At 41.5% G+C, this 72,089-nt stretch overlaps 1 long non-coding RNA gene across 1 annotated transcript; it reads right to left on the bottom strand.

Moving 5' to 3' along the window:
- Positions 1-37,833: 37,833 nt before the first annotated feature.
- Positions 37,834-46,573, bottom strand: LOC122464317. The gene is made up of 2 exons (XR_006288257.1): positions 46,464-46,573; positions 37,834-39,878 (listed from the first exon to the last, which is right to left on the bottom strand). It is a non-coding gene; the product is annotated as an uncharacterized LOC122464317 (long non-coding RNA).
- Between the last annotated feature and the right edge of the window lie 25,516 nt (positions 46,574-72,089).

The raw sequence follows: 72,089 nt of genomic DNA, 5'->3' as shown, positions 1-72,089 counted from the left end.
CACAAATTAAACCAAAATCTACTTTGGGAACATCCTTACACCCCTAGGTTAGTAGCCTCTTCAGGTCAGTTATTTTCTGATAAAATATTTGTATTTTATGCCACATTTGAAAATAAAGATTTAGTCTTGTGAGCTCCCTTCTGATGCCAGGATTGAGGGACAACAAATGTGCATCAATCTCACTGAAATGGCTGCTGTAAGGATGCCCCACGCACACATAAAACAAAGCCACCAAGAGACCTTCCATGGGAATGCATTGCATTGAACAAACAGGCACCATTTTGGGAAATGTGGATAAACAGAAAGGCGTGGAGCTGAGGAGCAGCCAGTTTTCACAGTATGCTCCTGTAAAATGGCCTCATTTCTTACATGGTAAATTGCTATATCACTGAATGATTTTTTGGTAAGATAGCTCCTCATCCTATTGCAGGGGGAAATAGAACCCGGTGACAGTGAGTGGAAGCCACTGGCAGCATCTGCTCTGAGGCTGGAGGGAGCTGGGGGAAGATTGCTAAGGAAAAGATGGGTTGACGTGCACTCACATTCTACAGGGTTGGCAGGATTTCCTTAGGGATCCTGTTTCTATGTGTTATAAAGTCATGGTCTTGTCTCTTCCAGGAGGTCTACAAAATGTAAGAAGGATATAGTACTATTTCTGTACCGTCAGTGACACAGATTTATGTTAGTAACAACTTTCCCTGCTGTGGGGCATTCCCACTAAAGGGGAATACGTGGTCCCTCACTGAATTCTGCAGAGGCAGTTATATTAATAGGTAGCTAGAACAGAAAAGTGCTTGGAGGCAGAGACTGTTGGTGAGTTTTGTATTTTGGTACTTGTGATACTCAAGTGTGGTGCTGGAAGTATTGGCTCAGGAATGGGGACTAGCAAGCAGGAAAAGTCTTTGAAGTGTCAGTGATGCTGCATATTCTTCCACTGGAATATAACACTTATGGAAATTACATCACAGCATCAGACCATCAGCTGTATACAATTGACTCTTTGAGTCTGTAAAGTCATTCCATGGAATCACATTTTTAGAGCCTATATATTAAGAGATGATTAAATTCAGGATAGTAGCTCACAGACAATAGAAAGCTGGTATATTTGTTTAGTAGCCTTCATGCCTCAGAGTGTGCACTGAAAGAGTGTGTGTTTTCTACCAAGTCTGAATTTGTAACATGAGGCCTTGTAACAGCAGAGACATAGGGCCAGATTCTGCCACTCATGGTGTGTAGTGCTAAATTCCCTAAGTAGTTCTGCTGAATTAAATTTCAGCTCCAGAGGTGGATTTCAATAGGGAATTCTGGAGGAGTAAGCTCCTAGCCCAGTCGGGTCAACCATTAGGCCAACAAACTATCTGTATTATTATATTAAGAATGTGGAAACCAAAATGAGGTCCAGCCCTGTTACTTGTTGCCATTTTCTTTAGGATACTTTTCATTTGTGCGTCCTCTATTTTGTTTTTACTGTGGAAAGGTTAGAACTGTGCTTCTTTACAATGAATAGGGAAAATGAAGCTTATTTAAGATACTATGGTGACGACAGCCATATAAATATTCTATCAGGATAACCAACTAGAAGATTTAGTTACCAAACTAGCTTTTTTATTCAATTCTTATTCTTTTCTCTATTTTAATAGTTAAAGATAGTAGCATAACAAGGTTCTGCTCTGTGCTATTTCTAATGAGAAAACCGTAGAGCTGACTACAAAGAATATTACTAAATGTATTTTAGCAAGGTGTCCCTTTACATCAAGGACCAACTAAAACAATTTACTCATGTTCGAAGGTCCTTATCATGCTATCTATTCTATTGTACTTTTACATTTAGAAACAAAAAATTGATTCTGGATTTCATCCAGTCTAATTTTCCAGTAAGTGGCAAACTGTATATGCCTTTGAGCTCCAGTGAAAAGTATCTAAATAGGAAGCAATGCAAGACATCACTAAGACAAGCATTGCCAGTGCTCTTCATATATCCCAGGAAATAAGATGCTGCTGTTCTGCTTTATATTTTCTAGGCCAGTGGTTCCCAAACTTGTTCCACCGCTTGTCCTGGGAAAGCCCCTGGCACACCGGACCGGTTTGTTTACCTGCCGCGTCCGCATGTTCGGCCGATCGTAGCTCCCACTGGCCGCGGTTCACTGCTCCAGGCCAATGGGAGCTGCTGGAAGTGGCGGCCAGTATGTCCCTCGTCCCGCACCGCTTCCAGCAGCTCCCATTGCCCTGGAGCAGCGAATCGCGGCCAGTGGGAGCCGCGATCGGCCGAACCTGTGGACATGGCAAGTAAACAAACTGGCCTGGCCTGGCCCGCCAGGGGCTTTCCCCGCACAAGCAGTGGAACAAGTTTGGGAACCACTGGTGTAGACTATTGTTAGATTTTGAGTAAAAGGATACTATTCTGTTAATCTCCCCCCGCACCACCCCCGCTTTCCCCCATGAAAGACCTTACAGGGAGCTAAAATCTCTTCAAATGTTACTGTGATTATAACAACTAAGCCTCAAGTTCAGCAAGGCATACAAACAAGCTTTGCATATCAGGTTTCTATCAGTGTTGATGCTTTAGTGCAATACCCAGTTTTTTCTTTTTTTCTATTTTAAATGTCTATTGATACCCCCCACAAATTATACAAATAACTTTACAGTGTAAGCTTAAAACACTAGCTGCTCTTCCAAATATTCAAGATGTGTACTGCATAGAAATACAATAGGGGAAAACCACACCAATTGTATGAATTTCAAATACTGATTCTAATTTAAAAACAAAACAATATTTTGGTATGTTATGTAAGTCAGAAGACAATTGAGCGGCTCGTCTTCTATGTTAGGAAGAATATATACAGTATTAACTATAATTGTGAGTCAGAAGGCAGTAAGTATTTTTTTCCCCTAGACAGGGAAATTTGACTACACAAGGATGCCTTAATATAAAAATCAAGAAGGGATAAATAATGTAGATTGTAATAACTATCTGATGTATCCCACATTTAACAACTAAGAGGCATTATAATGTGTCCAACATTTTCTAAACTGAGTGTCTAAAGGTAGCCTCTTAAGTCCATATTTACGCACCCCAGGCACAGTCCTGCAAACATTATTCAGACACTTGACATTAAGCAAATGAATAGTTTCATTAGATTCCTTGGAACTGCACCCATGCTTAAAGTTAAGGACATATGAAAGTGTTTGAATGACTGGGACTTAAATAATACAGTTGAACCTCAGAGTTCCAAACACCTCGGGAATGGAGCTTGTTCAGAACTCTGAAATGTTTGTAACTCTGAACAAAACATTATGGTTGTTCTTTCAAAAGTTTACAAATGAACGATGTTTTAATAGATCTTGGAAACTTTACTTTGCAGAAGAACTGCATTTTAACCTTCTTAATTTAAATGAAACAAGTACAGAACGTTTCCTTATCTTGTCCATTTTTTTTTTACTTTCTCTTTATTTTATTAGACGTTTACTTTTAACACAGTATTGTACTGTATTTGCTTTTGGGGGTGAGGGGAAGTGTCTCTGCTGCTGCCTGATTGTGTAGTTCTGTCTCCAGATGAGGTGTGTGGTTTAGCGGTCAGTTCATAACTCTGCTTTTGGTAATTATGAGGTTCTACTGTACCCTGATTTTCAAAAGTGTTGAGGCATCCCGAAGCTCCCACTGAAATGAGATGGATAGATAGACACACAGAGATTTAAACAGACATACCTATCACACATTTGTGAATTATCACTTTTATACTTTTGCTAATCCTGGGAAAGTAATGGAGCCTAGAGGATTTTTTGTATTTATTTAAAAATGCTCTCCTGTATTTAGCGAGAGTAAACCCACAATCAGTCAGGCAGGAGGGATAATGGACTGGGGAGACCATGCTCTGAAAAGATGGTTGTGTGCCCATTCCCTAAAAAGCATTCAATAATGGGGAAAAACAAAACAAAAAACCTTGTATAGTTTGGTGTAATTCTGCATTATCATAGAATCATTAGGACTGGAAAGGACATTGAGAGTCGTCCAGTCCAGGCCTCTGCACTCATGGCAGGAGTCAGTATTATCTAGACAACACCTGGCAGGAGTTTGTCTAACCTGCTCTTAAAAAATCTCCAACGATAGAGATCCCACAACTTCCCTAGGCAGTTTATTCCAGTACTTATCTACCTTGGAAGATAAGTAGAAGTTAGCTAGGAAGTTCTTTCTAATATCCAAACTAAACTGCCCTTGCTGCAATTTAAGCCCCTTGCTTCTTGTCCTATCCTCAGAGGTTAATGAAAACAATTTACCTCCCTCCTCCTTGTAACAAACTTTTATGTACTTGAAAACTGTTATCATGCCCCCCCTCAGTTTTCTCTTCTCCTGACAAAACAAACCCAGTTTTTTTCAGTCTTCCTTCATAGGTCATGTTTCTAGACCTTGAATCATTTTTGTTGCTCTTCTCTGGACTTTCTCCAATTTGTCCACATCTTTCCTGAAATGTGGCGCCCAGAACTGGGGTCACTACTCCAGCTGAGACCTAAGTGGTGTGGAGTAGAGCAGAAGAATTACTTCTCGTGTCTTTCTTACAACACTCCTGCTAATATATCCCAGAATGATGTTACGGTGTTTGTTTGCTTTTTTGCCACAGTGTTACACTATTGACTGATATTTAGCTTGTGATCCACTATGACCACTAGATCCCTTTCTGCAGTACTCCTTCCTAGGCAGTCATTTCCCATTTTGTATGTGTGCAACTGATTGTTCCTTCCTAAATGGAGTACTTTGCATTTGTCCTTATTGAATTTCATCCTATTTACTTCAGACCATTTCTCCAGTTTGTCCAGATCATTCTGAATTATAATCCTATCCTTCAAAGCACTTGCAACCCTTCCTAGCTTGGTATCATCTGTAAACTTTATAAGTGTACTCTCTATGCCATTATCTAAATCACTGATGAAGATATTGAACAGAACCAGACCCAGAACTGATCCCTGAGGGACCGCACTTGCTGTGCCGTCCAGCTTGATTGTGAACCACTGATAATTACTCTCTGGGAATGGTTTTTCAACCATGTATGCACCCAGTTTATAGTAACTCCATCTAGGCTGTATTTCCCTAGTTTCTTTATGTGAAGGTCACATCAGACAGTATCAAAAGCCTTACTAAAGTCAAGATTATACCACATCTATTGCTTCCCCCCCATCCACAAGTCTTGTTATCTGTTAAAGAAAGCTACTAGGTTGGTCTTACATAATTTGTTTTTTGACAAATCCATGCTGACTGTCCTTTATCACTTTATTACCTTCTAGGTGTTTGCAAATTGATTGCTTAATTATTTGCTCCATTATATTTCTGGGCACTGAAATTAAGCTGACTGGTCTGTAATTTCCTGTGTTGTCCTTATTTCCCTTTTTATGGATAGGCACTATATTTGCCCTTTTCCAGTCCTCTGGGAATCACTCCCATCTTCCATGACTTTTCAAAGATAATTGCTAATGGCTCATATCGCCTCATCTCTTGAGTATTTTAGGGTGTATTTCATCAGGCTCTGGTGACTTGAAGACATCTGAGGTATCTAAGTATTTGTTAACTTGTTCTTTCCCTATTTTAACCTCGAATCCTACCTCCTTTTCACTGGCATTCACTCTGTTATACATCCAATTGCTACTAACCTTTTTGGTGAAAATTGAAACAAAAAAGTCATTTAGTACTTCTGCCATTTTCACATTTTCTGTTATTGTTTTTCACCCCTCATTGAGTAACAGGCCTACACTGTCCTTGGTTTTCCTCTTGCTTCTAGGGCATAGGCACCAGCTCCGTGGGTCCTCCAGGGCTGGAGTACCCATTGGGAAAAATTAGCTCGTGCTCTGCACCCACCGGAAGCCAAGCTTCCCCCTCCTCACACCCTTCTCCACGCCGCATTCCCGCTCCTCCCCCTCCCTCCCAGTGTTTCCTGCTACACACATACACCCCGCCACCCAACAGCTGTTTGGCGGCACTTAGGACTTTCTGGGAGGAACGGGACGTGGCATGCTCAGGGGAGGAGGCGGAGAAGAGGCAGGGCAGGGGCAGGGACTTGGGGGAAGAGGGCGGGAAGGGGGCAAGCCTGGGGTGGAAAAGGTGGGGTGGGGACTTTGGGAAAGGAATGGAATGGGGATGGGGATGGGGTAAGGGTGGTGCAGGGGCAGGAAGAGGCTGGGCAGGGGCGGGCCCAGGGGTTGGGGGGCGGGGTTGAGCACCCACCTGGCAGAGAGGAAGATGGTGCCTATGTTCTAATGTATTTGTAGAAGTTTTCTTGTTTCTCTGTTACTTTAGCTAGTTTAATCTTGTTTTGTGCCTTGGCCTTTCTGATCCACAGATCCTATCAGGTGCCAAAGTCTTCTCAAATCAGTCAGTCCTCTAATGTGCCTTTAGCATCTAAATCTTTAGTTTTCCACTGGGGTGTAAAAGGCAAGGTGTCAAACACTTAGATCAGATTATGAGGTATTTTCAGTGTTACACACACACACACACACACACACATACACACACTTACATTGTTCCTCTCCATGGAATCATGAGGGTGAAACAAGCTGGATGCTGATAGTTGAATGTTCCCTTCAAGATTTACATATGTTTTAAATTCCTATTTAAATTCTAATGTCTTTAGAAAACCACCTTTGGAATGTTTTGATCTCTTGTTACTTTGTTATGGATTGGCAGATAGAGCAAGACATTTTGAACCAGCCATAGAATGGGTTGTGACAAGGCATGAAGGAGGCAGACTGTTTTGGAGCTTACATTCTAAACTTTCTATTGTGAATATATTAATCTGAACATTGTTCACCAGTAAATAAAGGTCACATTCAAATGTAACTCATTGTCTCTGATTTAAGAGATTTGCAGATTCCAAGGCAAATAGAATATTATAAAGCAACTGCAGATGTGTAGATTACTCCAAAAGAGTGACAATAACATAAAAACATTATCTAAAACCAGTATGGTTCAATTGGCACCACTCTCCAATCTGAGAGGGCTTACTTACATGATGGCATAACATGCTCTATGGCAGTGGTTCTCAAAGCTGGTCCGCCGCTTGTTCAGAGAAAGCCCTTGGTGGGCTGGGCCAGTTTGTTCACTTGCTACGTCCGCAGGTTCGGCTGATTGCGGCTCCCACTGGTCGCAGTTCGCCGCTCCAGACCAATGGGAGCTGCGGGAAGGGCGGCCAGCGCATCCCTTGGCCCGCGCCGCTTCCTGCAGTCCCCATTGGCTTGGAGCAGCGAACTGAGGCCAGTGGGAGCCGCGATTGGCCAAACCTGCGGATGCGGCAGGTAAACAAACCGGTCCGACCCGCCATGGGCTTTCCCTGAACAGGCTATGATAGAAAGATTGGTGAAATAAGCAAAAGGCGGGTTCTGTCCATTTGCAGGTACTCTAGCAGTTCAATCCATCATAAAAGTACCTCACACTTGATTTCTTCGGAGTGTCATTCCAAAAACTTAAAGCTAAATAAACCTGAAGTTAGTCCAGGGAACGGGAACACAGGCCAATTCCTGCTGACAGTTACACTTGTGCAGCTTTATTGACTTCAGGGAGAAGAGATTTTTGCACAAGAATAGATTTTGGTCCCTTCTGCTTTTTCACACCTGGTATGAGCAGAATCTCATTCACTTGCCTCCCCTAAACTCTGAGCACTTTAAGGGGAAAAAAATAAGCAAGGTCTGCTTGATTTACACATGCAAATAAAACAGGAACACCAGCCTTAAACAAACACCAGACCTGATGTAACAAGGGTGTCACTACAGCAGCCTTGGTTGGACGGTTCTTTTGAAAGATCATTAATGGTTCTTTTAAGATGTTGATTTTTCAGTGAAGTCATTTTGTTCAGGGGGTCAGAGAATACAACAGGGAATAGCTCTGTTTTGTCAACTCCTAGTCATTCAAAAGCTGAAAGGCTTTAGATTAAGCTTGTTTAATGCTTGTACAGTGATTTTGAAAAGCTAACATAGTACAGAAGTGCTAAATATTATGACTGGGCAACCATCTAAAGATCTGCGTCACTTCTAGCTGTTACCTTTTTCTTACGGAAAGCTTAAAACAAATAAAATTAAACCATAGGGAGCTGGTGCACACAGAACGCATGCTTAAAAAACCTCATGTCAGACCTGCTGATCACACATTCTAGACTAGATAATACTTAGTCCTGCTATGAGTGCAGGGGACTGGACTAGATGACCTCTCGAGATCCCTTCCAGTCCTATGATTCTATTCTATGATTCTAATTGTGGAAGAGGTTGGTGACAGAATGGCCTGATGTGGTGAATCCCTGGAGATTAACTACACAAACCAGGTATCATCCCACAAATAATATTTGGGTTCAATGTCAAAACAGTAATTAAATTGTCCTCAGCCAGTGCAACACTGGGAGGCAGCTTTCAGAGCAAGACAGCCTAAACTACAATGCCACCCAATGTAGTTTCTCCACTACTGCTTCCTCTACTTCAGTAAATTTTACACCTGAGTGGTTTTCTTTTACACAATAAAAGCTGGCTGCCTCCCAGACTGCAGTCAGAGTGAGACAGGGCATGTGATGTAGAGTCCCATAGCTTGGAGGAAACACCTGCAGGGCTTGGTTTTGCACTGTGCCATGTGGAGAGCTGAGGGTAGAAGCACAAGGTGGAAAGAGGTGAGCAGAATGGGAAATGTTGCAGTGTTCATCCTCATGAAGATGAGCACTCCACTACCTAGGAGGAAGGAAGCCTAAGAGAAGGACAGCAAGCATCCCTCATGCTACCTCTGACTCAGAAGTATCTGTTTGAAGAATTGAGTGTAGTGAGAGTAGAATAAACTTGTTAATTTTACATAAATAATATGTAAATATGTATGTAGATAAATGATGACTTCATAATTTCTTTTGCAATATGTAATTCACACTTAGGCCCTTCGCTACCATTAGCCTTAGGTCCCTCATAGCTTTAATCCGGCCCTGATATAAGAGAATCTTTAGTGTGCACCAGCAGGGTCTACATGGACCAATTAATATGCAACATGTTAGTGTGCTTTAGAAATCACATCCCTGTAGAGCACATTACTCTACCATGTAACTCAGGACTTATCTACAAGGCCCAGAACTTGAGCTTATACACATTGTTAAGACTACTGGGCAGTGCTATGTTCTTCTGTGTGTCATTGTTCATACATGTTGGTAAATGTCAGGGCCAGCCCACAACATTTTGGCACCTGAGGCGGGGAGCTCAAATGACGCCCCCATACTCCCTCGCTTGTGCCAAAACTTTGAAAGGTCTCAATTCTGCCTTTTTTCTGTTCTCCTCCTCTCATGGTACTGCTCTGTACCTACCCCAATAAAGGAGAACAAACAATTTAAAATGCCTTGTTCAAAAAAATTAAAGAACACTTAACTTTCAGACGCCTGAACAGCAAATGTAACTTTTCTTGTCTGCATAGTAAATATTGGCATTTTTATCTGTTTGAATAATCAAAGCGGTGCTTTCCGTGCCTTCTTGGTTGCAAAGATTGGAACTGCTTCCTGCTGAAGGTCCACAGTCTGGGCCAGCTCATGCTCTATTGAAATGGTTGCAAGGCCGACCAGCCTCTCCTGTGTCATTGCAGAGCGTAGATGTATTTTTATTAACTTCAGCTTGGAGAAGCTGTGTTCTCCATTGGCAACTGTTACAGTAAGTGTTAGAAGCATGCGCAGAGCAACAAAAGCATTTGGAAAGAGGGTGGCCATCTTATTTGTGCACATATATTCCAGAACAGCCTTTGGAGTTGATCCTGCTGAAATGTATCTTGAAAGGGCTTTCAGTTCATCACCTAAATCACTCGCATCAATATCGCACATGTTATCTTGTGTCAGCACTCTCTCTAGTGCTCTGCATTGCTAGTGTAGGTCTTCTTCAGGTATAGTGAGGAGTTTTGGAATATCATACAACATCCCAAATATACTGCTGTGTTCCTTGAGCTGCATGAAACCTTCTTCAACTGACTGTATTGCACAATCTAGCACCTGGTTCAAGAATTCAACTTTGAATTGTTGTTTGGGGTCTCTTATGGGATTATCCCGTGCCTCATAATCAAAATGTCGTCTTCTTCGGTGACTCTTGTATTATTGAATCAGTGGGAAAATAGCTTCAGTGTGAAGTTCCTCTGCCAATTTCTGTGCACTCTTCAGAATGTTTTGAAATCCCTCATCTGACTGGAAAGACTGTAGGTATGACTTTGCTTTGTCCAGTTGTTCCATTGCTCCAGATATATCAAGGTCAACCCTTGGAGTCTCTTGCTTACAACTTTTATTTCAAACAGTATGTCATGCCACAACACTAAGCCACACAGAAATGTGAAGTTATGTATGTTTCTGGTGATTCCATTTCCCTCTGCCACTGTTCTCCCACGAACAGTTCCTGTCATAGCATTATCCTCCATAATGGCAACTATGGCATCATCTATCTTCCCAATTTGGTGTTTGATAGACTTTATTGCTTCCACTCGACTTTCCCATTGTGTGGCACTCAGTGGTTTCAGCGTCAGAGAGGATGTTCCCAGATGTTGCTTCAAAATTTGCCATCAATGAGTTGATGCAAAGCATCTATGTATTTTTCTCTGCGTTAGATTACAAAATTCATCAGTCTCACTAGCAGCTGATGCTGCATCACTGACCACCAAGTTCAATGAATTAGAACTGCATGGGACAAAAAAAGCTCGAGGGTTTAACTCTTGGATCCGTGTCTGCACTCCTCTGTTCTTTCCTCTCATGTTGGCACAACTATCGTAGCCGTGACCTCTCATTTCAGCTTTCGCAATTCCTGTATCTTCCAGCTTTATTAAGAAGCACATTTGTCATACCACATCATCAATCTCAATAAATTCTAGAAAATGCTCTCTGACAGTCTTCACTGCAGGGACATTTTCACTAGGTTCTGTTGTTACAAAACACACCATTAAAGTCATTTGTTCCGTACGGCTGATGTCAGGTGTGCAGTCCAGAATAAGAGTAATATCTTGCTGACTTCGTATCTGCCACAATCTTCTGTTTGACTTTTGTTGCCAGTAACTGTATGATTTAATTTTGAATTGTTTTTCCAAGGTAGTGGTGTGTGTACATTTCTTCGGTGGTGACTCTTAGATGCTCCTGGAGTACAGCATCAAACTCAACCATCAGCTCCACAGTTTTAAGGAAGTTTCCATAGTTTGGCACATACAGGTGATCTGAAGTGCAACGCAGTGCTAGGCTTTGGGTAGCAAGCATTCTCAGAATGGCAATGAGTCTTTTCAGAACATTTTGCCAGTAAAGAGACTCTGATGCAATCTTCTCTTGATGCTGATCATCTGTGGTGGCCTTTAGCCTTAGTCTCATCTCAAGCTCTCTGGTGATTTGCTGCCTTCTCATGGCATGCCAGATTTCTAACCAGATTTTTCCCAGTCCTTTGTTCCTGTAGAACCCAATTTGGCTGGAACATTAGACTGGAAGAGTTTGCAACAAAAACAGTATGCAGCATTCTGGGTTTTTGAGTAAATAAAGCCATGGCCTCTCCACTTTGTCACCATTGGGGATTTCACACCAGTAATGTGTTGGACGGAAACTTCTATTTTCATTGTCTTTGGGGAACATGATGTTTTTCACTTGCTGTGGCCCATGCAGTACAAGGAAGTCCCTCAGGCTACTGCTCAAGTGGGACACAGTCCTGGATCATCTAGACTTAAGGAACTAAACTCAGCAGCAGCTGTTTCTTGCACCTCCACCACACTCTTCTCTGATCTACACTTTTCATCAGGAATGTGCATGGTTACATCCATTTGAGATGGAGATATGGATGCTGCAGTAGCTGCCAGGTCACCTGCACTCTGACTAACTGGAAGATCAGGCATCTCCTCACCACTCACATCCTCACTGGGGCTGAAGGGCTCACCGTGAACATGTATCTATGTATCTCAGGAGATATGTATGTATGTCTATGTATCTCAGGAGAGCTCCTTTCTGCTTAGATAGAAAAGCTTCCTTTGCTTTCTTTCTTTTTCTGAATGCTGGCCCAGAGGGGTGTTTTCTTCTTTCACTCATGACTGCTGTTCTGTGCCAGTTATAGTGGCTGTCAACACTCAGCTGAGGGGGACAAATAAGCAGGCTGGTAGCAGGGCCTGAGTGCGGGAAGATATCAGCATCCTAAGGGTCTAACTGGCTCCTACTACTTCAGTTGACTGCCCGTTTGCCTCAAGTGGGTTCAGGGAAGCAGCAGGAAACAGGACGCTCCCTGAGAAGCTGGTGTTAATCAGTCCAGGCTCCTGGGGGTGTTAGAGAGTTACATACAAGGCTCCTCCTCCTCTCTCTCCCTGCAGCTCCTACTGCTTTCTGTTATTCCCTCTCACCTTTTCTCCTGCCTGCCTGTTGTCTCTTGTGCCTTCCTTCCTCCAGCACAGCACTCCACCATCTCTGTGTATCTCGAGCAGAGAGAATACATATGCACCAGCAGCAGACACAATTTTCTACACTCTGGGTCCTAGTGGCGCCCCGCCCACAGGCTGGCACCTGAGGCGGCCACCTCAGTTTGCCTCATGGTAAGGCCAGCCCTCTAAAATGTGACCCTTTCTCATTGTCGCTGTGTGAGTTAAAGATTCTTCAGCACATTTTGAAATGAGTCAGGGATACTGCTAGTGTTTTAAGTGGTGTTCACTCCTTCTGAAGATAACCAATACTTTAGATTTTCTTTATGTGTAAAGCTGAACTATTACTAAGGGTATAAAAGCTGCCGTATTTGGCTATACTATCAGCTTCTAAGTCACGATACTGTAAAGGGTTCTGAATAGCCTTGGCACTGAAAGGCACTATATAAAATAAAAAAATATATAGTCTCTGATAATCTATTTAATGTTAAAAAGCTCCTATCCAAATATCGTAAATCTTAAAAATGTGAGTTACTCTTAAAACTTTAGCCCACAAGATAGTATTTCAAAAGCTAAATATGGTAAGTAATTTATGCAAAAATAAATTGGCCAAAATTATCAGAAATGGGTGGCTAAAATTAGGCTCCTAAATCCCACCTGAAGTACCCGGACAAGTGGCCTGATTTTCAAAGATGCTAAAAAATCCCTACTCTGATTGAGCTTAGTGGGATGTGCAGATGCTGAGCACTTCTGAAAATCAGGCCACTTACCCTTTGTTTCTCTGTTGCATACCCTGTGCTCATTCACTGGGTGGAACTCACAGTCCTGACGAGAGTGGTTTTGCATGCTAAAGTAGTGCAGAATACATAATAGAGACCCATGCTGAGGATCAGAGAAGAGAGTTTTGCCCATATTTTAATTATAAACCACATAAATTTACACATTCAGGTAATTTATGTAGATTTGCTGAATGTAGCTAATTATTGTGTCAATCATACCCTCAGCTATCATGCATGGAGGAGAGGAAGATGTGGAGTGGGAGGCATAGAGCAGTTCTGTGGAATCTGCAACTTTTTTACAGGATCCCATCAAAGCTTTTCTGCCTATCGAGTTTTCTGCCTATAGTATCTTGTCCTTGGGGGAGATCTGGGACTCCTTCCTCCTAGATTCCCTGGGTGCACATATCACTTCCCAAGGAGGAGGTGGAAAGAAACAGGAAGGAAGGAGGCCCTCCCCTGCTGTGCATCAACCTGCAGAGCTAGCCAATCACAGAGCAGCAAGCAAGCAGTGCTCTGCAAGCTCCAGGAAGAATTGTGAAGCTCTGTGGAATAGCACAGCTCCATGGCACTCCCAGTTCAGGCCTGTTCCAAAATGGCACAAGCTGGCCCAAAGAAGTGTTCATCAGACATTTCCAAATAATGGGCAAATCCACAAATATCAAATTGTCTGTTTGTGGACAATTCACCAAGAGAAACAATATGCCTAAATCTGTTGTATAAATTATTTGCTGTAAATAGCTCACCCAGCTATTATAAACACAGTGTAATAAAGTATCTTTTAATTGTTGAGTCTGTACAGTATACTAGTAGTGATTTCAGCACAAAATTTTCTCTCTCTCAAAACTCCCAAGGTTATGCAATTAAAGAAAAGAGGGCAGAGCCTGTTGAAATACTGCCTTAATGCATGTATTTTAATAGACCATAAATCTTTTTGTTGTGTGAATCAGAACCTTAAGCAAAAACTTTTAATTATTGTTTCTTCCAAAGGAGTAGAGAGAATGACAGCATTTATTACCTATTGACGAGGCTTCTGTTGAGTAATTCAATCCAGCATCGGTAGAAGGAAGAAGTGAATATTTTAGACTTTTGGAAATATGCCACACTACCTTTTAAAAGATGTTTTTAAAAAGCTAAACTTAAAAAAAAAAAGATTTTTTTTTTTTATCCCTAGTGCTGGAGTTTGACTATAGCCTTTTACTTATTCACAGAACAGGTACAACATTGGTGGCAGCAGTCCAGACTTCTCTATCCCATTTTGCCAATATGTTTTAGAAAGGCCATCTCTAAACCTTGCCCCCACTAGGGAAATATTGTACATTTTGCCCTTGGGTTCAGCTCAACTCGAGTAGTAAAGTTGGGAGACCTCATATCAGTGCTTAATTTGTGCCAGGGCTTGCCAGTACCAGAGCCCCGGTACTTCTAGGCTCAGCAGTTCATAGCCCTGGCACCTCTGGGCTTGCTGCATCAGTTATGAATGTAAAAAAATTCCTTGAGCTCTGGCACCTCTCTCATTACAAATTAAGCACTGCCTCATATAGATAGGCATTGGCTACCACTAGCATTTTTAAGCATCGTATTACCCAGCCTGCTCACTGCCCATCCAATTGACTTGGGTAGAATTTTCAAAAGTGCATCTTTAGGCCACTACATAACTTTAAAAATCTGGCTTTCAGGAGCCTAACATCCCTTTGACTTTCAATGAGATTTAGGCCCAATTTTTTAAAAAAGTATTTAGGCTTTGTTCCACTCAGAATTGCAAGACCTAAGGCCAAAATCCTCAATGGTATTTAGATGCTTAACTTCCTTTTAAATCAGTGAAAGCTAAGGACCTAAATACCTTTGAGGATATGGGCCTGAGTGATTCAGATGACTTGGTCCCCTGATCCTCAAAAGATCTTTGAGGTTTGAACTTTAGGAACGTAAGTCTCATTGAAAGTAGTTGAGACTTAGGTGTGTCACAGTTCAGGGAAATTGCAATGTATTGCCCCTCAGTGTCCAGCAAGGGCACCCAATCTTGGCTTCCAGCTCTCCAGCTGTTGCCTTTCAGGGTGGAGACATACGTCTCTCTCCCTTCCCACCAGGGTGTTTCCAGGCTGCACAGTTCCTGCTCCCATTATGTTACCCCTGCCTGCTTGCTTTCTCTTCAAATATGGTTAACAGGTGTAATTCCTACAGTTATAAGGTACACACCACACTTCCTATGCAAGCCTACTTTATTCTTAAGGTAAAAAGTACTACAGAGAAAACATATTCAAAACAATAAAAGAACCTGCACACATGCTAATTAGCATACCAGAGTTCGCCCCAACCCTAACTTGGATTCTGGCAAGAGCAGTCCTTCAACCTCCCTCCCCCACTGCCAACCAAGGGGGTATATCTTAATTCCTTAAGATTTGTTCAAGATATTACAGGATATTGCCAGTAATTCACAAAAGTCATTGAGACTTCGGTGCCTTCAGCACTTACTGAAAATGTTACTCCTGGTCCTTAAAATGCCAGTAATAGCTGAACCATTAGGGATCCCAACATTGCAACTGTTGGTACTGGTAGAGCTGAACTGGTGATAGCAATGGTAGACTGTAGAGAAGACTCTAGGTATGAGAAGGTAGTCTAGTCTCCTTTGACTCCTCTGACATTATTGATCAAAAGCCCAATCCTACGCAAACTAAAATGGATGTATTTTAGGCCTTGACTTCAGCAGGGCCATAATTGAGTCCAAAGGTGCTAATTAGTGCTTATTGGGGTGATTATTTTGATCACAAAAGCTGCTTTTCTGCGTTTCGCTTGTGGACACAAAAGCTGCTCTTCTGTGCTTCGAAATGTTAATGAAAGGCTGAGTGTATGTGTTCGGATTAAGCCTCAAATGACATCCCTCTGTTTGAGTAAGCTTGTTTCAGTTGTGAAGATGAAGTTGCAGCTCGTGGAGCGAAAGGAGCTTCAGGATGAAAGAGGATCATGGGCGGATAGACCACCAGAGGAGTGTGCAGCACCAGGCAGGAGCTAATCCATAGAGTAGCCAGGAGCAGGCAACCTCAGCAGTGAGTGGACCCTATGACATAACTACATTATGAACAGTGCTTAACTATGGTTAGCAGAGGCCCATACTGTTCATGTCCCTTCCACAGACAGCTGCAATATCTCCTCTCCAGAGGAGTGACAATGACAAAGAACATTCTGCAGCTTACATTTAACAGTTAATGAAGCAAGCTCACTAGGGCTTCCCTTACTGCAGCAGAAAACTCTAACATCTATAGTATCGGGGCAAACTACCTGCTTATTCAGATTTTAATCACAGGCAATAAAAAAGATGTAAGGTTGAAAAATTGTCTATTTGGAGTTTAGTGTGGTGAGGAAAGAAGTTAAAAATTACAAAATCAATGCATTGCTAGATTACTTTGTTTTGCATCTGATTCACAATCCCACTTGAGCTGCCTTGCAATGGCTACACTGAAAGCATAATCTCTTCCCCAATATCTCTAGCACCTTCTCTGTGCAAAGAGGAATTCAACCCAAAAAAAGTAAAGAAAAATAAAAAGAGGAAAAAAGCGCAAAGCATGTCCACCCATTCATGCTGCAGATCATTTAGCTTGCTGATGAATTATACCATGATAGACGGTAATACTTGGATATCTGATACAGCCTTGTGCAGGAACATGTTCCCCCACAGCCTCTGTAGGACACACCAACCAGCAGAGCTTCTGCTGTTCCATTGCAAAGGGCATGAGGAGCAGGAGAACTGCATATCCCAAGGTGCTGGAAGGACTGCAGAAGTGTCTGTATGGGGACAGGGGGAAGCAACCAAAAATGGGCCAAATTTGAGTGGTGTTGCGACCCTGTGCATGACATCACAATGCGAAACACTCAGATTTGGTCCAGCTATCCACCTGTCATGTCAGGAGAGAAGAGGCTCCACCCTTGTGCTAGCCAGCTCCAGTCAAGGGCCAGAGGGTGGGGTAGGGCTGGGCCTCACACACCCCCATTGTGCCCCAGACAAGTTCAGGTTCTAGAAAGGGGGAGCATGGTCCCCTCTGTTTAATATGTGTGTGTGTGTGTGAGAGAGAGAGAGAGAGAGAGAGAGAAAGAATCCCCCCCCCATTTCTAGCACCTCAAGCTGTCTTAATGGAGGTGTCTCCATACCACCACACAGGGTAAGAGGTGAGTAGGGTGGGGACAGACCAAGGGAGAAGTGGCATCTCGTTATTATTTATGAGAGTAGATGGAGCCACAGGCCAAAATCCTCAGCATGAGGGTGGGGGATCAACAACCAAGGACTACTACAACCTAAGGGGTGGCCAAAGAAATGCTTCCTAAGAGCTCTGTGGAATCGTGGGGAGGATTCCATCCCTGACTTCTGCACAGAACTTGCCTGCACCAAGCTGGCCGAGGAAAAGTCAGGCTTAGGGTAAGTGGTTGCAGCTCTGTTGAGGACAATAGAGTTCTATCTGCTTACACCAGTATTGAAATTGTCTCATTTAACCTGGCTTTGGTCTTGGCAGGAGGATCTGGTTCATATGAATTACAGACTTTCAAAGCCTACTATTTCTTATACTGTGGCCTCTTGCCTTTGCCATGATAAATTAGGCTGCATTCAGTGCTCTGTTACACCTGTGTAACCCCACTGACTCCAGCAGTGACTGAGGGCAGAACCTCGCCCATGATGGCATTATTAAGTCATACGTCACTGTGAACGCTTTTTTAAAAAATATGGTTTTACATATTAAAGTGGAACAAATTGTCCACAAAACTCCCTGGAATGCCATTATCTCTGAAGAATGAAAATAAACCATTATAAAAGATTAACCAAATAACAGCAGAAGGCTAATGTTGGACTGGCTGAAGAAGATAAAAGTCTCCATTTGGTGACTTTGGGGCCTGAATATTTTAAAAAATAAACTGTCTCAACTGTAGACATAGTTTCATTCTTATCTCAATGTCCCAAACCACCTCAGCTTCATTCTCATGGATCTTGTTTACAACAGGCACAAAATGTTCCCAATATTACTAACCCTAGTTCAGCTCTACTAATGTTACAAAGTTTCACCAGTATTACCAAGGGTAGGAGCGCTAACATTGAGACTGTGACAGTACTATAAACATCATATTGATTAGACTTGGTCTCAGAAGCTTTAGATGCGGTGGTTAGCTATTGACTGACTTTCTACACTAGGACTGGCATCATTTCTAGAATGTGTTATCAATGGTAGGACATTTAAAAGTATATTTCTTAGTATAGACAACAGCATGGTTGAATGCTTATAATTTACTATTTGTATGATGGTAGTTAAGAGCTGTGCAAAATGTTTTGTCTGAAACTTTTTGGGCATAAGATGCAGATTCAGCAATACTGAAATGTTCCACAAATTCACATTGTTTTTGCCAAATTGTTGATGCTGAAAAAAATAATCCCACATAATAATAAAAATGCAACATTCTTAAAACTTTTTATTTTTGGCTTGACCCAAAATAATGTATTTCCCCCCCCCACACACACACACCAGTTTTTCAGAATTGCAAGCAAACAAACATCTGTTTTCACACAACTCGACTGGTAGTGTCCCAGCTTCTAATCAAAATTGGGATGTCATGATGGTGGGCACTGTATAAACACATAGTAAAAGAAAATTTCTGCCCCAAGGTGCTTACAGAACCTTTTTTTGTCCTGTATCACTTCACTTTTTCAAATGCTGCAGTGACCTTTTTATGATAGCTAGAGTCTTCAGCTTCTCAGGCAGGGCATGTGTTTTAGGAAGTTGAGATATCTTACAAAACTAGTGTTGCATTCTTTTCTATCGGTCCCCAAACTTTTCGGTTAGAGTTGCTCAGAGTTCTGTTTTGTCTCTCTTGAGTTTTTCTCTTGAACCTCCAGGCATGGCAAAATGCAGCCTCAGGGATACCATCATTTACCTTGTAAAATTAAATGTGATTACGGACAGATAATAAACATGGAACCCCACAGTTCCATTTTTACAGTCACTTTTAATAGTGTAACTTGTATTTAACACTGAATGTTCAACCTTAACTATTGTGATTCCTTGATATTTGAATGCTTGATTTCTCAACTGTTCTGTTGCGCTAACACCATTTTTGATATCTGTACTCAGATCATTATATTAGATTAGATTTGGTTATTGGTGTATGACCATTGTATATTATTATTTTAGTGATCAGCCCATGCTACAAGAAATATTGGCTCAATTTCCCATGGAAGAAGAGGGGACTTATGTATGTAGCTCCTATTAGTATTAATTAAAATTATGTGCATAAATCTTCGTGCTCGCTCATCAGCTGGAAAATATATGCTATCTAATTAAAACCAGACTTTGCTAATAATATGCCAACATTTCAAATGCTAATTAAATTTTAAGACTCGGGTTCAATATGCAAGTCATGAAATAAAACAGCTAGTTTATTACAGCTCACTTAAGACTCAGTCTTGTAAGATTTCTATTGATTTCAATGCAATGGGAAGGCATTCAGCATCTTTCAGGAAGTGCTCAGTGTTCTTCAGCATTGGGCCCTAAATTCAATATTTCAAAGAGAATAAGCCCTCCAACAATCAGCCAGACTAGGCTGTAATTGTTTGACAAATGTTTGAACTAGATTAAAACATCCAAATGTTTTTAGGTAGGTACAAACCTCCACAAATCTCAAATACTGTCATTCTCTCATGTGGAAGGTAGAAAGAGCCACTGCTACAGATTGGGGCTGAAACATTGGTAAGTACTGCATGCCATGGAGAAATAAATTATTCTGCCCCACTAGCAAACCAGAGGATATTATGTACTCCATTCTATTCAGTATGGTATTGGTGAGCAGATGTCTCTCTCAGCCAGTTTTAAACACAGTCCACACAAACAGCCGTGAGTCAAAACTTATCCTTCTTGTACTCAATAAACTGAAATTGGAAACACAAGGCTTCTGCCCAGACCTGACTGCTCCTTGGGCTTCTCAGTGAGGCCTGCTCAACCCACATGCTAGGTTCTCCCTATTCTAGATAAAAGAAAAGGAGTACTTGTGGCACCTTAGAGACTAACAAATTTATTTGAGCATAAGCTTCCGTGAGCTACAGCTCACTTCATCAGATGCATTCAGTAGAAAATACAGCGGGGAGATTTATATACATAGAGAACATGAAAGAATGGGTGTTACCATACACACTGTAATGATAGTGATCACTTAAGGTGAGCTATTCAGCAGGAGAGCGGGGTGGGAGGGGAAGGGGGAGGGGGAAACCTTTTGTAGTAATAATCAAGGTGGGCCATTTCCAGCAGTTGACAAGAACATCTGAGGAACAGTGAGGGGTGGGGGGGAATAAACATGGGGAAATAGTTTTACTTTGTGTAATGACCCATCCACTCCCAGTCTTTATTCAAGCCTAAGTTAATTGTATCCAGTTTGCAAATTAATTCCAATTCAGCAGTCTCTCATTGGAGTCTACATGCTAGATTTTTGCAAATACAGACTAACACAGCTGCTACTCTGAAACCTGTTCTAGATAGACACTTTCAAATCTCCTATATCCTCGTGGGATATCAAGGCATGTGCACCAGTGAGTCAGAAAAAAAACAATTCTAGCCATGTGAAATGCTTACTCACAGGGATGATGCCAGTGAAGTCAATTGAACTCCTCTTCTGAGTAACTGCTCATGAATTGTGAATGAGGGGTTTACAATTAGACCCTAATGTCTTCCCAGCCGGATCAATATCTGCTAACAGGGTGGGGTTACTGTGACAATGGAACCCACCTGCTAACATAGCCTGCCTCCAGGAAAGAGATTGTAACGGTTTAAGGCTTATAGACACTGGACAATTTGCCTGGAATTTGGGGTATTCTTTACTCTTTTGACCAGAATTGTACTGAGAAAATCTGACAAAGTAGGGAGCTCTGTTTAGAATTATTTGGGGGCCCTACCCCTTCTATTGGCAGGTGCACAAACTGTTTAAAGTTACAAATACCAGGACTCTGAAATCATAGACATTTTCCAGACAAAGTCTCAGCGTATTGAGGACTTTGGTTGAAAGACTCCTGGAACGTTGCATGGTTGTCATGACGGTTGATGGAAAACCATGGACAACGAAGTGAGAAAACACAAGAGGACGCCTAGGCAGGTGTGTAGGGGTGGCTTTTGTCATCTTGTTTGTTGGTGCCTGTCCCTTTCCTTTACTTATTTTCCACACTACTTTGTGAATCTAAGAGGTTCTTAGCCTTTTCCAAACTTGGGCTCTGGGTTCCATGGGTTTTAAGAGCATATTCCAGCCATCCTGTGGCCACAGCCTGCTTGTTTGATGCTGTTTCTGCTGATCCTTTGCTGGGAAAAAAGGAAAACTTCACCTAGCAAAGTGACTTTGCCTCCAGCTTCCTGGTCTTTAACCTGACCTGCATATCCATGGACAAGAGTGCTAACTAAGAGAGTGCCACATTCGGCCTGATGTAACAACTCTACAGTCTCATCTGAGTGTAACACAAAAATCTTTTTTTTTTTTTCAGATTTCTCCCCCCGCCCTGTCTTTTATTGGTGTTTGGCTAAAGAAACTGACTTCACAAAATCAGAGTTTTGTATATGCACTGAGAGCATTTTGTTGGAACCTTAAATATAATAATCATGAACCTATTTCTATGATGAAATGTGTGTAGGAAACAAAGCTGATTTTGTGGGTTAAATTTTCCTTGAAGTGCTTAGTTTAATAAAGTAGAAAGTGTACATCCTGTGATCATTGAGAAATTAGTCTGGAGACCAATTAAAGGACTTTACCACAACACTATTGCTGAAGGCTGTAAATAATACATATATAATTCTTTAACCACACAAATTTGTGCCTGAACAAGGAGCTGAAATGATTAAAACATTTGCCTTTTTAATCAGTGTGGTTTTAACATCTCCATTGAAATGTGGCTTGTCCTTGGTTTGGTTTGCTTTGTGAAATTGTTTTGAATTTTACTTAACTTCCTCTTTGGAGCTTTGTTTTCATCCTTGCCCTTTGGTAACTTGTACACAGTACTAAACTAAATAGAACAGCTGCTCAGAGTTACTTTGTGGCTTTAACAAGATAAAAAGTGGAAACTTTAAAAAAAAAAAAAAAAGAGTTCATGGTTCTGTAGTAACAGATATGCCCAGAAGTCCTAGATAATACTGAAATTCTTCATTTGGAATGAACAGCAGATCCAAATGCTTATTCCCTGATGGGATTTTTTTTTGGGGGGGGGAAACTTTAGCTCTGAAAACAAGATGCAAAGAAAACACTTTCTTAAACTTTGTTGTAAAATCTCAGCTGAAAGTGTCAGAGAGAGAGAGAGAGAGTGCAGGAAGTAGTAGAATCTTTCCCTCTTTGAGGTTAATATTCCAAGCTCTAGGGTTCCAAGTGCCCACAGGGAATAAGAGGTAAGTGACACAGACTGTCAGTTTTGGGTGAGCACAAGACTGAGTCTGTGGAAAAGAAATACTCCAACCCTGAGAAAGTGCTGCTAGCTGCTTTGTAGGTTTTAGAGTATTTGAATTACATTGTTAGTGAACAACACGACAGATTAACCATTATTCCATTGCATACCTGAAGTAAGCAAGTAAGAGAGGGTAAAGCTGAGACTTCCTGCATGGATGTTATATTTGGATCGTATGCATGAGGACATAAATTATGTACCAGACAAGAAGTTTTTAGGTCTCAAGAAATGACAGAACTTCATCAGTATCAGGAAACTGCTGGAGAAGGAGTGGTCAAATTGTGGCTCGTGAGCCATATGCAGATCTTTTACAGTTAAAGTGTGGCTCATAGGGCCCCCCACACTTCCCCATTCTCCACCTACCAGACTGGGGTGGGGGGAGCTCAGAGCTTCTGCCCTGGGGTAGGGTGGTGCTAGGGGCCTCTGCCCAGTGGGGAGGGGGTCTAGGGGCTTCAGCTCCACAGGAGGTGCCTGTCAGAGATCAGGACTTCATCCCCGCTCTTGCTGAAGCCCCGAGCACCAGCAGGTGCCTCCTAGCCATGGGGATGAAGCCCTGGGCCCCAGTACCCTGCCGCAGGGCAGAAGCCCCGAACAGGTGCACCTGGCTCTTGAACTTCTGAAGAGTATCATATGTGGATTAGTAAATTTGGCCACCCCTGTGCTAGAAAGTTGAAGGAGGCAATTGTAGAGAAGATGGAGAGTCCACCTTTGCTGCAGGAATGTCATCATTAGCATACTATGATGATATTGCATATGAAAGTTTATCTGCACTGCATTCAGAAGGATGTTCTTTCCACTAGGAAGGAATGAAATATGTAGCAATAGATGTGTTTTGGGAAACCCATCCTGAAATATTGCAAATATACCAACTAATAGTGTTAGAAGCCAATATGCAGAAAGAACAGATATTTGGTTATAGAGGACAAGGTTGTAAAAATCTAACATGACTTATTTTGTTTTGTGTACAGATTAGAGCTACACACAGAACAGCTTGGTGGTATGTCTACTCACCTGGAGGTACAATGGGTTCTGCAACTTTGAGGATAAGGCAAGTAGACACAAAGAAATAGTATAAATACATGCTGACTGTCACCAGTTTATTTACCAGAAGGTTGGAATATATTCCCACACCAAATACACAGTTTAAAACATAGCATTTGTTGGTGAATCATATTTTCAGTCACAGGTGTTTATCTTTGAGAACAAAGTCAGACGGAAGTTCAGCCTTCACTTCTGAGGTCATGCCAGATGTGTGCAATACATTGGGAATTTTTAAAAACAATCTACACATTGCATATAATTGACAGTCACTTGGCTAATAGAAAAGGCAAATGAACAGATTATTACCAATTTTAGGAAATCTGCACAACCATCAAAGAAAATGAGATGCAAGATTTCCCTATAGTCCTTTGGACCATTTGCTTTATACCTAACAGGACTTTCAAGGTCAATACAGGAAGTTAGACCAACCTCCCCATATCACATACTGTATCAGATACATACAGAAAGTATGATGTCTACTTCAAAAATAACATTTGCAAGCAGTGTTTTCCTTTGTTCACCAAAATCATGGAAAGGCCAGCAAAAGAATACAAAGCTTATTAGGACCAGAAACTCTCATCTAAGGAAAATGATAGATTTTATGTTTTTACTTTAATTATAACACAAAGAGGACAGGCTCATGAAAGTTCTGATGTCACTGGGAATATACCTATGAAATCGGAGAAATCATAGGAAAAAATGTAATTGGTGGTGTACTGGATTAAAATCTGCAAATCCTGTTCTCCTCAAGTGAATGCATGCAAATAAATTGAAAGGTTCCACCTATTATGATGCTGATATTGAGTAGGAAATTGGAGAGTGACCCAATGAATAAAGAATTGAGGTCATTATCCTAGAAAAGAATCACAGCAAGATTAAGATTTTTTGAGAATTGGTACAACAGCTGTAACCAGAAGAGTTAAGTGATCTGGATATTAATTTGATGTATTATTTTTAGAAACCTCTGGTTTTGGGAGCAGTATTTGCACTGACAGCCACTTGACGATGATTCAGAACCAACCCAGACCTTGCAGCTGCAGAACCTATGTCAGGGTTAATTTTGAAGTATATGCCTGAATACCTAATGACAGAGAGTAAATTAATATCCATATGTCTGTGTCGGTAAACCCTGAAGTTACAAAAGGTTAGGTGGAAATATAAGATGGAGTATAAGGAATGATGTTCCTGGTGTATGATTCAAATAAAAGAAAAGATTACTGCTGAATTGTTACAGTTAGGAAATGTATAAATGACCATTCTGCGAATAGTTCTATTCAGTCCCACAAGATCAGTCAGGGAATTCCTGTTGGTGTGAGGGACACCATCCTAGCATTATGCTAATATAGCTTGCAGCAGAGGGAAGTATACAAATGCACATTTCAAATCCCCATCATCAGAGGAAACAAATATTGAGGAGTAAATAGGATACATCTAAATTAAAATGAACAAACAGGACAAGGCAATAGAGGAAAGATTTAAAGATATTAAGGAAATGTCCAGCAGATATAAAAAAGTAAGGAAGGACTCGGGAAAGTTTTTGTGGGACTTGCTGAATACTCTGAGTCACAAAGCTTGGAAATAAGACATGCAATCAATTATGTGTTTAACCAGTGAGCATTTTGTAAAAATAAGTGAAAAAGCTAAGATCAGAGCTGACCCGATACCACTGAATTTATTGTTCAGTATTCATGGATGTGATTACTTGGATATCGCTACTGCTAATTCCCCACATCTAATCCAGTTGCATCTGCCTTTTAACATAGATTGGTGGAGTCTCCTCTTTGTAAACTCCTTTCAACAGTAAATTACCTCCCTTGTAGACATTTCATTCATGGAAATAGAGTATCTTTACATTCAAACCTGTTTTAAATTTAGGCACCTGGCAAGATTCTACTGAGATCAAAATGATAACCTCCTCCAGTGGCAAGAATCTCTGGATGTGTACCTACTGCCTCAATTAAACACATGCATAAAGGTCCAATATTTACAATAGGCATGTCCAGAAAGTCCACATTTGATAAAAAAAACTTTGTGATATTGAAGATTGCAAAGTTTGACTTGCAACACCCCTAGTATCAGAGGATACTCCTCGTATCATTGTGTGCTGTGGCCGATGGCTGGTAAGAAACCTTAATAAAAGAATGGTTAGTTTTTTAAACAAACAAGCCTGAATGGATCTTGGAAAATGCTTGTGATGTGAAAGACTGAGCTGCTCTATTCTGTTTCCTAAGCAAAGTGCTGGAAACATTGCTTTGCCACCCCTGACTGAAAATAGGGGGACAACTAAAATAAAATTAACGAAATTGGCAAGAAATAGGGTGGCAACAGTAGAGCTTAATATTAAGATGCATAAGTTAACTACTGGAGACTATATTAAAAGGATGAGATAATTGTTTACAGTTTGAAAGTTTGTTAATTTGGTTTGCGTAAAGTATTGGTACACAGCCAAGTAGAATGAGATGGAAGTTTAAGCTCAGTCTATAGCTGGTATATTGGCAGGCGGACAAGTGCAGACTGAGGTCAGGTAAAGATCACTCCAACACTGCAGGAAGGGGTCAGTCAGGCATGCTCAGGCCAAAACTATGTGAGGGTACCATACCATAATTGTAAACAGTCCATAATACTAAAACTTGTTGTATAAGAGCTCTGACAGTTAGATTGATCAGTTGTGATTGGCTTGTAAATATGGACCAATCAGGGGGTTTAAAGATGATTGGAGGATAGGTATGCTAATGCTAGGATTGGGAAACAGGCCAATTAGAACAGGCTGAAAACTCTATTTAAGGCAGAGAGCAAGCAGGCAAAAGTTAGTCAAGTTAGGAGCAGGAGAAGAAGTTAGAAGGAAGCAGAAGAAGCAACTGCAGAATAGAAGCAGCAGCAGCTGCAGGCTACTGGGACAGAGCAGAAGGAAAGAAGACTACGGAGAGTAAGTATGCTAGCTATAGTATAGGATATAGAATAGAAGTAGGGTTAATGAATGTGAAGCTAGCTTGAGCTAATAAAGATGAGTGTCTGTGGTGTGTATGTTTATTACTATAAAGTTTAGGGTTTATTAAAATTGCAGTCCTCCATATGATTGATCACCATGTACAGAACATAATCACCTAAGCCATTCCAACAGTATTGGGTACTTTAGCTTATTTACCTGTACTAAAGGATTTATTTTTATGTTTTAATTTAGGTTTTGATTAATTGTATTAGGAAAGGTTGGTTACACTAAATAAAGAGAATATTTTGTTTTGGAGAAGGACTGCCTAGGTGTCAGTCCTTTGAGCAGAGGGCTGTATCCATGTCCTCCAAGAGGTGAACAGAGCTAGTCTGTTCTGGGGAGTTTCCTGAATGGCAGGGGGAGATCCTTGGTAAACCCTGTCAATTTCTCTAGAGTGGACCCCCTTCTTTCGGATTAATAGGTTAACATTTGGGGAACAGGAAATAAGCAACAGAAGGGCTACTCTGGAACCCCTGGGTCTGTTCTTGGCGCAACACTTCCACATCAAGTTTTCTTAGTTCAAGTACCAAAGACTAACATTTTTGCCATTTGGCAACAGACCTGGTATTATTTGAATTCACATTGCTGATAGAATTGGTTGGTGTATGTTCACTACTTAATGAACCAATCACCTGTAAAACTGAAATTTCCCTCATTCCTTTTTTAAAGATTATTCCCTTTTGAATCTTGGTATGCAGTCCCACTGAAAGGAAGATGCAGTACAACCCCAAAAATGGCAGGCTCAGACAAATTAACTTAAGACCTTAGGGCTTTCAGTAAATGATTGTATTGTTAGTTATTGTATTAATTGAGTGCATTAACTCTGCTTTGTATACAGCTACTTACTCCATTAAATCTGAAGATAAAGAACACCTAGTTTTACTGAGCAAGTTTGAAACAGTCATGTAATGCAAAGTCAAAAATGTGGTTTTGATTTTTGTAGTTTGCTGTAACACGATAATAGTACCCAGCTCTTCTATAGTGTTTTTCATCCATAGACCAGAAACACTTTACAAAGTAGGTCAATATCATTATGCCCGTTTTACAGATGGGGAAACTGAGGCACAGAGAGGTGAAGTGACTTGCCCAAAGTCACCCAGCAGGCCAGGCACAGAGCCAAGCTTAAAGCCCAGGTCTCCTGATTTCCAGTCCAGGGTTCTATCCACTAGTCTACACTGTCTCTTATAGGCATAGCTTAAATTATATGAAATGAGTAGAACTTAAGCAGTAATTTAGAAATGAACCAAAGTTGTTAAGTTTAACACTTCCCTGATTTTCCAGTGGACGTTACCTTTCCAGTGAACACTGCTGTTCATTCTCAGACTTTCCTATTTGCTGAAACACATTAGTGGGCATGATTTGAAGAGCCCATTGGGTTGACCTAAAAACGTGTAGCGACAGCATTGACATGAAACACACCTGCTATTTTAGCCTGCCTCCAGGCGAGAAACTGTAATGGTCTAAGGCCTATGGACTATGCACAGATTCCCTAGAATTATGGGATGTGCTCCTAAGCCCTGTTTGGATTCATTTTGGACATTATAATATCTATTGACTAGTGTGCCAACTGTTTAGAGAGAAGTGTACTAGAACTTTGGGAATTTAAACCTTTCCCAGGCAGTCAAAGACTTAGTGTTTTGGAAATTTGAGGTGATTAGGCTCCTGGAGCTGTCTGTAGTTTCTATGATAACCAGTAGGATATCACAGACAAGAAAGAGAAATAAAACCCCAAAGGAGTCCTGGCTTTTTATCATATACAAACTGTTATCTTTACTAAAGTATTGGAAAATATTTTTGCTTTCTGTGGAACGTGTTGGTAATTTTTCTCATTTTTCATGGACCTCCCTGTTCTTCCTTCCACCCCGTGCAGGTTACCTAAGCACTGATTCTCCTGAGCATTCTAGAAGAGACTTGGGGTTACTTGCAGCTTGAAAATGAAGGACAGCTCTTATTTTCTAGAGAATGGGGCCATGATCTGATCACATATATCAGTAATGTCCATGCTTGGACAAATATTCCAAATGGCATTGCTGAAGCAATTGTCTCCCCTGCTCCACCAGTATAGGAACAAAGAAGAATTAATTAGTTTAAAGTGTAAATGCTTCTGGATAGTGACACCTACAAACTCTACTAATTATCCCACCTTCATTAGATGCCAATCACTAGAGTGGTAATCAGTGGACATTCTGTAGTAAGACCCTACAAATTGATGTCACACTGAAAATCCCCCTCATTCCTCTGCCTGTTATAGTTCCGATTTTTATCTCCATTATGTACATAACTTTTCACAACTATGAAATAGGAGGACCCTGAAAGGACACAGACCAGATACTATATAATAAAAAAAAACATTAAGCTCTGTGGAAATCCAGTTGCAGCATTTGTTACTCAAGTGAATGCGACTACACATGTGCTTAGAGATAAACATGTGTATAAGTGTCTGCAGGTTCAAGGTTTAAATTAGGAAAAATTCCCATAGTAAAAACTAGCCAGCTGCTAATGAATTAATTTCTAAAATCAAAATCCGTATGTACTCTGATCAATTATTCCTTAAAAAAATGTTTTGCTGTTCCTAAAACTAAGCTGGATGCAGTTAAATATTTTGAATGGTAATTACTAAATAATTTAGAAGTTAATCTGTAATGTTAATCAGTTTCAGAAGTTACATTTAGTAAATCATTGAGTGCAATTATGTGTCTGAGTATGTCTGTCTCCCATGACTGATTATAGCTATTTGAACTGAAAAAGACCTTAGGGCAGCTATTGAAGAAGATATTATAATACATAAAATTATTTCAAGATAAAACTTCCCAAGAATGACTGTGTCACAGTCTTTTCAGACAAGAGCTCTGCTAACATTGTTTTAGTTGGGAAGAAGTGAGTTCTTTCAAAATCTTCCTGATGTGAACACTTAAGTTGTCAAGTCCTGTCTGCAATAAGTAAGATGACGTAGGAAATTACACCGCATGCAACAGGACTAATGGCCAGACTTTTAAAGGTATTGAGGCACCTTAAGATGAAGATGGGCACCCTTCTCAAAAGTGCCATGGGAGTTATTGCCTAGGCACTTTTAGTAATCCCACTAGGCATGTATCTGTATCTTTAGCCACCTAAATACCTTGAAAAGTCTGGCTCTAAGTTTTTTCTTCACCTAGAAATGAAGACCAAGCAGTATAAAATATAAAGCCACTCTAAAAAAAAAAAAAAAAAGCAATCTCTGTAACTTGTCTTTTAAATACTTTAACACTAGATGGATCAGAAATGCATTTTTAAAAGCAATCTGTGCATTAACTGCTGGCAGACATTTCCAGAGTTTGTCACTGTTTTCAGTAAGATGTGGACCACTCCTTATGACAGTCTGGCTGCACCTCTCCTAGAGAACTGCACCATTGCAGCTTGAACTGGTGTGGCTGAATGGGCGCAGCCTCTATGTGGCCTGTTCATTGTAGAACCTATCCTTCGATCCGTGGCACAGTTTCCTGGTGCAGGTGCATAAGATCTATGGTTCATAATGTCTATTTGCTCCTGTTCTCAGTTTTAGCTATGCATCTGAAACTGAGGGAGTATAAGGTTGTCAGATGCTATAATCTTCCAGTATCCTGCAACTGAGAGCACTATGGCTATAACCCAGGGCCGGATTAACCTTTTGAGGGCCCGGCTCCAAACATATTTGTGGGCCCCCATGGAGGCAATGGAGCATGGTGCGGGGAGGTCAGTCCCCAGAGCAAGGGGCCAGCCAGGGGCATGGCATGTCAAGGGCGGCCCCGCTCTGCCCAGCCCAGTGCAAGGGCACTATTTACAAACCAGCAGTTGCCAGACGCACAGTGGCCCTGTGCTGCCAGAGTGCCCCTTCCCCTCAGGGGCGGGCCCATGCTGCACCACATAACCCCCCCCCCCCCCAAGTCCCTATGGCCAGAGCCCCTCCGGACCCACTATGCCCAGTACCCCCCCATGCCCCCTGCACAAATGCACAGCGCCCCCTGCCCACAGCTCCACCACAACTGCCCAGCACCCCACACAGAACCCCCACTCCCTAGTGCCCCAACACACACATCTTCCCTGCCCCCTCACAGCCCAGCACCCCCCTCCGCCCGCCAGACTCCCCCAAAGATCCACTCCCCCACTCCCTGCCTCCTGGCTGCACTCACCAGGCCTAGGGGGAGGTGACTGTCTGCTGGGCTGAGCTGGCAGCACAGCCAGGGCTGGTCTCGGGGTGGGGAATCGCTCCAGCCCCTCTGGAGTGCCATGATCAGCGAGCCCAGGGCCTGCCCTGGCCAGGCTCCCTCAGGACCCACTTGCCTGGAGGGGCCCAGCCAAGCCCCTCCCCCCAAACCGACCAAGACTGGCCAGGCTTCTGCACCAGTCCCAGGCGGATCTGCTCCAGGTGGGGCCCCAAAGGTGGTGGGAAGCAGAGACTGCCCAGAGCCAGAGGCACACTGGGGTCCAGCCAGGGCCCAGAGAGGAGTCCTCGGCTAGCTGGCAGGCCAAAAGGAACAAGTGGTGGGCAGGGTGGGGGGAAGCCAGAGGGCTGGCGGGGTCTTGGGGCACAGTGCAAGCGGAGCAGGCCAGGGCCCCTTCTGAGCATGGGCCCAGCTCCACGGTGCCACTGTAAACCAGGGACTGGCTATAATAAACCTCTGATACAAAATTTAGCTATGGTTTAGTATTTTTAAATTACTGTGGCCTTTTGACAGTGAAGTATTAAAAACAATATGTTCCTATGCCTTTGCTGCACTCTAAGCATGCAAACTAATGGCTTGTCTGCACGGCCCGGCAATGTGCTCGAGAGGGCTCTGATTTCTAAACTGTACCAACATATGGTGTGTTAACTGGTCCATGTAGCCCCTGCTGGTGTGAACTAACATTTCCCTCGTGCGCATTACCATTGTGCTGTTTCAAACGTTTCTAGTGTACTTTCATAAAGGAGATGATTGTGCTATATAATAATTAGCTTAACCGCACATGTAGCTCGCATTGAGCTCTTTTCGGGTTCTGAGTGCCCAGCACCACTGAAAACTAGCCCAATATGAATATCTCTGACCACCACCAGCTATAGAAGGCAAAGGTGGGGTGAGGAGTAAAGGCAGGTTCTGACAGCCTCCCTTGCCCCTCCTCAGTCCCTGCAGAAGTTGTTCAAGGTGCTAGGACCAGCAGTCTTCCCCTTGCCCCAAATGGAGCAGTGGGAAGGGGGCGCATCAAAATGATATAAAAAGGACTTCTGGTCCCTGGAGCTTCTTGCCTTTCTAGCCAGCCCCTTTAACAGCTGGACCAGCACAACCCAACAAGCTCCGGACCTGATGATTTTCTCTCAAGTTTTGTACCATAACTTCAGAGTTTTCTATATACTATTTTAACATTGGTGGTTAATACCTCCCTTACTTTACTTTCAGAGTTCCTCAGCTACCCACCCTCATTCTCCTCACCTACTGTGGGTCTCCCTCTTTCTGCCTTGCCCTTCCTTCCCTTACCTCAATTTCCCCTTCTTTCTTCCCATCTCCTGCAATCTGTCCCCTCCCCTCATTTCAATTCCCCATGATTGGCATTAAAAAAAAAAACTTAACTAAAAAATGTACAATAAAAAAAAATAAAGAACCACCTGATCTATTTCAATGCATGTATGGCCACCAAAGCCATCACATGATCTTGCCATAGCAAGATACTCTCTAGCCCTGTATATGATCCTAGGGTGGAATTCATACCATTTAAACATTCCATAAAATGCCTAGCACTCTTTAGGTACTATATACCGTAAATAGCCTTATGGCAAAGTTCTACAGAATTTAATAGGAATGAAGACTATAGGATTTGTAGGATTTATTTTAGAAACCTACAGAATATCATAGATAATGATATCCCTGCTATAGAATTGTATAAGTTGGTTAAAAATTCTATAGGAAAGTTCCCTGTTAAATTCTATAGGACTTTAAGGGTCATAGCAATAAAAATAATAGTTGACCTGAAAGAATTTAGGACATTTTGAATAATGTATAGTTCAATCATCTGGGAGAAAAAGAAGAATCATCCACAAAACTGAAAGCAAACCTGATTCTTTTTTGAGGTTAGAAAAAAAAAAGCTCGGATTCCCTGGCCATTTTCCTAAACCTATATGCTGTTTAAATATGCTAGCCCTGACTTTATGTAGGTTACCCTGGTATAAATCTGAATAACTCCACTGAGGTCAAACAGATGTACCTGTGAAACCAGTGTCAGTGAGAAAAGACTCAGGCCTACCATATTTGAAGTAGTGAAATAGCGTCAGATCCAAGCAGCCTCCATGGCCCTCCTGGATGCTTTTTGCTACCTTTGATGTTGCAACAAATACAACTCAGTATGACTGGGGGACTTAGGCCATATTCTGTATCTACTGACTTTCATATTGGGGAAAATAAAGTTTAAATGTAAAAGTCATAGAGTGTAATCTTGTTTGCCTGAAATAAGGAACCTACAGTAAATATAATAAAATGAAATGTTTAATAAGACTATGAGGTAAACCCAACGCTGTTTATCTTCCTGGATTCCCAGTACTGTGGGAGTGATGAGAGGGTATAGTGAAAATGGGGTTGAAGGAAAATGGGAAATTGTGTGGTTGTCTATATAAAAATACAGTCTACCAATTGTGATGGGGTGTACCAGGTCCCCTGCTGGAGGCCCTACAGTCTGACTACATCATACCCCAGGAAGGAAAAAGTGAAGATGGATCCTCCAGGCCTTCCTAGAAAGGCTGCACAGAAGCAGCCAGTCAGGCTCAGATAAAAGGAGCTACAGAATCTGAGCAGGTCAGTTCCTGGCTGGAGCTAGAGGGGTGTGGAGGGGAGCTCTGGACAAAGAAGCTTGATGTCGCTGAAGACGGGGGGGCACTCACCTCTTCAGCCACATCTCTGGGTCCTTTAAATTCCCCTCTTCCCTCCAGCTTCCAAGAGAGTTTTGATCCGTTCTCAGGACTTGGACCACTTTGTTAGGGGCTGGTGGGGGAACCCCGGGCCGCCGACTACTTTAGTTCCCAGCTCTGGGCTCCTACAAGCAAAATTTGGTACCAGAGATGGGTTCTCTTTGGACTGGCCCCTTGATAAAACTTCTAGCCCAGCACAGAACTCCACTGAAACTCAACTTCTACTAACTGAAGGGTTACAAGGGGCCCAGCAGGCCAACAGCAACACAGGTGTTTCAGCTCAAGAGGAATGCCCTTGTCACACAAGTGCTAAATACATAAAATACATCTCCTTGAGCTGTTGATTATACTTCTGGAATGACTGTATAAACTTGATGTGTCAGGCTACCTTGCATGGTTCTCCTATGTTCCTGTGAAAACACCACTCTCATAATGTGCTGCTGAAAAGGTCTTAGATTTGAACAAGAGGGATCAATAAAAGAAGAAATATTCATAGAGTAAAATACCTGCCTTGCATTTTATCTTAATTTAGCTATTTCATTATTCTAAATTTATCTCACCCTCATGTTACCTTACTCAAGCCATTAGTGAGTAATAAAATGTTAATGTTAATTAGTTAACTCCTTGTTATGTACCATCTAGCAATTTTCTGTGAGCTGCACTCTGAAAAACATGACCCAATGTATTTCCTAATGAAAGCAGAACACTAGTAGAAAAATTGAGTTTCCAGATATCCCAAAAATTATAAGAATTTTTAAAAGCATGGTTGTTTTCTTATGAATTGATTGGCATTCATCATCTCTGAAAATATTTTTAGAACCATGTATAAAATCTGAAAAATAAGCATTATCGTTTCTTTAACAAAGAAATAACCTATAGAGAAGTATTAGTCAAAGATAACATCTTTGGCCAGATCCTGTCCTGGCACAAAGCAACAAAGCTCCATTGAATTTAATGGACTTGCCCAAGTAGAAGATCTGACCCAGTGTGTTTAAATGACAGAACTGGTAGTTAGGAGATTGGAGTTCTATATATGGCTCTTCCAGACACCTTCGATGCGTTTGCCTGGGCAAATCAGGTTACATATTTGTGTCTGAGTTTCTCATTTCTTACAAGGAGTCTTTTTAATTTTCAGATCGAAAGTGCCAGAGAAATATAAAATATTAGCAACAGACAGGATAGGGTTTTATTTTTAATAAACAATATAATCCCTTTTCAGATCACTCTGGTAGCCAATCAATCTGAGAGACACAAGGTGGGTGAGGTAATATCTATCTTCTACTGGTGAAAGAGACAAGCTTTGGAGCTCCACAGAGCTCTTCTTCAGGTGACCGCTGTGGAGCTCGAAAGCTTCTCTCTTTCACCAGCAGAAGTTGGTCTATTAAAAGATATTACCTCACCCACCTTGTCTTTCTCAGATTGATTGACTAATAAAAGCTATTACCTCACCCACTTATCTCTGTCATATCCTGGGACCAACATGGCTGCAACAACACAAATAGTCAATCAATCTGTCATCTAGAGCTGGGCTTCCTGCCATAATATACATATTAGCATGGATGCTTCCAGCTTTTGTCATTGACATTAGGCTGGCCATCCTACCCTTGTGCCATAAGTTTCATTGCAGTCTCTCCTCCTAACTTTGAGTCATGATCTGCCTGGCTTTTACCCAGGTGCACAGTAGGAGGTCATCTGAAGCCTCCCTTCCCACCTTTCACATCCTAAGGAAGGTGCAGGAATGGCAAATTTCCAGCCCTTACTTTCATGGGGAGGAGGGGAGGGACTGTCCCCTCCCTACTCCCTCTATTCTCAGTTCAACAAGATTCCTAAACCCATGCCTACCTTAAACACATGAGTAGAATGGGACTATGCACATGCTTTAAGCTTAAATACCTTGCTGAATCATGGCCTACATCTGATCATCACCCTAAGGGTGTGGTATTCTGGCTGGCAACTATGAGGTAGTAAACTGCACCACATAAAGGGATATAGCAGGAAGCGTGCATAGGTTGCATGCCCAGAAACTTTTGGAGGCATTGTGATGAACTATGTTTAATTATGGATTTTTTTTTCCCCGAGCTTGATTTCTTCAGTGATACTGAGCCTCTTCAAAGTAAATAATTTTCTATGCTCTGAAAGTCTCTCTTCACAAAATATTAGAATAAATGTCCAAGGTCATAAGTAAGAAAAAAAATCTATACAGAAACATTTGTTGTATATTTTGTTTATTATTTCTGACAGCATGGAGTAAATTTTCAGTTCAACACCTGAGGATTGATGGTAGATTCTATTCTTATTAAGAAAAGGAGTACTTGTGGCACCTTAGAGACTAACCAATTTATTTGAGCATAAGCTTTCGTGAGCTACAGCTCACTTCATCGGATGCTGTAGCTCACGAAAGCTTATGCTCAAATAAATTGGTTAGTCTCTAAGGTGCCACAAGTACTCCTTTTCTTTTTGCGAATACAGACTAACACGGCTGTTACTCTGATATCTATTCTTATTAACTTTCAAATGGTTTCATGACTAAGCTCCTGTGTACTATACAAAAACTTGGATACTGCCCTTGAGTTTCAAATTTTAGCAAAGAGCCCAGTACCGATTTTAATACTGGTATTGCAATAATGGTTAGCATTCACATTGCTAAGTACAAATGTGCATGGTGGAGTGCATTATTCTTTGAGTATTGATGTAATAATAATGGCTTATTATTTGCATTTATAATAGGGAAGAACATTTCTTGGAAATTGACTTGCAAGTCATCATCATCTCTTACTGAGCTTTTAATTAATGTAAATGCTTTTCTCTTAGATGTGTACATATACATAATGTGGTAAAGTTACAAGCTAAAAGGTATCCCTTAACTGCTAATTGAGGAGGCAGTGTTTCCTAGTGGTTACAGCACTAAATTGGGACTCAGAAGACCTAGGCTCTATTCCTCAGCCCCTAGCCTGCTGGGAGAGCTTAAACAAGTCACTTCACCTCTGTACCTCAGTTTCCCTAGCTGAGCTTTGTAAGGTTCTTTAAGATCCATTGATAAGTGTTATTTATTTTTTATTAAATTGGGCAGCTGGGATATTAGCTAGAAGAAAACAACTGACATATAGTTCCTCTACTTGTTTCCATTCAATGATATCACTGGTAGTTACAGAAAGCCACTATTACATGAACAATAGGCCTGATTCATTCCTCCATTACTACAGGTTATTTTACAGTCTGTTGTCCATTTGTAACTCTAATGATTTCAATGAAATGATATTCACATTAAATGGGCCTGATTCACCACTGCATTAACTCCCAACAATTTTGAAAGAAGTTAGTGGTTCATTTGCTACATAGTGAATATGCATCAAATCATGCAGTGGGCCTGATCCTGCTTCCACTGAAGTCAATGACCAAACTTCCATTGATTTTGGTGGTGTAGAACTGAACCTGACACATTGCTGGAATGTCATTAGAATAGAATGGAATTTAGCTGTAGGATAAATATGTCATAGCTGTCTGGGTATTTCCAGATGCTGCAACCAACAGTGCAGAGAGAGTCAGCGTTACACACACAAGCTAGTATCTAATACTACATTATGAAGGATTTAAAAAGCTGTGCAGAGAAAAAGCATCTTGAAAAAAAATGCAGGGATGGGAATCTGTATCCTCAGAACTAGTCCAGAGCTGCAAAGCAGATTTGGCATCAGAAAATGGGAGAGAAAATTGTGCATTAGTCATTTACATCTGCTGTTTAAAATGGGCTCACTGTTGCCAAACAAATGAAGCTCAGCAAGATAGATGAAAAAACAGGGAGAATAGAAGAAGTGAACAGTTACATTACGCCATGCACTGTTCAATCTAGTTAGTTCCTTCAATCCCAAACAGACTTTTAGACACACTGCAGTTGTCATAGGAGGCATTGGAGATAGAATGAAAGTTCCAGGAATAGTGCAGTGTTTGTATAATTTGGCTTAGCTGTTTGGGTTGTGTGATCGAAATATGCATCATGGTAGATTTAGCAGAATGTCAGGGACATTGATTGCATTCTTGAAAAATATGGAGGAAAAAGGTCCAGCGAGACTCTTGGAGACCCACATCACCTCCCACCTGACTGAGTTCAAATTGCAACCTTATCACTGGAGGTAATCTCAGTATCAAATATCTGAGCAAGGATTGAACATATTTAAAATCTATAAAAATGTAAATGAGTCAAGGCAAGCAAATTACTGTGATAAAGGATGATTGAAAAGTGAAAATGCCATGGTGGCAAACAACATTGCAATGAATCAGACAGCATTTATTCCATTGTTTAAAAAAAAATAAAGCAGGTTAGGAAGGTTTGTAAGCTATTAACTGTTGTAAAAAAATTGCATTGTCAAGGTAACTTAATTTAATGGAAATATCAAGTCAAAACCGTGACATTGGGATGAATTTTCTAGAACACAGGATATTTTGTGACATACAGCATTACCACACTGCTGCCACTGTGCTATAGGAATGCTATACAGCGGTACAGTCTGAAGTGTTTATCTAAAGATAAAACCTTTAAGTGCCTCAGAATGAAACCTGGTTTTGCAAGGTGCTGAGTACCTCCTAAGAGATCCAGAAAACCATCAAATCAATAGCGTTTTAAGGTCTTCAGCACATATATGGCAGTGGGCCTGAACTAAAACACCAGATCCAGGTCTTAACTTTGCAATTAAGGTCCACATCTGTATGAATCTGTTGGCATTTGGTATAGGATGATAGTGTGCCTTGAAGTAAATAGACTATGCACTGGCAGACTTGGCAACTTAGTTTTTCCAAGCAGCAATCAGGCAGAGGGGGAAAAAACCCTGACTTTACTGTTTATAAACTTTTCCTCCAGATCTCTGTTGCGCTGAAATAAATGGTCATGAAATGTAATATTGAACAATATCTGACAACTTCCCTTATTACCTATCAATACAACTTGGTGTTTATTATGCCTTTTCTAGAACTACCACTTTAGAGGTTGAACAGTTATCATAACACTAGTCACTCTGATTCTGGTATAATGTTCTAGCAATCACTTTCTGGTGATGAAGGTACTTCTGAGAAGGTTAGAGAAGATGCAGCTTGTGGTGGGTCCACTGGTTACCTAAGGGAAGCATTTCCCTCCATGATTGTGAGGTGGAGTGCTATGCTTGAATTTATACCCAAGACACATGGTGTGTTAAAATATTAATGCACAGCCCAAGTGTCTATGTACTGTCCTAATATTTATGGGAATAAGACTCCCATATTTAGTCATTTGCAATCATACGCACTTATATTTTTCAGAAGGCGGTAAAAGAGTTAGTATACTGTGAAGTTGTATCATTGCAGCAATACTCTATGTACCCACTTATTTTATTTGAATTTAGTGCTCAAGAAAGTGCCAGGTTGTCAGTCCTGGGGCTGACATCTGCTATGGAATTGATAATGCACAGACAGCAGCAGCACAACCTTTCCCCATATTGTTCAGCCTCGATGCCTCAACCCTGATCTGTGAGGACCAACTCTAGGACTGGCATTGTAGTTCACCCTCATATTTAGCACCTGGTCTCTCTGCTAAGACTACCAGCAGTGAGACTGTTCATAAATTATTGTGATCATGAACACTGATCTACTGGAACCCACAATGAGATCATTGACTTATTCCACATAGCTCACCAACCAGTCTCAGACAATAGCTGAGCCAATAAAGAAGTGAAAGTCTCTGCATCTAAATACAGACCTGTCAAGTCCATTATAGACTTTTAAAAGTTCTAGATGTAAAAACAAAACCCCTCAAGCCTTAATTTGATTCGACAACTCTATGCCTAAATCTTCTCAGTTTTACAGCAGTGTAATTCCATTGACTTAAGTGGGCTACATCCAGATTTATCCTGGTTGTACATGATGCCATAATAAGCATCATTTTCAATTAATCCTAAAATGTCCCCTTCAATTTTTTCACAGAAGTTTAATCACTTATGTTCCCATTGTCTTTTTACCCTTAGTAGAAAGTTTAGCTGTTTTTGGATGTTTCATATCTTTTGGAGCTATGGTCCTTTTTCCAATGATATTATGTTCAAAGTATAGTTTTGTTTGCTGAAACCTACTGCCATTTGAGTTTAAGCTACAGAGATAAGGATTTAGGTTTGTGAACAGAGATGTTCTCTTTTTATCCATATTTTTGAAATTGCATATGCTTTAGTGAGAACATAAGTCAATGCTATTGAGTGCATGTGGTTTGGGTGAGGGTTTACCAGAAGAGACCTGAGAGTTTCTGAATGCTTAAATAGTATTACAGTGTCAAGTTTTCAATATCAGCAAATATTGATTCACTGGAGCTGAACACTAGAGATCAGAGCTCCACACTCCACTATGAGCTGCTCTGTGGGTTCCTCTTTTCATGGGGAGGAACGACAAGCCTAAACGCCAAAAATCATTTGAAAGAACAGGTGGGAATTATAAATCCCAAATGACACTAAAACAACTATAATCTTATTCTGAACATTATTTTTTGTAGTCATTCATGAAGCAAGAACACAGTGCACTCAACAAAAATAAGATGCCCTTGTAATGGCATGCATTTCCAAGGTGCAGAGTATCTGCAGCTTCCATTCCCTTCAAAGGGATTTGTGGGCAATCAAATCTTTTGAAAAGCAGCCCACTAATTGCCTAGGTCATTCAAGATTCTCAGACTGAAAAAACTTCCCCCAAAAGGCATTTTAAAGTTCTCTCCACATAGCCACTCATGGCTTTAAATTTAAGACAGTTGTGGATTCTCAACACCACCAACTTTGCTTTGTGCCCCACAGAACAGAGTGAATTTACAATGGGTGCAGATTGTCCTTGGTGAACTTGCCTATGCAACTGACTGACATCTGCCCCTCTCCACTGCACCTGGGCAGAGCCTGGGCAGGCTAGGGAATCAAGCCTGAAAGCAAATTTGTTACCAATTGAATTTGGGGGAGGGAATTTCATAGGTCATATATTATTTATATCAGGGATTGTAATTGTCCTTGTTTGTTGTTTGGGAAACAGTTACCGCCAAATTCAACATAATGAGCACCTCCAACTCCTATTGAGGTCAATGCATGTTTTGCCTGAATAAGAGCATCAGGATTGGGCTTCAGGGTCTGAACTGACAATCATAAAAATCTAGTATTGGAAAGTGCTCCCCAAAGTCAAACACAGCTTCTGCTTGAAGCAACGGAAACACAAGTTCCAAACAGACATGGAAAGGAGATAAGTGTGGGAATAGGAAAAATCTTTACGATTCTGACTTTGTGCTCCAACTAAATCTCGTTGAAAACAAGAATGTTTCAGGATTACAAATTTATCAAAAGGTCATTGACTCCCCCCCCCCCCCCCCCCAAAATGTATATAATATATATTTCCATTCAAACTCCACTGGTTTTCCTGGAGTTATAGCAGGTATGTATTTGGCTACTAAGGGTAAAATACCCCACAAAGTAGTGTAAATATTCAGGGCTGGGTCAGGATAATTAATAGTTTGCCCTGTGTGCTAGAGTCCAAAGTGTCCAAAAATTTTTTAGGCATTTTATGGTTTGTTTTGTAACTTAGATCAAACTTTTAAAGAACAATGTTGGCCTAACTGCTTCTATTGAAGTTGATGATAAAACTGACTTCAGTGGAATGGAAGTTAAACCAACCCAGAGCACTTCTGAAAATCCCACTGTAGATGCCTAGAACCTAAAGACAGGCTCCTAGGCCCAGGTTCTTAAAGGAATTTAGGTGCCTAACTTCTACTGAAAATCAATAGAGGTTAAGAGTCTAAATACCTTTGAAGATGTGGTCCTTAAATCCTCTGAGTGGCAGCTTTGTCACCTTTTGGGGTTAATGATACTGACCTCCTATGTGAAGCATGTTGAGACACTGATGAAAAGCATGATATAAGAGCTAGGTATTTTATTAAAATCAGTGATTTTTAGGCCTTTAAGCATCTAAAAGCCTAAATTTAGAGACCCATTTTAAAACCATCTTATAATATTTAAAGGCATGCTAAAATATGGCTTAGGTGCTTAACTCCCTAGTTACCTAGAGATAGTCAAACAATTTCTAAATAACGGTTACAAATGTTGATTTTTTTCTTTCATTTGACAATTTGATATTTAAAATTATAATTTAGTTTTCAGACCAAGGCCTAGAGATCTCAGGCCTTTGGCCTATTAGGCAATTGTTCTAGAGTACTAAAAAGCAGCTAATAGAGCTTCAGGCTCATCCTATTAGGCACAACCAAATGAAAGCAGACAGCCTATGTTTAAGAAAGGGTCTATCTCTATGCTGGGTCTCAGAGCAGACTATAACGGTGTGAACTGCAGCATGCACCAAAGTGTTGCTCTAACTGGACACTGCTGGTGCAAACTGAGAGGTACCAAATGGCATTAAGATAGTCCTGGTTATAATAGTTGGAGTCTACCATATTGTAGTCTGCACTGCAGCAAAGTGTAGACAAATCCATAGATGTAACTTTTCCAGAGCAAAGAAGATGCTTGTTCATCAGTGCTGCATGTTTGCTCTAGTAAATGTTGGTAATGAAACCTAACTATATAGAAAAAGTCTAGTGCCATCTTTAAGTTAAATAGGTGACAGTCTTGATAGAAGGATAAAATATAAAACTAGACTGTACACTTATGGCTCAATCGTAGCTTTGCCACAAGCTCAGCATAAGGGGCAGTGCATTCCTATCCTGCCCCAGGAGCAGGGAGACAGACTCAGAGAAGGTTCCTCAAAATCTCCTAAGAGAGTGAACTGTGCTGGGTCTACCCTCCATTACTCCAGCTGATGGGTTGAGGGAGAGGGTGGAGTGTTGTCACTGTCTGGGCCTCTCCTTCAATGCTGTTACCTGTAATGCAGGTAGCTTGTGTGGGAGTGGTAAGGGGTACAGTGTGCCCTTTTACTCATCTCCACCACTGAACTAGCCAGGCCACAATTTAGCCCAAACATAACTTGGTTATCATGGAGATGTTCAGATTTTTATATGAAAAAATATTTTTCATTTCATTTTGATGGAAAATTGAAACTTTCAAATGATACACATTTTTTCCACACTTCAAAAGCCATTTTTCATAAAAAATGTCCAAAAAGTCAGTTGTCCTCAATGTGGATTTAGAACATAACATGACCATTGTGATGCTACACTCCATAAAGATAGTTATGATTTGATTATAGCATAACTTATGTTTTGTGCAAGATAAGATGTGAGATATCATTGGAAAGGTTATGGTTTGCTGAATACAATTATCCTATTTGGATGCATGTATCATTTTTGTATCTGAAGTTAGGAATATTGACTATACATCTGTACTACGAAAATGTTTGCACCTAGGGAATGCCCACCAGACAGGATGCAATCAGTCTGGATGGGCCATTAGAGAGAACAATAGGTCTTGGAAGATGTTTATCACCTTCCTGGAAAGCCTTCCTCTGGACACTACAAATAAACGTTGACTCATGGCTGCTTTGACACTGCAGGGTCATGTAATCATGTCACCTGGTACTTGACTCCATGATAGAATACCAGTATTTTTCCCACTGGGTCGGGGGGGACCACAGTGGAAAACAAAGGATTCCTGCCAAATGAAAAGCCTATTTAAGGCTGGGGAGGAACAATCAGGGTTGTTCTTCACTGAATCCCCACCCAAGGTGACTGCTGTGAACATAAGAAACAAAGACCAAGGTGGAGGGAAAAGGACTGAGCTCAGGCTGGGAAGGTGTCTGGCCTGTGAAAAATGCCTGGAGTTTTAAGCTGAAAGCAAGAGCAGCTTGTCTTCAAGAAACTCTGCAATCTGCCTAAAACAGTTAGGGGGGAGAAATTACTATTCTTTAGTATCTTAAGCTTAGTTTGTGTGTTTCATTTGATAGCCTGCTTTGATGTGTTTGCTAACCCTTATAATCACTTAATCTATCATTTGTAGTTAATAAACTTGTTTTTGTTTTCTCTAAACCCAGTTTGTGGAATTCATAACTCGGGGGGCAAAAGCTGTGCATATCTTCCTTCACACTGAGGGAGGGAAAGAATTTTATGAGTTTACATGGTACAGTTCTCTGTGCAGCGCAAGACAATACAATTTTGGGTTTACAGTCCAGAGGGGGTGTGCACTTGAGTGTTGGGTAGTTCCCTAGTTGAGCTTTTCCTATGTGGAGCTGATCTCACATATCTGATCTCACATATATGTGGAGCTGATCTTACACAGGTAGGGACACACCCAGCTGCAGAGTGTGCTGCAGGAGGCATGAAGGCCTGGCTCAGCAGGACAGTGTAAGGGAGCTCAGGCTGGTGGAACAGGTAAGTTCAGTGGTATCCCAGTTCCAAGTGGAATCCCGAGGGGAACCCACCACAGCCACACCGGTCATTACTAACACTGCTTTGCCTGCTATTAAAAAGGTGGATTTGCAAGCAAACCAATACAGCGCTAGCCATGGCTAAAGTCTTGGTAGAACATGTGTTTTCTTGCTGGGGATTACTGGTGCAGGTGGAATCAGACAGGGGTCCTTCTTCACTGAAGATAGTTTTTTAAATCCTATATGGCTCTGTTCAGAGTCAAACATCACATCCCATACCATCCTCAGTCACCTGGGCCATTACCATTAAAACTGTACCATTAAAATAACGTTGAGGAAACTAATGGAACCAAATGGGGAAAACTGGGATGCATTGATGCCAGCGAGTCTCATGGCTTTGCAAGTAGCCTCTACTGGTTATTCCCAATTTAAAGCTATGACTGGAAGGAAAACGAGGCATTCTGAACACTTAATGTGGCAAGGAAGTCCAACATAAATTGAGGGAGTAAAAATGGACACTTACCTGCAATTACTGCAGGATCACCTACATCAGGTGCATCTGCAAGAAGCAGGCAGACTGGGGAAAGCCAGGAAAAAGGCTAAGCCTATTTTGTTAAGGGTTAGAGGGAACACATGGGACATAGGCATATGGACAGTTGCTAAACCACCACATAACCTATGTCATAAAAGAATGGTCCCTACCATATTCATAAATTGAATTTCTCTTTATATAAGATTCAGACATACAAAGGAAAGAAGCGGAGAGATTGAGTGTATTTTTTTTTGTTGCAAGTACACAAACCAGAGTGTGTCAATGGAATTATGGAGGAACCAGCCACAGTACAAAATGCGGCAACAGATGGCACTCCTGCTCTTCCTGATGAATAGTCTTAGTGTATGGACTAATTCGTAGCCTCCAGCTTCAGAAACTGAACCACAACTGGAGGAAGCAGAAAAAAAATGTACTCTGCAAGTCAGAACAGTGGTTTTGGACTTTTTGCAGATTTTCAGTTAAAGGAGTATCTTCATAGACTATTATTTCCATAGTTTGGAGAAGACAATGGTCTCTTGCAGCATCAAGATCAGAATGACTATATTAAGATGGGGTACTTGATAAGATACACCAAACCTAAGGGACATTTAATAACCAAAATTTCCTTTATAACTTGGAGTAATGGACCATTTTGGTTACACATCATGCTTCCTAGGGTAAAATTGGGATTTGATAGATTTGACAAATTTGTGCTGCAGAGATATGCACAATACACTATGGATTTCTGAAAAAGACACATTACAATATGCCCAATGGCCTGTGATGGGTCGCTAACTAGGGTGGGATCTGAGTTACTACAGAGATTTCTTTCCTGGGTGTCTGGCTGGTGAGTCTTGCCCACATGCTCAGGGTTTAGCTGATCACCATATTTGGGGTTGGGAAGGAATTTTCCTCCAGGGCAGATTGGCAGAGTCCCTGGGGTTTTTTTGCCTTCTTCTGTAGCATGGGGCCTGGGTCACTTGCTGGAGGATTCTCTGCACCTTGAAGTCTTTAAACCACGATTTGAGGACTTCAATAGCTCAGACATAGGTCAGGGGTTTGTTACAGGAGTGGGTGGGTGAGATCCTGTGGCCTGAGTTGTGCAGGAGGTCAGGCTAGACAATCATAATGGTCTCTTCTGACCTTAAAGTCTATGATTTGGAAACCTGGGAGGGGGGTGGGGGAGAGCAGGGGGGAAGAATCACTCCCTTTACCAGTGTTCACTACCATAGGTCAAAAGGTGGGTGATACTTCCAAACTAATTAGAAGAATTTGTGAAAGCCTTAGTTTCCATTACAAAATAATGGAAGTAACAGAACTGCCTTTTGCAGACTGGAAAAGAATTTTCCTTCTTTTCAATGACTAAGGGGAAAGGTTGCAAAATGTGTCAGGGGAAAGGGCAAAAGTTCTGACTAATGATATTTCCTGTGGTACTTGGGAGAATCAAAAGCAATGTGTAAATTCAGTTAAAGGTGGAATGCTCTTTTAAATCAATTAGAGATTGAGAGAAGGAAATCATAAGGCTGATATTCAAACTAGGCATCCAGACCTTGTCAAAATAAATATTCAATTTTGGATAAAGGTCAAGTTACCTTTAGTTGAATATGATTATAACTAACTGAATCAATGTCCTCAAATGGACACAGGTTCAAATAGTGGACTTATCTACACTTCAATCCCTGGAATGTTGACTAATAAGGTTCCGTTTATGCATTTTCTGGTGGCTTTAAAGTTTCTTAGCTGGAATATAAGAGAATTTTCCTACTGCAAGAATACCAAAGTAGCCGCATTCATTTCAGTACTCCTTGTGGATAAGATAATACTTATCAGCAACAAGTTCAAGATATGGCTAATTTAGGACTTTACCACATTCATAATCTCTAGTCCCCTAGAAAATGATACGAATTAAACACTTTGGGAATAAAAAGATCTATTTTAGTATTGTTCAGTACAGGAATGTCTGTTTGGAAATAAACATGTTAATTATGTGTTGCAACAAGAAGCCAATGAAGTAGTTAATCCAGTTTTCCGGAGTAAAGTTGAAAAGATTTTCAATTTTTATATGCATGCAATTGCTACATTGTGTAATGAAACCCAGATTAAAATTAATGATTTAATATTAGTTAAAGCAAACAGGCATTGCCATATAGCTGTACATTGCATTTACACGTACCTGCAAAGATGAAATGGTGCATCCAAGAATGATGAATCCCTGGATGAGAAGAATGGGTATATAATCCTCTCCGATGGTATCTTGATGACGAATGAGCATGCTGATCTAAAATTAGAATATGACCCTTCTTATAGTCTATTATAACACCACTTAATTAAGCCTACCCTATCTATATTTTTGCTGCCATAATTATATAGGTTCTACTTTCTTATTGACTATTTAACATTAAAATGTCATCTTAATTAATATCTGTGTAATTGTTCCAATAATCAAGTGAGATAGCTTTCTTCCAAAACATTCACAATTTGTCTAAAACAGTGGTTCTCAACCAGGGGTATGGATACCCCTGGGGGTAAGCAGAAGTCTTTTGGGGGTACATCAACTAAATCAATGTTGATCAACATGGGGTCGTGATCCCCCTTGGGATGGGTTTGGGGGTGGTTGCAAATGAAGGGCTGGCATTATGGGGTGGCAAGCAAGGCAATTGTCTGGTGGCCCACACCACAGGGGGCCATGTGAAACTAAGTTACATGCCTCAGTCCTGGGTGGCGGGGCTCAGGCTTCAGACTCTTGAAAGGGGTACAGTAGTCTGGAAAAGTGGAGAACCTCTGTCTTAGCAGGGAAATCAGTTTTCTGATAAACTCTACCAATGACCCATGTGGGTCTCAATATGATTGCACATAATGGAATTCTTGTTTTCTAGTTTGCTCTCTTTTTAATCTAGGAAGTCAGATTAAAAAACCAAAACAACCATGTTGAAAGAATGATACGGTTGTAAAGTCAAGCACTCAAAGATAATACCATAGTTATGGTTGCCTATGTCCTCTTATACATGTTCAATATGATTTATGATGTGATCACATCTTTTCCATGGGACCCTTGCCCCATTCTGTGCACACTGACTGGTTAGCTACTCAATATTTCAGGGAATAGGGTAACTATTCAAGGAGCGATTTCTAAATACTTAAGATTTTTGTTGATTTGTTTGCATCAAGTCCATGGTGAAAACACTCCAACTACATGACACACAGAAGAAGCTCCATTGATGTTGCTGTCATCCGATGTTTCATTCAAGGAAAAAAGTATGGTACAAGTATTTACCAGAAAGATTTTGTGAGTATTTTATTTGAATGTATCACATGGAAAAACAAAAAAATGCCAGAAAGAGATAGTCTTGCTCTATGGCACTGGGTACATGATCAGACAATTCTTAATTTTATTTTATTCTCTATCTACAGGTGCTTTAGGCCTGATTTTCCAATACATTATACAAGTTTTGTGCTGGTGCAGTTCTACTGATTTCATTCAAATGACATGTAACTGGTGTGTGAGAGTGTATGTGCGCATGTACATATTGAAAATAGAGAGTGGAATAAGTCAATTAAATGATGCTGATTTACACCAGCTGAGGATTTGACCAATAAATTAAGAGTCCGATAAGGAATGTGTAGGTTATCCCAATTACAGGGTGTCTACAGTCCAATCAGGAGGTGTGATTGCAGCTCGAGTACATACCTAGGGTCCTGGGTGAGGGTGGGGATGAAGAGTAGGGGGCTAGCCCATATGTATGTCCATATTGCCAGTTTCATGACTATGGTTTCCCAAACTAGCTTAGGTCTAGCCAATTACACTGAAGACATACCTATAATTCTGGACTGTCTTGATGGAAACTCACCTAGCTTAAATTAAGCACACTGAACCCACACTAATTTTTAAAGGGCTTGATCCTAATGCCCTCCATCGCTGGAATTCCCATTTACTTCAGTTTCAGTTTTTGTTCACAAAAGGTTGAGCGCCTTGAATTTTACCCAGAGGAAATTCAGCATGCTTTTGAAAACTTACATAAATGTTTCAGTTTTGCCCTGGGAACTTCCTAAAAGAATAGCAGCATTTCACTTGCTAGCTCTAATAAGCTTGTGAGTTTCAGCTCATTTCCTTACTCTCCCTGTCTTAGTCAGAGTATACATTTACCATATGTGCTTGCAAAGCTTTCTGCCTTTGTAACTCTCCCTTTGCTAAAGCCCATATGAGGCTCTGAAGAACATTATGCTCAAAAATAAATGCAGATTGGATATCAGTATTCGAAATATTGTGCTGCCACTTGGCTTTATCCATTCTGCAATTTGATCTAAATATTGTACTTAGGTTACTGTGGCTAAGATTAATGAGCAAATTATTTTCACACAAGACCATTGATTTTCTTCATTAAATTACAAGATATTAAGAACAAACAAGCAGTTATTGTTCTGTGTACTCATATCTGTGTTCTTTAGCTAAACAGGAAATTTCAAAGTAACTACATGTACTCTTTGTATTGTTGCGGGAGCAGCAGAACAAATGATGTAAAGGACAATTGTACCTAGCATGATATCACATCAAAATAATTATGTAAGCTGTGTATGTCATGTCAGGCAGGGGTTTTATTAAACAGGTAATGTTTCAAGGAGGGGAAAAATCCTTATAATAGATTCATAGACTCCAAGGCCAGAAGGGACCATTGTGATCATTTAGTCTGTCCACCTGGTAACAGCCCCTAGAACTTCCTACTGGTGACTCTGGAATCTTACTCCCTGTCTCTTCAGGGTGAGGGGTCTTGGGAGTAAGAAAGAAGGCCAGATTTAGAGATTTGAAGTTGATGTTGGTCAGACTCTTTAAGCTCAGTTAGACTTCATGGCCTTGATTCTGATCTCACAAGAATGTAATCAGGAGTAACCCCGTCTAATTCAAGGGAGTTACACTTATGTAAAAAAAGTGGTGGAGGTCAGAAGAATTAGTCCCCTTTACATCAATGTGTAAGTTGTACAGCATACTGAGGAGCTGGAAGAAGGTGGGTATACACCAGCAAGGGATTCCCCACAAAGGGGGAGGAGAAGCCCCAGATAGCTGGTCAAGCTGGCATCCCAGCCTCTATTACTGGACTGACAAACGGGCCATAACAGGGTCAAGGGTCTGTCTGGCTCACTTTGCACAGATGTAAAAGACCACACTGAATGCAATGCAATAGCGACTCCAGCCCTCATAACTGTAAAACCAGTTCAAATGAGATCAGAATGAAATCCATGAGGAAACAGACGAGAGCAGTGAGACAGTTTGGATGGTTTTGAGTAAACTATTCAGTCCATGATGAAACGGAGAATGGAGCCAACCTGAAACTGGTTCGGGTTCAAACACCTTCTGATTCTTTCTATGAACCTGGTCTGATATTTGAGTTTTTGGTGAAACCCCAAACCAAGTGAGTGTCAGTAACTTCTTGGTTTTTTATTTTTCAAAATTTTGCATGGTTCTAATTAATAACCTTATCCCTTAACAATTTCTCAAATGGCTCGTTTCTGCAACTTGTTTTTATTTTATTACTACTTTGTATTTCAGTAGTGTCAAGAGGCGGTGACTGAGACTGGGACCCCATTGTGCTAAGTGCTACACTAACAAAGAGACCGTCCCTGCTCTGGAGAGTTTATGGCTATCTAAACAGCAAAGACAGATGCGCAATGGGAAGGAAAATGACTTGCCCAGAGTCAGTGAGAAGGACAGTGGTAATGGCAGAATTAAAACAAATATTTCCTGAGCCCTACTCAATGACCTTTTCCCTAGACCACATTCAAACTGTAGAGTGATACGACCACTCAATCATGTGAGCAAAACAAAAACCAAAAACCCAAAGAAACTAATCAAATTACTCTAAAATGTTTTCCTCTGACATTCTCTATTCTATTTTTCTAAAAACATTCCATCCAAGTGGAAATTGAAGGTATTCATCTTGGAGACATTCCTTTGTGATTGGGCCAGTGCCTGAAAACCCAAAACATACAAAAAAGAGGCAAGAAAATTCTTCTAGCCTGTCAAATACATGCTCTGAAATAAATCAGGGAAAGTGAGGGGGTAGGAAACAATGCCCAGTATTCCTTTAATAAAACAGAAGTGTCTGTAGACAGTAATGACTAGTCATTTTAACTAATGGGATTTAACTTTTTCTGTAACAATATGAAATTCCTAGCAGACACTTTCAGACAGCCAACTGTTTTCTCCGGAACTCTTCCGAAGGAACACCTCCTGGGGAACAGCCATGAGGCTGAAGAAGTCCTGTTGTAGACAGCCACAATAAAGCTGAAGTTTGTTAATTAACCTTGTGTCAGAATGAGATCTTATATGGCAAATGATCCAGACACTGAGCATAACACCCAGTAGCAGTGGTAATCAAATCCTAGATAGCAGAAGAGACCATTCACAGCTGCACTGGAGAGAGCACAATACTTCTGTGTGTGCAAGGCGGATAACAGAAAATGGAGGGGTTGAAGCCGCAGAGACATTAAACTTGCATGCTAAGAATTCAGTTCAGGCATGGAAGAGTTGGAAAGAGGAATTTAACCTTTATGTAGATCTTGCTATAGCAGATAAAGAGAATGTTGTGAAAATAAAACTGTTTTATTACCTGATTGGAGAAAGAAGGAGAGACATGAGGCTCTGTGGGGAAATTCCCCAAGCTCAATGCACATTAGAAGCAATAGTGGGCTTTTTTGCTACTCCCTGTATCCACAGGAAGAACAAAACAGTGTAAAGATAATTTCTTTACTCAGTATCAAGCAGTGGGAGTCTAAAAGTACTAGCAACCAGTGGCAATTTTGGAAATATTAAGGATTCATTGATAAAAGACTGGATAGCATGCAGGTTGCTGGGGGATGCTGACTTTACTTTTGTAAAATGCTTGGAGATATATGTAAGGCTGCAGAGTTACTGAAAGAGAACATTAGGGTTCTGGAAGGGCAGTTAGCAGAAACTATCCATGCAATACATGAGAGAAAACAAAATCAGATTCAACATCAACAGATAACGGTTCAGACACATGCAAATACTTGTGGAACATGTAAGACTGAAAGACAAGTGTCTAGGTTATGGAAAAAATGCCATCTCTGTGGTAAATTTAGTCATTTTGCAACCAAGTGTTTGTCCAGAGAGAAGAAAGACATCACAAGAACACACAGTAACTGAAGAGAGCAACAGTGAGTATGAGGACATTATGTGGGTGACCAAAATAGTAAATGAAGTGCAGGGAGACCCTACTAAGCATCAAAACCAATTGTATGGAGATATGTTTCTTAAGAACAAGGAGTCTGGTGGCACCTTAAAAACGAACAGATATGGGCATAAGTTTAAAAAAGTGGTATGATTTCAATCAGATTATGACACAAATTGTAACATCATGCTGATTAGGATGGTGAATCCAGACATACAAGTGGAAGAGACTAACCAGCTGTTGAAAATATACAATTGTACCACATTAAAGCCTGTGGGGAAATGTAAAATCAAAAGAAGAAATCCAAGGAAGAAATAGAAATACAGACTTTGTGGCCAGAAATAAGACAGTAATACCATTTCTGGGCAGCAGGGCCACGCAAGCCATGAATGTAATAAAAGTACAGCCCAGAACATAATGAAAGTGGATAGCAGGGTGACTGAAGATACCTTGTCTGATATTACCTGGGACTGGGAGATGATACACAGGGAGTCTACAGATGTGTTTCAGGGAGATAGATGAACGATTTTTATAAAATAGAGATTCATACCAGTATGAAGCCAGTTAAATTGCCAAAAAGAAAAGTACCTGTTGCATTATTACAGCCACTGAAAGAAACTGCAGTTCTTACAGAATCGTGGAATTATATACCCTACCGAGAAGAGCACAGTCAGGCTAAGCAGCCGTGTGGTGGTAAGAAAGCCATAGATGCATTGAATATGCATAGACTCCAAATCTTTAAACAAAGCTTTGAAACAGAACCAATATTCCTCTATCTACAATTGATGATCTATTACCAAATCTGTCTAAAGTGAGACTTTTTACAGTATACCATGTGAAAAATGCATTCTGGCACATCAAACTGGATGATGTATCCAGTTAGTTGGCTACCTTCACAAATCCATTTGGGAGATACTGAAGCTTAAGGAAGCCAATAGGAATCAGTCCAGCACCAGAGGTATTCCACAGCAGATCGTCGCAGGCATTGGAGTGCCTGATGGGAATCTGGAAAATGTGCTGATAATGGGAGAAAGTGACAATCCAGAACAAGCATAACAAGATCATGACTACAAATTACTATTTTACTTATTTAACAGATATGCAGAGAAAAGAATATTGAATCGAATTTAGACAAGCTCAGGCTGAGAGTAGCTGAGGTACCATACACTGGATATTTGTTGATCTCCAAAGTTCTGAATGTAGATCCCAAGAAAGTGAGGGCAATTAGAGAAATGCCAAGACCCAGAAATGTTAAAGGAGTCTAATGATTCCTAGGAATGGTCAACTATTTCACAAAGGCTTCCAACCATCTGTCTGAGAGCTGCAAGATCCAGAGACATCTGACACATTGAGACAGCTTATGGGCATGGACAGACCAACACAAGCTGGCATTCCAGAAAGTAAAAGATCATTGGGAAAGCTCCCATGCTGAAATATTTTATTACAACCCTTTGGAAGTCCTGATGCTTCACTGAGATAAATTGGTCTAGGGGCTACTGTGATGCAAAGATGACAAGCTGTTGTGTTTGTAAGCAGCGCATAGTCTGTGACAGAGAAGGACTACACTCAAATTGAAAAAGCACTCTTAGCAATACTCTTTGGGATGGAAAAAATGGAAAAAGTCAATACACTGATCTCAGTGTAGACATACAATCTGACCATGAATACACTGATCTCAGTGTAGACATACAATCTGACCATGAACTTCTCAACAGCATTCAGAGAAAGCCATTACTCTGTGCATCAAAACACTTACAGCGTGTGATGACAAAACTGCAGAGGGTACATTGTAAGGATCAGGTATTGCCGAGGCAGAGATTCAGTGTTGCTGGATACCTTGAGCTGTACATGCCTGCCAGAATCCAGCAAAGAGGGATCCATAGAGGCTGTGGTGGGGACAATAATTAAGATACAGTAATTACCTTTCTCAGAAGAAAGGCTGAAAGATAGCGGGTACAGAAAGACAGAATGCTGCAGACACTGAAACTTGTGATCGTACAAGGAGGGTCAGTGACAAAAGACCAGCTACCTAAAAAGAGAAGACCATTCTTTCAGACAAGTCATGAGTTGTGTGTACAGAATGGCATTATATTCCAGAGCAAAAGAGTGGTTATTTCAGCAGGTCTTAGGAATGAAGTTATACAAAAAGTCCATTTCACACATCTGGGAATTGAAGGTTGCTTAAGGTGAGCCAGAGAATGAATGAGCAATTATGGATATTCATGGAACAGTATGATGTCTGCAAATCCTGGGAAGACTGTCAACCAAAAGAGACCCTGTGGCAACATGAAGTTTCAGAAAGACCATGGGCAAAGGTGGCCATGGATTTGTTTACCTTTAGAGACAAGGGATACATGTTCTATTTTTCCAATTTCTACGAGATAGACTATTTACCAGGCACAGGATACAGACAGTCAGAGAGAAGATAAAAGAACACTTTGTACAGTATGGGATACTAAATATTGACCTTTCTGATAATGGACAGTTTCAGGAGAGTTCTGGAAGCTCAGTAAGGTCTGGGATTCTGATCCCATATATTCAGAAAGATAACCTCAAAGCAACAGCAAAGTGGAATCAGCAGTAAAGACTGCTAAGAAACTGTTGAAAAAAGGTTTCAGAGTAACAGCCGTGTTAGTCTGTATTCTCAAAAAGAAAAGGAGTACTTGTGGCACCTTAGAGACTAACCAATTTATCTGAGCATAAGCTTTCGTGAGCTACAGCTCACTTCATCGGATGCATACTGTGGAAAGTGTAGAAGATCTTTTTATATACACACAAAGCATGAAAAAATACCTCCTCCCACCCCACTCTCCTGCTGGTAATAGCTTATCTAAAGTGACCACTCTCCTTACAATGTGTATGATAATCAAGTTGGGCCATTTCCAGCACAAATCCAGGTTTTCTCACCCCCCCCCCCCACACACACAAACCAACTCTCCTGCTGGTAATAGCTTATCTAAAGTGACCACTCTCCTTACAATGTGTATGATAATCAAGGTGGGCCATTTCCAGCACAAATCCAGGGTTTAACAAGAACGTCTGAGGAGGGCGGGGGGGGGGGGTAGGAAAAAACAAGGAGAAATAGGTTACCTTGCATAATGACTTAGCCACTCCCAGTCTCTATTCAAGCCTAAGTTAATTGTATCAAATTTGCAAATGAATTCCAATTCAAAAGTTTCTCGCTGGAGTCTGGATTTGAAGTTTTTTTCTTGTAATATCACAACTTTCATGTCTGTAATCGCGTGACCAGAGAGATTGAAGTGTTCTCCAACTGGTTTATAAATGTTATAATTCTTGACATCTGATTTGTGTCCATTTATTCTTTTACGTAGAGACTGTGCAGTTTGACCAATGTACATGGCAGAGGGGCATTGCTGGCACATGATGGCATATATCACATTGGTGGATGTGCAGGTGAACAAGCCTCTGATAGTGTGGCTGATGTTATTAGGCCCTGTGATGGTGCCCCCTGAATAGATATGTGGGCACAGTTGGCAACAGGCTTTGTTGCAAGGATAGGTTCCTGGGTTAGTGGTTCTGTTGTGTGGTATGTGGTTGCTGGTGAGTATTTGCTTCAGGCTGGGGGGCTGTCTGTAGGCAAGGACTAGCCTGTCTCCCAAGATTTATGAGAGTGTTGGGTCATCCTTCAGGATAGGTTGTAGATCCTTAATAATGCGTTGGAGGGGTTTTAGTTGGGGGCTGAAGATGACGTCTAGTGGCGTTCTGTTATTTTCTTTGTTAGGCCTGTCCTGTAGTAGGTGACTTCTGGGAACTCTTCTGGCTCTATCAATCTGTTTCTTCACTTCCGCAGGTGGGTATTGTAGTTGTAAGAATGCTTGATAGAGCTCTTGTAGGTGTTTGTCTCTGTCTGAGGGGTTGGAGCAAATGCGGTTGTATCGCAGAGCTTGGCTGTAGACGATGGATCGTGTGGTGTGGTCAGGGTGAAAGCTGGAGGCATGTAGGTAGGAATAGCGGTCAGTAGGTTTCTGGTATAGGGTGGTGTTTATGTGACCATCTTTTATTAGCACTGTAGTGTCCAGGAAGTGGATCTCTTGTGTGGACTGGACCAGGCTGAGGTTGATGGTGGGATGGAAATTGTTGAAATCATGGTGGAATTCCTCAAGGGCTTCTTTTCCATGGGTCCAGATGATGAAGATGTCATCAATATAGCGCAAATAGAGTAGGGGCATTAGGGGACGAGAGCTGAGGAAGTGTTGTTCTAAGTCAGCCATAAAAATGTTGGCATACTGTTGGGCTATGCAGGTACCCATAGCAGTGCCGCTGATCTGAAGGTATACATTGTCCCCAAATGTAAAATAGTTATGGGTAAGGACAAAGTCACAAAGTTCAGCCACCAGGTTTGCCGTGACATTATCGGGGATAGTGTTCTTGACGGCTTGTAGTCCATCTTTGTGTGGAATGTTGGTGTAGAGGGCTTCTACATCCATAGTGGCCAGGATGGTGTTATCAGGAAGATCACCGATGGATTGTAGTTTCCTCAGGAAGTCAGTGGTGTCTCGAAGGTAGCTGGGAGTGCTGGTAGCATAGGGCCTGAAGAGGGAGTCTACATAGCCAGACAATCCTGCTGTCAGGGTGCCAATGCCTGAGATGATGGGGCGCCCAGGATTTCCAGGTTTATGGATCTTGGGTAGTAGATAGAATATCCCAGGTCGGGGTTCCAGGGGTGTGTCTGTGCAGATTTGATCTTGTGCTTTTTCAGGGAGTTTCTTGAGCAAATGCTGTAGTTTCTTTTGGTAACTCTCAGTGGGATCATAGGGTAATGGCTTGTAGAAAGTGGTGTTGGAGAGCTGCCGAGCAGCCTCTTGTTCATATTCCGACCTATTCATGATGACAACAGCACCTCCTTTGTCAGCCTTTTTGATTATGATGTCAGAATTGTTTCTGAGGCTGTGGATGGCATTGTGTTCCGCACGGCTGAGGTTATGGGGCAAGTGATGCTGCTTTTCCACAATTTCAGCCCGTGCACGTCGGCGGAAGCACTCTATGTAGAAGTCCAGTCTGCTGTTTCGACCTTCAGGAGGAGTCCACCTAGAATCCTTCTTTTTGTAGTGTTGGTAGGGAGGTCTCTGTGGATTAGTATGTTGTTCAGAGGTATGTTGGAAATATTCCTTGAGTCGGAGACGTCGAAAATAGGATTCTAGGTCACCACAGAACTGTATCATGTTCATGGGGGTGGAGGGGCAGAAGGAGAGGCCCCAAGATAGGACAGCTGCTTCTGCTGGGCTGAGAGTATAGTTGCATAGGTTAACAATATTGCTGGGTGGGTTGAGGGAACCATTGCTGTGGCCCCTTGTGGCATGTAGTAGTTTAGAAAGTTTAGTGTCCTTTTTCTTTTGTAGAGAAGCAAAGTGTGTGTTGTAAATGGCTTGTCTAGTTTTAGTAAAGTCCAGCCACGAGGAATTTTGTGTGGAAGGTTGTTTTTTTATGATAGTATCCATTTTTGAGAGCTCATTCTTAATCTTTCCCTGTTTGCTGTAGAGGATGTTGATCAGGTGATTCCGCAGTTTCTTTTAGAGCCTGTGGCACAAGCTGTCAGCATAGTCTGTGTGGTATGTAGATTTGGAAATGGCCCACCTTGATTATCATACACATTGTAAGGAGAGTGGTCACTTTAGATAAGCTATTACCAGCAGGAGAGTGGGTTTGTGTGGGGGGGGGGTGAGAAAACCTGGATTTGTGCTGGAAATGTCCCAACTTGATTATCATACACATTGTAAGGAGAGTGATCACTTTAGATAAGCTATTACCAGCAAGAGAGTGGGTTTGTGTTGGGGGGGGGGGGGTGAGAAAACCTGGATTTGTGCTGGAAATGGCCCAACTTGATTATCATACACATTGTAAGGAGAGTGATCACTTTAGATAAGCTATTACCAGCAGGAGAGTGGGATGGGGGCAGGTATTTTTTCATGCTTTGTGTGTATATAAAAAGATCTTCTACACTTTCCACAGTATGCATCCGATGAAGTGAGCTGTAGCTCACGAAAGCTTATGCTCAAATAAATTGGTTAGTCTCTAAGGTGCCACAAGTACTCTTCTTTTTGTTGAAAAAAGTGAAAGCTGCAGATGCTGACCCATACTTAGCAATAATTGATCACGTGAATACTCCCTTGCAAGGCCCAAACTCTACTTTGGTCCAAAGATTGATGAGCTGGAAATGAAGACCCTCTTGCTGACAAGCAGAAGGTTGTTAAAGCCTGGGTACTCAGAAGCTTCCCTTGGTGAACTACAGAGAATACAACAAAAACACAAGTGTTTTATTACAACAGATCTGCAAGGTCTGGAGCAGTGTGATAAAGTGTATATAACCATTGACAAAAGAGGATAAGTTCTGATGCAAAGTTAGAGTGGTGCAATCAAGAAACCAAATATCACATAAAATGGAAATGGACACATAGTGAGGCAAAACCATAGGCACCTCAGAAAAACCAAAGAACCCTCTAAGGACAGTATAACCACCACATGTCATCAGGAGAATCCTGAGCCAAAAAGTCATTAGTAGCAGACTGTGTCAGGGGCACCAAGCTTAGAGAGTCTAGTTGACCTGATGGGAGGCATCAATGAACTATTTAGAGTAGGGTGGATTGGTAAATTGACCTGGTCATCTGAGGGATTTTATGTGATGATTTCCAAGTTGTACAGATGTATAGCTGAACAAATTCATAAGATGGTGAACACAGCAACTATGAGAGTGGTCAGCATTTGAAAGAAATAAGTTAGATTACTTCATCAACTAGTATTGGGGCGTTAAAAAGTTTTTTTGTTTGTTTTTAAGAGAAGGGATATAACAATATGAAAGTCCTAGCAGACTCTTTCAGGCAATGTACTGTTTCCTGGGGGGAATTTTTCAGAAGGAACACCTCCTGTGGAACTCTCAGAGAAGCCATGAGGCTGAGGAAGCCTGTTGTAGATAGCCACAATAAAGCTGGAGCTTGTTAATTAACCTTGTGTCAGAGTGAAGTCTTATATGGCAAATGATCCAGAGAGAGCATAAAGCACTTTCTTGAACCACTTTCTCGGCCTGTAGGTACTAGATGAAACATCTCCGCATTCACAAAGTCCGAATAATGTTATTCAATGTTCTCTTTGCATTCAACTATGTATTTGCTAGATCTGAAGAAATACTGTAATCATTACTCTCTGAAACTCGCATGACTCTCAGCAAATGTGTGCTCAACTCTTCCACATATATCCTTGTGGCTTTAAACACTGATTTAATTCAAGCCAGATGGTATTCACTCTAGTTGGCTTTCTAGGACAAAGTGCAGGCAAACTAGAGAGAAATTCTTTTCTGCAGATGACTTATTGTGCTTCCTCCTGTCAATTAGAGAGACAAGGTGGGAGAGGTAATATCTTTTATTGGACCATCTTCTGTTGGCAAGACAGACAAACATTCAAGCCACACAGAGCTCTTCTTCAGGTCTAGGAAAAGTACTCCAAGCATGGCAGCTAAATGCAAGGTAGAACAGATTGTTTAGCATAAGTAGTTAGCACACAGTCTAAGGGACCATTTAAGGTAGAGTGGTCCATGAACATCTCTGCAGTCATAGGACAAAAAGAGGGTGTTAGTGGGTTACAAATTGCTGTAATAAGCCATAAATCTAGTGTCTCTCTCCAGTCTATGGTTTTTAATGTCTAGCAGAGTTATGAATTTAAGCTCCCAAGCTCATCTTTTGAAAGTGTTGTGCAAGTTTCCTTTGGGGATGAGGACTGATAGGTCAGGTATAAAGTGATCACTGTGAAAAGTGTTCACCCACCGGCAATAGGGTGTTTTATCATCTTCCTGTGCGAGTTCATTTGAGAACATAGTGATTGTCTGCTTTTACCCACATTGTTATTGGAGCATTCAAAAGATGAGCCTAGGAACTTAAATTCATAACTCGGCTTGACACTAAAAATCATGGACTGATCAGAGACACTGGATTTATTGTTTATTACAACAATCTGTAACCCACTAACCCCCTCTTTTTGTTGGTCAAATAAAAGATATTACCTTACCCACCTTGTCTTTTTAATATCCTGGGCCAACATGGCTACAACTACACTTCTTCCTCTCAATGTTAGCCCACATAGATAGAGTAGAAGTAGCATAGATTAATCAGCAGACAATTTTTATTAGCATTGTTCCCAGCGAACACAAAGCTTTTCAGTGAATACCTCCTACTGTGAAATGGCTTATAATAATACATGGCATCTTGCATCAGCTGCACAGATGTGTCATCCTCTGTATTGTAACCTGGTTGTAAAGCAGCTGTCTAGAGCATTCTCCAAGTGCAGGTCTCCCTTGTCCCACTTGACTGACTAAGATTATGTGCCAAGACAAGAGCACCTGCAGGAAGCATTAGAATATGCATTTGTTTAGCTACTGTTGCTGCAGCCAATAGATCTCAATGTCAGCTCTAGCATAGTGTGATCTGGAGAGGAAAGAGATATGCACAATACTTGCCCTTACAGTAAAAGGGTTTCAATATACTTTAAAGCAGAACTCTACATCTATCCTGTATCCCAAAATGTTTGGGTTAGCTAGTCCTCGGCACACATGGCCTTTCTTTGGCGTATCTGGGGTGCTGGAATAACAGATTGCTCCAGAAATTTACCCATGTCCTCATAGTGTCATGGGGACCCTTCCCCTTTACTTAAGACAATCATTGCCCTGTGGATTATGGAACTGTAGTAACATCTCCATCCAGAGTGCCAGATTCTGCTACCCTTACACATGCAGAGGAATCAGTGACTCCATGTGAACAAGGAGAGTGGAATCTGACCATGAGGTTGCTAAAAGCTTCTATTCTAAAAAAACATAGTTTGGCTTGGATAATTTGTTTGGCCTGAAAATTGCCAGATTTACAGTGAAAGCAAATGAAAAATACCTTATATTTGATAAGAGTAACTTGTTTATTCCCACAAGGAATGCAGATTTATGAAGTTTTTAACTAGTCATTTAAGCATATAGTGTTTTGTAAACATCATAATAGGTAAAGTACATCACTGTCACTCAGCAACTGGTAGTGGTTGTTGAAATTGTTTTCTGGTTTTGGAACAACAGATACTTTGTTTAAAGGTGTCTGTCTGCCAGGCAGATTCAGGGGCCTCAGAAACTCACAGAGGCCCCAATGTGACCTTCCTTTCAGAGTGTAGCAGCAAGTGTCACAGCCTATTGAATTACTTCCATCACAGGCCAGTATGGGAGATGGGAAGGGGAAATACCCACAATCTTTGTTGCTTCATAGTGCTCAGTAGGCACAGTTCAGCCTCCTGACTGGACCAAGGCCTGCTTCCCCTCTCAAGGGGATCTCTGTAAAGCTTGGGGGGGGGGGAGAAAGAGGAGGAAGAGAACCCAGGCCCACCCCCTACTCCAGGTTCCAGCCCAGGGACGTAGTTGTAGCAGCTGTTGGTGGCTTTCCCTTCACCACTGAAGCTGCTTGGATTCCCTGGGCCACTTCCCCATGGTCCCCTTTTCCTAGCTTCACCCTTATCTTAGGATACAGCAATGCTTCCTCTCCTCCAGCTCCTTTCACCTGGACTTCCCCCAAGGGGGCTGGGGAGGAGAGCTTTTAAGTAGTATGAATGAGACCTTGATTGGTTCCAGCTGTCTTCATTAGCCTAACGGCCTCAACTGACTCTTTGCCAGTTAATTGGGGTCAGGTGCCGGCATTAGCCTAATGACCTTAACTGGTTAATTGGCATCAGGTGTCTTGATTGGCCTGGAGTAGCCTTTGTTTGGCTATTCAGGGACCTGCTCATTCTGAGGCTGATATACCTGCCTTCTATTACTTTCTTATAGAGGAGGTTGGCCGATGAAGCTTCCTGCGACTGTAGGGCCATTTTCCGATTCTCAGTACATTCACGTATCTGGGCGGAGTTCCTCTGGGCGGCGTCCACCAACTCCCTTGATGCCTTCGAGGAGCGGTGGGTGCTGTCCGAGGTTCTCTGCTCAGTGACCCCATCTGGTTCCCTCCGTCTGACCCTTTGATTGAGGGGAAGAGCGAGAGACCCCAGCCCCAGCCATTGCCGCTGTGGATATCATCATCACCGTCACCTAGGAGGGGTCCTATCACACATGGGTGTACGTCCCCCCCCCGCAACTGCCCACCCCGCAGCTGTGCCCATCTTGTCGGGCACTCTCAGGAGAGGAATAATCGGTGACACTGGGCATGGCACTAGGTAACTCGAGGGGGTGGAAGACCACAACTGTCGCGGAAGCCCCCCCCGCTCTGGGCCCAGGCTAGCCTGAACACTTCTCCCTCCTGAAGGCTGCTGTGTTATAGCTTGTGTTTGCTTTTGTTTTGTTGCATAGTTTTGTTTTTTCCTTTTTGGTGATTCTTTGCAAGTGTTATGCAAATAAAATTCTTTTCTGCTTCAAAAAAAAATTACTTTCTTATAGCCTTCTGGTCTAAGTCTGTCACACTATCTATCTCATCTATCATAGATAGTTATAGATATGAACACACGGCTATAGCTAAACTTGTTAGATGTAGCTATAACATTATGAATAATGTCATTTGTGGGAAGCAGAATTTGCTTCCATTTTTTGCTCACCTGCCACTACTGATTCGTAAGTTTACTGATTCAATTGAGGGGAGGGGCTAGCCTATAGGTTTCTAAGTAAAGGATGAATAGTATTCACATTTACTGTCTGCTTTTTTGCTTGATAGTTATAAACCAAAGGAATCATAGTACACTATGCAGACATTAACAAATGGTTCCATTTCTACTCTTAAATGCTTTTTGGACTGCAAGATTCCTTTATGTGTATATGCTGTATGACTCTTTCAAAACTGAATAGATTTTAAAATAAAACATAAATTCACTTTGGAAGAGTGTCTACTGGAAAATCAGTCCAAAAATAATCTGTTATATAGAAGGATTCTACCCATCCAAACGTGAATTAGTTTTGTCATTGCTTTCAAGTGTGAATAAAGCATTGATTTAGTTTAAAGAGTTGTTAAATACAACATAGAATTTTAAAAAAGGTATTTCTCCACTGAATTTTTATTAATGATTTGGGGGGGGGGGGTAGGAGGAGAGAAGGCATTCTTTTTCTTTTTCAGTTTTTATTTGTTTTGCTTCTCTTCTGCTTATTCCTCACTGGCAGTCACATTCCTTGTGACATCATGACTAGTCACTGGAAGAATAATTGCCCCTTGAAATAGATTATGACTCTAAATGGTGAATAATCAGCAGAAACAGATTCTCTCCTTTGCAGTAGAGCTCCAGTTTTCATGTAGACCAGAGCTTAGAGAACGCCAACTGGCACAGAATGGTGCAGCATGTCTTCTCAGCATCACAGGCTATCATGGACACATCAAACTCAGCCTCCCTCCTGTGCACCGGCTTCCCATAGCATATGGAATCAAATCCAGGGTCTCAGTCCTTATCTACAAGGTGCTCAATGGTCTGGGCCAGGGGTATCTTAAAGACTGCCTAAAGCTTTGAGATGAAGACCTCAGTTAACAACTTCACTCCTCCATGGAACTTTGTACAATAATGTTAAAGATCATTGTGTGGGAGACAGAACTTTCTCAGAGCCAGGCCAAGACCAGGGAATGAACTGTCAAAGGAACTAATCTCGCCAGTTTCCACTCCAAGTGCAAGGCACATTTCTCTGACCTGCCTTTTCTAATATAAACATATAGCAATGTGTCTATGTCTATACAAAACACTCTCCTGCACATACTGCTGCCCATGGAGAGAGGATGACAGAACAAACATGTGACACATCATAGTCAAGTCATTTAATGCACTACTGAAAGGTGCTAAGATACTACTGTGATGTGATATAAGAACCTATATAAAAGAGAAGAGAATAGGGGTTGACTCAAGGGGCCTTTCAACCCCTTCATGTCCTTCCTTCTATAGAACTGCTCCCTCTGTGTGCCCCTGGAGTGGAGAGGATGGGGATGGGGCTCTGGGCTGGCATGAAGAAAAGAGCAGTCCATATTATACCATGAGTGATGCAGCCTGCACATTTCTCTTTTGCACAGGGTAGCCCAGGTGGGGAAGCTGTTGCTTTGTGTCCTGTGAAAGACAATCCCTCCTAGAGCTCCCCCTGAATGTGCTAAGTGCTGTAGTCTGGCCATTAGGGTTCAAAGAGGGTAATAACCCTCATGGCGTGGGAAAGATTTTTCTGGAATAAGAAAAGGGCCAGTATAAGGGTCCATAGACTAGAAGCCAGGTATACAGAGCCTGGGCTGGTTGGTATTCCCACAGTGCCATGCAGAGTGACCCCCAGGAAGGACTGCAGAGAGTAGGTGCCATAGGAAGTCCCACCCAAGGGAGAAAGCGTGACAGTACCCTGCAGCCCTCTGATTGGTCAAGTGCCCTATTGAACCCTGGGTAGGCCCAGGAAGTTGTCTGGCAATGACACAGAGTTTGGGCTGCTGTGACTCCAGACTTTGCCTTGTCTTCTGGTCTCGGAGCCCAGCCTGACTCTTGCCTCCTGATTCCAGCCTGATACTACCTTGACCTCCAGTCTCTGACCCTAGCCTGACTCTGACCCTGAGTCTTGCTATTCCTATGACTTCTGATTAGTGATTACTGTGCCTGATGTACAGACCCCAGCCCAGCTGTGACTGCTGGCCAGACTGCCTACACCCCTAGTCCCTTACAGGTAATCCAGGGGAGGGAAGGAGAGAGAAATAAAAAAAAAAGGAAGTGATGGCTAAGTGGCTCTTTTCCTTTTAATCAAGTATGTTTTTTTATTATGGGTTGGCTTTCTCATGAAGCCTGCTTTTAAGAGAAAGTGCTATTCCGCTATTGTAGAAATTAGGATCTATTTTTCAGTGAGTGCCTTTGAAGGATTTCTAACAACATATTAAGGAAACAAATGTTGGAAGTAGTTCATGGAAAATATCTGACATTAAGGTCAAGTAAGCCACATAAGAGGTGACTGTAGCTCTTGCTACAGCTTGACCAAGAAAAGCACACTGCAGTTTATGGATCTGATAATATTTCCTAAAACACTAGTGTACTTTTATGTGCAGTAAAGAATGGGAATGAATTCTAATGTACATCAGGCACTTAGGCTATCTTACACAAAATCAGTTTTGGCAATCCCTTATACAGCTGTTGCAAACAAGTCCACCCAATCATGCGTACTTGTGTGCTTCATTCATCCCTTATATAAGATAAATAGAGAGGCAATAGACTCAGGACATTTGGAGATTCAGTTTTAACAAAGTGAATGATTTTCTTTGCAGAGCCCAATCTGTTTAAAAAAAAAGAATGTCACCTGCAGAATTGGATACAGATTGCTGTCTTCCACTACTAAAGAAAGCAAAACAAAAATGTTTTCTGTGCTGTGCCAAGTTATTATGGTGGATCATATTAAAGAAGTTCTGTATTAAAATCACAAATGAGTTTGATTCCCCATAGTTTAAATTCCAGGGTATTACTAATTAAGAGGTCTCTTGGTTTTTGGTCTCTTATATTTACTGTTTCTCTCCCTCTCTGTGTGAAACTTGCAAGCTGCTGATTGTGTTAGTACATCCTAAGACAGAGTCTGTTCTCAAAGCGATACTTTGTAACAACAACTACTCACACAGAGGGAGACTCAAAGCGATACTTTGTAACAACAGAAACAGCACCCACAGACTCCCTGCCCTTTTGTTCTATTTATCTCGCTTTGTTAACAATTGTGATTAAAATAGAGATAGAGGATGTATGTGGATGGCTGCTTGGTGTGGATAATAAATGAATCATCAGGGAGGTGCCAGCCTAAGAATCCAGTGTCGATCAGCCGAAGAAGGCGTCAAGTGGAGAACGACCAGAAGACCCCCGGAGGGCAGACTGGAATCCACCCAACAGCCTGAAGGATGGGAGAACCGAAGAACAAGATAACATCTGGCAGCACAGAGCTGTCAGGAATGTGCCATCTGCTGATTGATTCAGCAACAGCATGATGAAGCAATTCCCATAGACTGGCACAGGAATAAATTCCTATAAAAATGAACTCTAGAAAGTGAGAACTTTGGGGTCTGATTCTGCAAACCAACTTCCAGAAGCATCAGATGAGCATCTGACAAGGCCCTGCTCCCTCCTCGTGTCCAGGCCACCTGGCCAGTGGCTTGGCACGAGCAACTCTAAGGCTGGTAACTGTAATAACAAACTTGCAGAACCTGTGTCTGTGTCTGTGTGTGTGTGTGTGTGTGTGAATAAATATGAAATTGAATGGAATATTACAGCTATAACTAACTGCTTACTATGATTCTTTCTATATTCACAATAAATGTGGCATTTTGCCTTTTCCCCTTTAATAAGATCCTGCTGTTTTTTATTTTATTGGTATAACAAAGTCTGTGACACTCTGAGGTCCACCAATGTCCTTTGGTGAAGGAGGAAAATCTGCCATTGGTACATGGCCTATCTTAATTTCTGTAAAGAGTGTTAGCTCAGGTTTAGGTGCTGGTTTGGGCAGGTTTGTCTGACCTTGCCCTTGTCCCATCCCAGTGATAGTGTTTTGTTACCCCCATGTGTCACATCCTGTAATAGTGGTATAAACTCATAGGGGCAGGGCTATGTCTTTTTACCTTTCTTACATAGGTTCTAGCATATTTTTGGGTACTTTAAAAAAATGGCAACACTACTAAATAGCTAAATAATGACATTGTAGGTAGTGGTGATGATGATGATGATAGTGGTGGTGGAGTGAACAGAAGACTGTCAAAGAATTCTGCATGCCTTTTAAAAGGATTCCAACTAATTTATACAGCTTGTAATGCATTTGCCATGTTTACCCATTAGAGTAAATATCATGGACCTGATTCTCCAATGCTGCCTTGAACAATCATTTAAACCCACCCTATGTGGGTGTAAAATGCTACAGTTCTAATTGGTTGAATTTGATGACACAGGTTGCAAAGTAGTGTGGAATCAGGCCTTATCTTTTCATGCACAGCCGTCTTTCAAGTCAGTGGAAGAGATGAGTAAATATCTGAGGGCAGAGTGTGGTACCCTGGGCCAGGACCTGCAGTTCTTATTCAGGAAAAAGAACTGTGAATTCATTGAGAAGTATGCTTTATCATATTCCCTGTCTTATGGCCTTTTAACTTTCCCCTTTTTGTGGTCATTTAGGAAGAGATGCTTATATGTTTATGTGGACTTCACAAAGACACTTAGACATGATGACACTGAGCATCACTGCACCTAATTTCTAGGTGCCTAGAAAAAATACTGGGATTTACAAAGCTAAAGTTAAGCACTCAGGCTCCCTACACAATGAATAGTGAAAGACAGATGCTATAAAATGGGACTCATAAAAACCAACATGTTAGGCAGCTTCCTGCCTAAGATAGCCAGTGGGCGATGACAAGTGTGTGCTAAGCCCAGCCCCCTCAAGGAGTCTGGTGTCTAAGGCATGGCTCTAGGGCGATGTCTCCTTCTGCTTTGGATTCTCAGCTGCAAATCCCCTCTTGGGGTTAGGTGCCTACAGCATTATTGCAAGAGGCTGTGGGGTGAGGAGGACAATGAGGACCTCTTTCATAATTTTTACCCCAATGGGTAGAATAATCACCTGGGATGTGAGAGATGCCCCAGTTCAAGTTCTCCCTTGACTTGAGGCAGAGGAGGGATTTGAACAGGGATCTGCCACCTCTCAGTTGAGTGCCCCAATCACTGAGCTATGAGATATTCTGAAGTGGGGCTTCCTCATCTTTCTGGCTGAAGTTGTGGGTAAATAATGAAAGAATCGTTGAGGAAGAGAAGGATTCTGTAGTCTCATGGTTAGAGCAGTCGTGTGGGTCACCCAGGGTTCAGTATCCCTGCACCAATAACTTTTAAAACTAAAATTATTTAGCCACAGTGGAACAGCTTCAACAGGCGAGAGCTTCAAGGGGAGAATCATAGAATCATAGAATATCAGGGTTGGAAGGGACCTCAGAAGGTCATCTAGTCCAACCCCCTGCTCGAAGCAGGACCAAGTCCCAGTTAAATCATCCCAGCCAGGGCTTTGTCAAGCCTGACCTTAAAAACCTCTAAGGAAGGAGATTCTACCACCTCCCTAGGTAACGCATTCCAGTGTTTCACCACCCTCTTAGTGAAAAAGTTTTTCCTAATATCCAGTCTAAACCTCCCCCACTGCAACTTGAGACCATTACTCCTCGTTCTCTCATCTGTTACCATTGAGAACAGTCTAGAGCCATCCTCTTTGGAACCCCCTTTCAGGTAGTTGAAAGCAGCTATCAAATCCCCCCTCATTCTTCTCTTCTGTAGACTAAACAATCCCAGCTCCCTCAGCCTCTCCTCATAAATCATGTGTTCTAGACCCCTAATCATTTTTGTTGCCCTTCGCTGGACTCTCTCCAATTTATCCACATCCTTCTTGTAGTGTGGGGCCCAAAACTGGACACAGTAGGGAGGCCTAATGCTGTGATTTTTTTGGTGCCTAAAGTGGTAGTTAGACGCGTAAGTCAATTGGTGAATCTAGCCCAAATCTCCAGCATACTAGTATATGAGCTATCAGTATGCAGTAGATTCCGCTTATTAGCATCCCTTCAGTTGTCAGCAAAAAGCTGCTATTATCGGGCAGTTGCTAGAAAATGGAAGGCAGGTTTGTGAGGCTGCAACCAGGGAAGCAAAGGATGGGAAGTGCCTCCCCTGGCTGCAGCTCTGCAAACCTGCCTAGAGGGAGTGCAGCAGCAGGGAGGATGGCAGGAGGGACTGCAGCCCAGACGCTGGTGCTTTCTATGGGAAGTGGGGCCACTGGGGCCCATGGAGCTGCATGCGTATACCTATTCGGTGCTTTCTGGGGTTTGGGGCTCAGCACATCTCAACTCTTCCTCATTTATACAAAGCCCCTTTTACATTACTCTGTCTGGGTAGGAGGGTCTTCAAGTGGCCAAAATTAAATTTAGATCCATTTTAAGGTTTCTTTACACTAACAGAGTAGCATGAAAAGGACTTAGTGTAAATGAAAATTTAACCCTGTGCCATATGAATGAGCATTCTGTGTAGGGGATTCTGAGAGAGGGTGCAAATGATGTAGCTCCAAAGACCTTTAAACTTCATTATTATTTATTACAAATATTGGGATTAGGCAGTTTTAGTTAATGCATTATTTTGCCTTTTGTTTACATGCTGCTGAGAAGCCTCAGCGTTTTGTGAGAGCTGGGGCCTGCTTTTCTTCTCACACCAGTGTAAAAATGGAGTAACTCCTGTGAAATCAGTGGTATAAAACTAGTGCAGGTATAAAGAGAATCAGGCTGTAACACTTTGGCTCAGGTCCTCAATGGGAATTAGGTGCCTAAATACCTTTGAGGGTCAGGGTCATTCTCCTTTGGGTCAGGAGATGGGAGGCTGCTTTAGAAAACTTCCTGTTTTCATAAAATATTAGGTTTTTTATAGGGATGGGCATGAAGCAAATCTTCCAGTGTGCACAGTCTTCCACTTTTGAATAGTTTGGATCTGACGTTTATGGCTCAGGTCTCTTCCTAGTTAACATTTGTTGTTCTGCACAATCTTTGTGTACAGTGATTTATTATTAGTTGTATTATAATTATATGGGCCCTTGTCAGTGACTGGGGTTCCTGTTATGTTAGAAGCTGTACAAATACAGAACGAAAAGACAATCCCTGCCTCGAGGTGCTTACAATGTTAGTATAGGACAAGAGACAATAGAAGGATAGAGACAGACTAACGGAGTACAAGGAACCAATGGGACAGTATTGGTCAGCATGACAGGCAGTCAGACTCAACACACCAACAACCTAACTGTTGTCAAGTTTTTTGTAGGCATTATGACAAAGGAGAGTTTTAAGGAGGGATTTGAGGGTGGATCAGTAGGTAACTTTGTGGATGTTTACAAGGACTTGTCATTGCCTTAGATAACAAAATAAAAGGTGCAGCTAAATCGTACAATATTTGCACTATACAAGGTAATTCTTACAGGAACCAAGGGGAAGTATTAAGGAATACTGAAGATATGAAGTTATCCAATCATATTTTTAGGTCAGTAGCTGTGCCACAAAAGAAAGCTTGAAAAACTTTATTGCTTCTGCTTTAGACCTAATTAAATTTCTCCGTTCGTTTTCTCTCTGACTCCCTTGTTCTTGCACTAGGGGTATTTCCCTGACCTGGACAAAGGACATCTGTCACCTGTGTATATCCAAAGGACATCAGCGTATGCTATGCTCTGATTACACTGAGCTGACCTACTTGGTCTTTTCTGCAAGCTTTGCCTTAGGACTGTATTTCTGCTCTGTCAATCATGTGTGTGATCCACATTTGTTCTCCTCCCTTTCCCCAGTCATCAATTGCAACCTGCAGTGAACTCTCTGCTCCTGTGCTGCTATGATACCACGCTGCCTGGAATGTGCTGTTACCTGGCTTGTTTTCATGTAAGCTGCCAAAGGCAGGAGATGAATAACTAGATCAAAACTCTAATATACAGTACCCATCCTGCTCTGATATGCCATTTGTCTATCATTTCATTGCATTTCCACTTGTTCCTAGAATAGTAAAAAGAACTAGATACCCACTCTCTGATAATTGCAATGGATAATGAAAAGGTATGGTTACGAGCAATCCGCACAAGCCTGCACACAATGACTGAGAATCATTTTCATATTGTAAACCAATCTATAATGTCTGCCTCTCAATTTCAGAGCTGCTTTTCATTGCACTGACTCTGCAGCTGTCACGGAAGAGCTTTGCTTCAGAAAACTCCCGTGACTTGTGATTAGATATGTTTTGGGAGAAGGAGGAGACATTGGGTTTGGTTATTGGATTTCTGATGAGGATATCCTTCTCTATCCACTCTCCAAACCTACAGAATATAATAGAGAATGAAGTCCTTTCCAGAGAATATCTATGCCAACCGAAAGGGCCAACTCTCAGTGACTGTATATTGGCATAATTCCATTGAAGTCAAGAGACCTATGCTGAGAATCTAGCTCATGTACTTTCATAGAGAATTATATCCCTGCTCTAACATTCTATAGTTTGCTTAAAGAGTCTTTAGAAAGATCAAACTTTTCTTTTAAATTCTATAGGATTTTCCTCCACTGAAAGAGAAAAATCCCTGGTCAGCACCTACACTTCTCCCATCCATCAAAGTTTGATTCCCTTTTCTCTTTAAGCCAGGAATGTCTATATCTATTTCACATACGTGTATGTGCTAGACACAGCTCCAACCCTCATCCACCTCAAACTTTGAGGGAGTCTGTAGCCATACTTTGCTGTTTAGGTTCATCTCTATCATTTTTTTTAATGTAAGAAAAGATGAAACCCACAGTGTAAAAGGAAAGAGAGTGGGAGTTAGTTGTGGCCCATTTGTGGCAAACCTTAATTCACCATGGACTCCAAATCTGCTTAAACTCTGAACTGAGGAGCTTTAAAAATAGCTTTCTGAAGAAAAAGCAGGGGCAGGCTGCCTCTTCCTTGTCTTCTTCCTTCCAGGTCTAATTGGTATGGTTTAGAGCTGGAGACTATAAGAAACCTAGTTTTATCTGAACTCAGGTAGGGCTACAGAAGCTTAAAAACATAGGCCTGCCTTAAAAAAAGCATTTTGGGCCTTTACTATTAGAATTTCATTTAAAACTTCAAGCAAAACTTCAGACAGGAAAATCCAGCTCATTTAAAAAAAAAATCATAAAGGGAAACAAGCCAGAAGTGAGAGACTCTGGAGGGTCCTTTAATTCCTTTCTCCTTCTGGCTAAAATTAAGAGGCCTTAAAATGTTAGAAGCTTCTGTTATACTGTTTACAAATATTAGGCTCAGTGCTGATCCCTGCCCCAGTCCTGGTTCTCATTACAGCTGGGGAGTCTCCTTGCATGTGGAATCCCTGGGCGGTAGAGAGCTAGCATAGCCCTCAACTACAGCAACCCCTCCAGGCTCTCAGGATAGAAGGGGAGCCAGGGATGGGATAGGGTAGAGGATGGCAAGACTGTACTGAGCTCCAGAGTTTCCCTGGCAGGTGCCTAGGCTTCTTGTGGCCATACTCAGCTCATCACTTCTTTAAATTACATCATGGCTGAAAAGGACAAGACTGGCCTCAAGATCAGGGAGTTGCAAACAGCTTCTTTGCAGTTAACACCCTTTACTGGCCACAGCTGAGGACTGATGCCAAAGAAATCAGTGAAAGCTCTGTATGAAAAGAAAAGAAATCAGGTTTGGTCTGTAGGATGTTTGTTCCCCGAAGGCAGCTCACAGAGTAAATTACTACTCAATATGTGCAAGGATGCCACAACCACAGTGTTTGTAAATGATGTGAGCCGATGCAATGGAAACTTGGAGATTCTCATACTCAAGCCATTGCTAGATCAGGGCCCAAACCTGCAAACACTCATTTGAATTTGACTAAAGTTTTGCCATTAACTATATTTGTAAATATTGTTTCTTACTGTTCAGCTGTAGACAGTACATCTGTCTACAGCCATCAAATACATTAGTTGGGTGCATTCCCCCCCCCTCCCCTTAGGTAAACAGTTTTTAACTTACATGAGAAGTGGTGATGCTCTGAGAGGTTCCCAAGAGTCCCTGGTTAAAATTCAGCTATCACACAGAAGAGAGGATTAGGATAATTTCTCTAACACTCACACAGTTCCTCCCTCCTTTCCCCTGGATGTTGTTAAACTATCCTTTCCAGAGATTAATTATCACTG

The sequence above is a fragment of the Chelonia mydas genome, chromosome 2 (genome assembly GCF_015237465.2).
Source record: "Chelonia mydas isolate rCheMyd1 chromosome 2, rCheMyd1.pri.v2, whole genome shotgun sequence".
In the NCBI taxonomy this organism is placed as follows: Eukaryota; Metazoa; Chordata; order Testudines; family Cheloniidae; genus Chelonia; species Chelonia mydas.
The sequence above is the reverse complement of the archived record's forward strand: the minus strand, read 5'-3'. Positions and strand labels throughout refer to the sequence as shown.